The sequence below is a fragment of the Gordionus sp. m RMFG-2023 genome, chromosome 3 (assembly GCF_954871325.1).
Source record: "Gordionus sp. m RMFG-2023 chromosome 3, tfGorSpeb1-WG-v2, whole genome shotgun sequence".
In the NCBI taxonomy this organism is placed as follows: Eukaryota; Metazoa; Nematomorpha; class Gordioida; order Chordodea; family Parachordodidae; genus Gordionus; species Gordionus sp. m RMFG-2023.
In genome coordinates this window covers 29,899,991-29,972,079 of record NC_088777.1, presented here as the reverse complement: position 1 = coordinate 29,972,079, position 72,089 = coordinate 29,899,991, and the positions used below count along the sequence as shown (strand labels likewise).

The window sequence follows — 72,089 nt, the reverse complement described above, 5'->3', positions numbered from 1 at the left end:
ATACTTCAATTACCATTAAAACTTTCATATTCTGATTGTATTTTTAAATGCATTGTGACTTTTTATATATTTTATTTCAGTTCTCAACTACCAAAATTATTATGGTCTTTGGCAGGTTTAAGAAAATTTTCCCAAGTGCGTGGACCTGGCTTGGAAATTTTTTAATATTAGGCATAGGTGTAATATTTAACACAGAATATTTATATGGCCCTCAGGTAAAAGTTAATTTAAATATTATTTTTATTCAAAAAATAGTATTCACTCTTAGTCTACCTTGGTCTGAAGTAGGGGTGAGCTGGGTTAAGATAGAATAAAAAATTGATATGGTTTTTAGAGATTTACCTATCTCCAGGTTTGGGAAAAAATTTTGAAAATTACTATGGGTTGGACAGGCTTGAGAAAATTTTTTATAAAATTATTATGAGTTGGACTGGGCTTGGAAAATATTTTTTATAAATTATATTGGGCTGGGCATAGGGAAAATTATGAGCTTGGATTAACTATGGGTCAGACATTGGCCTAAAACAAATAATTTTGCAGGCCTGGGCTCAGCCTGATCAAAAAACCAAGGCCCATGAAAATCTGATTTTTATTGTATTTTTAAATTCATTATGATTATTTAAATGTTTTATTTCAGTTCTCAACTACCAAAATTATTATGATCTTTCATTCAGCTTAGATGAATTTTTCAAAATTATTATGACTTTGTACTTTACCTGGGAATTTTTTTAATATTAAATATTATGTATAAATGATCAGTAAATTTAACATATTGGTATTATCAAGTAAAAGCTTTAAATTTATTCTTACTCAAACCATAGTATTTAGCAGAGTTGTTAAAAGATACTTTTTAAATGGATCTAGATACAGATACATAGTCTCAAAAGTTATCTAGATACAGATACAGCGTCTAAAAAGTTATCAAGATACAGATACAATTTTTAAATGTATCTGTATAGAGATACATTTTTTTATGCTCTTATAGGTTTGCATAAACCTAAATTAATATTATATTGTGAAAATTCATGAAATGAGCTAAAAATTTATTGACGCGATATAACATTTATCAGAATATAACCAAAATTATAATTTTAATATAATATATGAAAATATATGATTAAATAATTATTAGATTTCAGTAATAAAATATTTTCAAAATTTTGATCATTTAGGCATCCTCGTTTATCTGTGAAGACATTTTTAGCAACACTAAATAGTCTTTCCACAGGGGCGCTTGAAGGAATTGTAGTGTTATATTTAATAAATAACAATTTTATATCAGTTCTTTAAAAATGCTAAAATCTCTAAATTTATTTTTGAAAAAGTTATTTAAAATTTGTTGATTATCAAAATTTAAATCATTATTAGAAATTATATCTGCTGTAGGCTACTGAAAAAAATCTGAAATTAAATTATTTGTTTTTTTTGGCAGGTTATTTGCTTGCAGTCAGTTGATGACTTTGATAATTCACCAGCTAATCTTTGTATCAATTGTTTTCTTTTATAATGGCTGCATGCCATCTATAATAAAAGCAATAATTAAATCATCTAAAGTGCCTTGAGTAAAAGTCAAAGGTCTTTTAGCAAAAATATTATTGGAGGATGAGCCTTGCCAATATTTTCTTTAGTATTTTATTTTCCTTCCCCTTTTTTATTTTTGTTAACAAGGTTGGATATTTTCTCTTAAAATTTTAATTAGAATTTTAAATATATAATATATATACCCTTATGTGCTTCATGATATTGCACGTTGAAGTCATACTGACGGATATTTTTGTATTTTTAGGTAGACACGGCAAACCTTTTACCATCAGAGAATTAATTGTTTTCTTTGTTTTGAGATATTATTTTAAAATATGCTCAATTTGGCCATGGTAAAGCAATAGAACTTGTTGCTTCCTCTTCTTCATCGATATAGATCTAAATAAATATATAAACTTAAAAATTTAGTAATAAAATAAAATTTACCATTTCCATATTGTAATATTAAAATTTGTATAGTTTATTGATAAACTCGGACATAATATTTAAATTAATGAATATTTATATATAAGTTTTAATATTTTATGTATATATAATTCTTTATTATAGTATTAATAAATATTAATATATAATATATAATATATATATTTATTTATTTCATAAGCTCATATGAAATAAAATAAATTTTATAGTCAAATATTTTTATTTACAATAAAAAAAGGGGTATATAAAATGTATCTTAAAAAGTATCTAAAAACAGATACAGATACCTCTAAAAAAATATCTATATACAGATACAGATACCTTTCTAAAAAATCTATCTTGATACAATACAGATACTACATTTTTAAATCTAGATACAGTATCTAGATACTTGTATCTAGATACTTTAACAACTCTGGTATTTAGTAGTGTTGTTAATCGACTGAGTCGAGTCGACTTAGTCGAAAACTGAGTCTAAGTTTTGGGTCGAAAAAATCAACCCAAACTGACTTGAGTTATGAACTCAAGTCGTGAACTCAAGTCGACTCAAGTCGTAAACTCAAGTCGTGAACTCAAGTCTATATGCTTGAGTCGACTAGAGGACGAATATTTTTATAAACTTGAGTCGTCGACGACGAATATTTCAAATTAATTATTAATAATTAAGATTTGTTCTGTTTTTTACATTTTTTTATTTTAGACTTCCAACTTGAGATTTAAATAGGAATAATATACTTTAGTCAACTAGAGGACGAATAGTTCTATGAACTTGATTCGACTAGAGGACGAATATTTCAAATTAGTTATTATTAATTAAGATATTTGTTGTTTATTACTTTTTTTATTTTAGACTTCCAACTTTAGTTGCAAATAGGAATTATATACTTGAGTCGACTAGAGGACGATAAGTTATACTTATATGAACGTGAGTCGACTAGAGGACGAATATTTCAAATTTTATTAATTAAGATATTTGTGATCTATTTTTTACATTTATTTACTGTAGACTTTCAACTTGACACCATGAATACGAAATATATAATTGAGTCGACTAGAGGACGAATATTTCATATTAGTTATTATTAATTAATTTATTTGCTCTGATTTTACACAGGATAATTATAATGACCAATATTGTTTGTTAGCTGTTTTAATTTTCCACCTAAATAAGCTTAAAATTTTAATGTAATGTGCAGATACACATGGTATGTGTACCTGGACCACCTGCTAAAACACAGTTTTTACTTCGTAAGAAAGCAAATCTACTCAGACCTAACTGTATATCGTTATGAGTCTCTCTAAAGTGAATGAAAAGGTCTTTAATATTACATAAAATTAGCCTTTTCTGTACTTGATATTTTCCTATTTACATAAAAAATTATTTTTGCCTGCATAAGTAGTGTTGTTAATTGGTTGGTTGTGTAGAGCCCAGACCCGGGGTTTGGGTATAAAATATCGACAAAACCAGCTCTGAGCACGAACCCCGAGCACAGACCCGGCGTTCAGACCCAAGGTCCAGATCCGGATAGATGGCACAAAGGTTTAGACATTATCGAAAACTCGATGCTTAGACAATTGTTTTCTGGTTAAAAAATTGATTTAGCCGTTTTTAAAAATCGACTCAAAGCCGTTTAACAACACTAATGGAAATCCTGATCACATTATTTAATAAATATATATTTTATTATATCATTGAAAACAAACTCCCTTTTTTGCTTAAAAATACAGGTAAAGCATTATAGGTAAACCGAATGTTAAAGACTCAATTTGGCGCCAATTTTTATTATTTTTTGATAGCCCTTTAGAGAATATTTTTACTTACAATATGATATATAATTAGTTTTGGAGATATAAGCCATCCTATTTCGCTTCTTTGTCTAAAAGTCTACTGCCTTGCTAAAGACTCTCTCACTTGGAACGCTTGTCGTTTGTTGCGCCAGGAAATCTTTAGCTATCAACGACAAGGTTGGGTAATAATCACTGTTCTTCACACCAAATTTAAAATCTTTGTGCTCAAGGGTTAAAAAGTTATTCGCGTTAACATTTTTACCCCGTCAATCGCTTTACCCCGGTCTCCCCTACATAGAGAAAATTTTTTAAGAGATATATAATATCTCATGCTCATGATATTTAATTAAATTAAGAATAAAATATAATAAAAAAATATATATAATATTAAAAGTATGTATTATAATTTTGTTCTTAAAAATACCCCTCCCCCTCCTTCCTTGATTTAATATTTTTTTAAAAAAATTTTTTTTCTCTATCAATGAAAAAAATAACAATTCTATTCCCCTCCCTTTTTTTTCCCCCCAAAAATTAATTCCATAATAAAAATATTTATTTTTTGTTTAAATAATTTCATTCCCAAGTCAAAATTAAATATAAACCCTCTCCCTCCCTCTTTTCTTTTCTTTACTTTATTATTTATCAGAGACCTGCAGAGGTACCATTTGCACGGCCCGGTCCGGTTTTAAATTTTTTAAGCCCGGCCCGGATATTTTTTAAAAAAATTTTTTACGGCCCGGCCCGGATTTAAAAATTTAAGGCCCGGCCCGGCCCGGATATTTTTTAAAAAATTTTTTTACGGCCCGGCCCAGATTTAAAAATTTCAGGCTCGGAATTTTTTAAAATTATATTCGACCTGGTATATACAAAAATTCACCTATGAGGTATTTTACCATATTTTTCAGCGAGTATAATCGCTTATTATTTAAAAAATGCATGTAAAAAGCTAATATTTTGAGAATATTATATTGAATTTATAAAAATTATAAAACTGTTATTTATAAAAATGGATATTTTGAGCATATACTATATTTTATATTGCATTTATAAAAATAAAACTAATATTCATAAAAATGGTAATAATATTTGTCATATACTATATTTTATATTACATTTAAAAAAAATAAAACTAATATTTAATTTATAAAAATGGAAAATATTTTGAGAATATAATATATTGTATTTAATTTACTATTTAATTTATAAAATAAAAATAAATCGCTATTTAAAAAAATGCATGTATAATAAATAGTATTTTGAAAATATAATCTAATTGCACAATATTAATATAATTTATTTTATAATATAAATTTTTAACAAAAGAAGATAATTGTATTATATAATACTGTAAAAAAAAATAATGAAAAATGTTGGATTAAAAACTTTCATGACTCAAGGTAAATATAATAAATGCAATAAATATTTGACAGTTTGCAAAGTAAAAAACCAGCATGATTGACGAAACCCTATACTCAAGAATGATATTAAAAATTCACAAATTATCATGAAGAAAGAGAAGCATATCTACCTTTTCAGGTTGAAGATTACTTCTTCTTTCTTCAAGAATTCTCCCAGTAGTGGAAAAATTCCGCTCACAGCTTGCACTTAAAGCAGGAATTGCCAATTTTGCTAAAATTGGAAATTCGCTTTGATGAGCCGCCCACCACTCTAACAAATTATCCACCTTAAATGTTTTATCTATTATTTATGTAATTATAATATTCATCATCGGGTATTGACATATTTCCAGAATTACCATCGCCCCATTTATCATAAAACGATTCAGTTTGTTTAACAACAGTCGTAATTTGACTGGTCGATGGTATTTCATTTACTTCCTGAGCCTCTTGTAATTTAATATAATCTTTTATATAGTTTTCCGTCATTTTGCGATCTGTCCCTGACTACATACGTAATTGCTTGAATTTGGGACAGAGAAAAAGAGAAATAAAATGATACTTGTGTAAAACAAATTTTTCAATTAAAAAATGCTTTATATTAAGTAAAATCAATTACAAACTTTAAGAAGTGATAATCCTTTATTTGATTGTTTTGGTAAAATATATTCTAAAAATTTAGATAAATATATTAATAATACTTGAATATTGGGGCTTATTTAAGATATTCCTTTATTTGATTGTTTTGGTAAAATATGTTGTAAAAATTTAGATATGAATTATAAAAAAATATATTAATACTTTGAATAAATTTGCAGGAAATTAATAATTAGATCGATCTGTGGGTTGTTAGGTAGTGTTAACCATCACCCAATATTATATTAATCATAACTATAATATAATATAATCTTATAACCATTAACTCATAATGTAAAAATTTTTATAAAAAATATTAAGGCCCGGCCCGGGTTTAACAATCTTAAGCCCGGCCCGGATATATCTAAAAAAAAATTTTTTAGGCCCGGCCCGGATATGTTTAAAAAAATTTTTTGGCCGGGTTTAGGGCCGGGCCTGCAGGTCTCTGTTATTTATATTGTTTATAAAAAAAATATAAGAAATTTAAATTTTCATTTGATAAATTTTTTGGAGAATTTTCTTATAAATAAACCAGAGTTTTATAAAAATCTTCAAATAAAATTTTGAAGATTTTTTTCGCCCAAAATTTTGAGGAAAAAATCTTTGAAAAGATCAATTTTTTGCGAAGATTTTTTCGCTAAAAAAAATTAAAAAATATTTTTTGTAAAAAAATCTTCTATAATTTTGAGAAAATATTTTGAGAATTTTATAATAAAATAAAATCTTTTGTAAGGAAATCTTTATTAAAACATTTTTGAAATTTTGATCTTAAAATTTTTTGGTAAATTCTTTAAAAATAAAATTTTTGATATATATATTTTTTTTTATTTTATGTTAATGAAAATATTTTTTTTGAATAGGTTGTAAATGTGAGAATTGGAAATAATACCGACTGCATTTTTTTAATATTTGGAATATAATAATGATTATTTTAAAAATGTTATGTCATAATTTTAATGTTTTATATTTAATGTAAACTATAAAAGTGACAATTGTCATAATACTCATCTCAGAACCTTTAAAAATAATTATAATTAAAAAAGGCTAGTTGAGCATTTTTTGAGATGGTTTCAGTGATTGTAAAGCATATAAAGGTGACAATTGTCATAATACTTATTTCACATATGTTTTAATTGAAAATAGAGAAAAATGATTAATTCAAACATGAATTAATATTTAATGTGTAAACTATAAAAGTGACAATTGTCATAATATTCATATCAGAACCTATAAAAATAATTTTAGGTTATAGGCAAGAAAAAATTTTTTGAGCATGTTTCGAGATGGTTTTAATGATTGTAAAAATTGTCACAATCGTTATTTTTGAACTTTTTTAAAGCAAGTAGATAAAAATTTATTAAATATAAAATTAAATGTGGATGTACCATAGAAAAGTGACAATTGTCATAATCGTTAATTTTTAATTTTTTTTGAAGCAAAATGGTAAAATTATATATTGTAAACATGTTAAATTAAAATTTCAGTGAAGATGTACCATAGAAATGTGACAATTATCATAATTGTTATCTGAACTTTTTTGAATTTTTTTAAAGCAAATAGGTAAAAATATATATTGTAAACCTGTTAAATTAAAATTTCAGTGAATATGTACCATAGAAAAGTGACAATTGTCTTAATCGTTATTTTTAATCTTTTTTGATTTTTTTTGAAGAAATTATATATTGTAAACTTATTAAATTAAAATTTCATTGAAGATCTACCATAGAAAAGTGAAAATTGTCTTAATCGTCATTTTTAATCCCTTTTAAATTTTTTTGAACTTACAGGGTAAAATAATAAATTGTAAACTTGTTGAATTTAAATGTGGATGTACCATAGATAAGTGACAATTGTCATAATGGCCATTTTTAATCTTTTTTGAATTTTTTTGAAGCAAAAGGGTAAAATAATAAATTATAAACATGTTAAATTAAAATTTAAATGAGGATGTACTATAGAAATGTGACAATTGTCATAAACGTTTATTTTAATCTTTTTTGAATTTTTTTTAAGCAAAAGGGTAAAATTATATATTGTAAACATGTTAAATTAAAATTTCAGTGGAGATCTACCATAGAAAAGTGACAATTGTCATAATCGTTATTTTTAATCTTTTTTGAATTATTTTGAAGCAAAAATATAAAATTATATATTGTAAACATGTTAAATTAAAATTTAAATGAGGATGTACCATAGAAAAATGACAATTGTCATAATCGTTATGATCATTTTAGAATTTATTTGCTGAAACGAGCAGGTTTTTAGTTGAAGCCCGTCCATGGGCGGCCTAGCTAATAATTTTAAAAAGTGCGAGCGAATCGGTTACAAAATTTTAACAATTAGAGGGCTAAAAAATTTTAACTTTAGTTTATTATTTAAAATCTATTAGGTAAACATTAAAAAGAATCTGTGAATATAATTCCCAGGAAATAAAATTCCCATTTTTTAAGATATTAAAAATTAGTAAAATAGTCACTATCTCCGGTCTCTTAGATCTTTCTACATCTACATGTTGGTACCAATTAACATAATATTGTTTATTATTTATAATCTTTTAGATTTTTCCTCACAGGAAGAACCATCTTATTCTCAAAATATTTCAAATTCAGTTTTATTTGGTATAACAAATAATTCTTTACCCAATCAAATAAATTCTTCTACAATAAACTCTGATACCTATCATTAACCACAAAAGAAATATAGCAATTGGAGTCAGGAAAAAATTGCAATAGCCATAAACAGAATTGAAATCTAAAATTATACAGCTAATAGAACGTAATAATGGATTTACGATAAAAAATATAGTGGAAAATTTACTACCTCATCTCATAATGAGTGATACGGGAATATCTATATAGATTCATTAAATCAATAGGATGGAGCTGAAAAAGGGTTGGAAAATAACTCGAGAGACGGAATTCCCCAGATGTTATCAATATTTGTAAAGAATATTGACTAAAAATGTGAACATGTCATTTCAATATATATTCTATTTAGAATTCTCACGTCATTTCTTACTATGGATGAAACTCCCTCCTTCAAGGGGGAAAACGTATCGGTTTTGGATACCATTACAGCAATAAAATTTAAAGCTTACCTGGATGAATTATCATCTATTTTGCCGTTGAATTCACTAATAATTAAGATAATGCGCCCATATATAATAACACAAATTTTTTAAAATATAGTATATCTTGCACCTTATTAAAGAGAATAAAGTCATGAAATTATCAAATTTAAAATAAATATTGTTACGCATTGTTATCGTATCGGAGGGCAAAATTACTAAAAAATAATCAGGGAGACCTTTGAATGAACCAATTAAGAAAAAAGTTCTATAATCTGCTATCAGATATGACAACATTACTTTTTTTCAATCAGGTGCCGCCTCGCTGGCACCAGCAAATTTCATTTTTTTGAGATATTTTATTTTCTTTAATTCATAAGGCAAAACATTAAATAAAAATAAATAAAGGAGGGAGAGAGAGAGACAATGGGAAAAACGAAAAGAAAATGCATTTTTTATATCTTCATTTAACATTTGATTTTTTAAATATAAATAAAAAAAACATTAAATAAATGTATCCCACCCAAATTTATAAATGGGGGTTTTATTATAAAACAATTATTTTATTCATTTTTTTTATTTTATATAACATTGTTAATTCCTGATTAATAAACAAGTGAAAAAAAAAATAAAAGGAAAAAACAAGAAAGTTAAACTTAAAATTACAAAATTTTTTTTTTATATATAATGCAAAATAAAAAAAATAAGATGCAGAATTATTTAAATTATCTCAAATAATTCTTGCTGCTCCTTGCACCCAGGTCTCAGTTGAGAGAGCATTTAGTGCATTAGCACTAACTGTAACCTCTCTAAGGACAAGATTAGACAAAGATATACTTGATGATATTTTAATTATAAAGCTTAATCGTACATTGTTAAATAATGTGATATTTTAAATCATTACTTATATAACCTATTTCATTATAAAGTTATTGTTTACATTGAAATTTTAATAAATAAAAATTCATATATATGACTGATTTAGATGATAACAATATAAATAGATTTTTTGTATGAATAGTATAATCAGAGGGGGGCGTATTTTACTAGATATATCCAAATAGTAGTTTCTAAGATCTAAAATTGATTTAAAAGATTAAAGAAAAAATATTTTTAAATTTGTTCCCAAAAATATCATGTTTATATTGATGCATCTTTCTACTTCAACTCCATTCCGGTTGGCTCAAAAAATTTAACATATATGATATTATTATCATCTGCCCAGAGGTTTAAGTGTTTCCCAACAAAATCATATTAACCTAATTTAAAAATAATGGATATGAGTAATGTGATAATTTCAAAATATATATATTAAAATAATTTCAAAAGGGAGTTGAGAATTAGATAAAAAATTAAAAATGATAATTGTCACTTATCTATGGTAGATCTCCATTGAAATTTTAGTTTAACATGTTTACAATATATATTTTACCCATTTGCTTTAAAAAATTTTACAAAATTTTAAAAATAACGATTATGACAATTGTCACATATCTATGGTACATCTTCACTGAATTTTAAATTAAACGTATTTACAGCCTATATTTATACTTATTTGCGTCAAAAAATTTCAAAAAACTTTAAAAATAACGATTATGACAATTGTCACTTATCTAGGGGAAATCTTCGCTGAAATTTTAATTTAACATATTAACAATCTATATTTTTACCTATTTGCGTCAAAAAACTTTAGAAATAACGATTATGACAATTGTCTCTTTTCTATGGTATATCTTCACTGAAATTTTAATTTAACATGTTTACAATATATATTTTACCCATTTGCTTTAAAAAATTTCACAAAATTTTAAAAATAACGATTTTGACAATTGTCACATATCTATGGTACATCTTCACTGAATTTTAAATTAAACGTATTATTTACAGCCTATATTTTTACTTATTTGCGTCAAAAAATTTCAAAAAACTTTAAAAATAACGAATATGACAATTGTCACTTATTTAGGGGAAATTTTCGCTGAAATTTTAATTTAACATATTTACAATCTATATTTTTACCTATTTGCGTCAAAAAAATTCAAAAAACTTTAGAAATAACGATTATGACAATTGTCTCTTTTCTATGGTATATCTTCACTGAAATTTTAATTTAACATGTTTACAATATATATTTTACCCATTTGCTTTAAAAAATTTCACAAAATTTTAAAAATAACGATTTTGACAATTGTCACATATCTATGGTACATATTCACTGAATTTTAAATTAAACGTATTATTTACAGCCTATATTTTTACTTATTTGCGTCAAAAAATTTCAAAAAACTTTAAAAATAACGAATATGACAATTGTCACTTATTTAGGGGAAATTTTCGCTGAAATTTTAATTTAACATATTTACAATCTATATTTTTACCTATTTGCGTCAAAAAAATTCAAAAAACTTTAGAAATAACGATTATGACAATTGTCTCTTTTCTATGGTATATCTTCACTGAAATTTTAATTTAACATGTTTACAATATATATTTTACCCATTTGCTTTAAAAAATTTCACAAAATTTTAAAAATAACGATTTGACAATTGTCACATATCTATGGTACATATTCACTGAATTTTAAATTAAACGTATTATTTACAGCTTATATTTTTACTTATTTGCGTCAAAAAATTTCAAAAAACTTTAAAAATAACGATTATGACAATTGTCACTTATCTAGGGGAAATATTAACTAAAATATTAATTTAACATATTTACAATCTATATTTTAACCCATTATAGCGTCAAAAATAAATTAATATGTTTTAAAATACAGATTATGAAATTTGTCATTTTTACAAAGGAACATCATCATTGAATTTATAGTTTAACATATTTATAATATAAATTATATTTTTACCCTTAGTACCAAAAATTTCAAAAATGTTAAAAAATAACATGAAAATTGTCACATTAAAATATTATAAATAACATAAAAATTTAATACAAATATTTATAAATTATTTAAACTAGTTCTTTTAATATACTAAAAAAATAGATAATTTTACAAAAATGATAAAAATAAACCTAAAAAAGATTTCAACTAAAAGATTTATAATTCACAAAAATATTAATTAAAAAAGAAGATTTTAAATTCTTATCAATTCAAATTTTGCTTAAAATTTTGCATGAAAACCACAAATTAATTGTAACAAAAATAATATTATACACCTATTCGAAATATTCGTCCTCTAGTCGACTTAAGTTCTCGACTCAAATGGAAAACTCATGTTCTCGACTCAAATCGACTTGAGTGCATGACTGGAGTTCACGACTTGAGTCGGCTTGAGTTCACGACCTGAGTCGACTTGAGTTCACGACTTGAGTCGACTTGAGTTCACGACTCGAGTTCACGACTAATTACTTCAGACTCTGAGTCGGAGTCGGGTGAACTCGACTTTTTAACAACACTAGTATTTAGTCTTAGTTTTAATAGATTGGACCTGGCCTGAAGAGGGGAGGGGGTAAAAAGAATTAAATTGGATATAATTTTCAAATAACAGGTAACATCTAGCATAAATATAAGAAGAAAATTCTCATTTCCCGTCATTTTTGACAGGCTATCTACTAGTTATATATAATAGAGGATTATAAACTATATGTATACTTACTTTTTATAAATAAATCTCTTATACTTATTTAGATTTTGATCTTGAAAATAATTTTAGAAAGAGACCAATGACATATGTCATTGAAAGAGACATGATAATTAAATTTAAAAATCAATAATATAGTTGATTAGTGATGTTAAACTCTTAATTACAATTAGATTTGTTAATTTTCAATTAATAAATGGGTATATTTATTTAATTAGGGTTATATAATAATTTAAATAATAAAAGTCAATTATGATTCAACTGCTAATGCTAAATTAATATTTAGTGAGTGATATTGATATATTTTTAACACAGAATTTGATCGCAAGCTGACATAGAGAAAATATAAATTATATATATTAATCTAATCTAATAATTAAAATAGTATTCATTTAATAAAAATTTAGATAGTCTTATTAATTTTTAAATAATAAAATTAAATCTATATATTACTCAATAGAATTATAAAAGAAATTTTTCAGGGAGCAATTTAAAATTTATTTTTAGGTAAGGTAAGGTGTCAATAAAAAAAAAATTCAAAAGGCTATTCAAATTTTTCAGGGGGTTCGAGCCCCTGCGCCCCCCCCCCCCCCATAGCGACGCCACTAAATATACATAATTAAAGGAATATTCACTTTCAAATGAAATTTTAAAAAGAAAAAAATAAGATAGGGAAAGGAATATTGTTACATAATGGTAAGAAGAAAATAGTGTAAAATCAATTGATGTCTTATCATTACAAACACATCAAACTAAAATATAAGACTTCTTAAAAATCAGATATTTAACATCTTATCATTAGCACTAATTATAATGATAAGATTTATTTAAATTTAAATGCATCACCTTTAGCATTTGCAATAAATAATCAAATCATATATTTCAACAATGATAACATTTTTTTAAAAAAATTCAAATTTATCACATATATTTATCAATTAAAATTAAATACTTTAAAAGTTTAATTCAAATTGGACCAATATTAACACACATTCAAAATATGCCACATTAAATCAAATTGTAGAGTTAATTCAAAATGAAATAACATTAACACATCATTCGCGATAGATCACCTTAATAATATTTAAATACTAATTAAAAATGAATTACATTCATAATAAATCACATTAATAATATAAAAACACTAATTAAAAATGGATTATATTCATAATTTTCTATACTAATAAAAATGGATTATATTCACCATAAATCAATATTAATAAAATGGACTAAAAATGAACAAACACTCATGTCCATCCTTTTATAGGCTCCAAATGTATATATATAAAATAATAATTTCAGAATAAAAATCTAATTTTTTTTATATCACCCAATCACTAATCTTAAAAAATTTTCCACTTTTATCACATTAAAGACAAAAATCTAATTTTTATTTTTATAAATCACCTATTATACAAATTTATATCTTTACCATAATTATAATCATTAAACTTTTATTTTGTATATATTCTTAACAAATACTTGACAGATATGACCGTTATTTGATAGATGAGAGGTGTCGTATTATATTATGTTGATTTAGTAATCACGCCGTTTAATCAAAAACAAAATGCCTACCGAATATGATTATGATTATTATGAAAACGGTGACCATAATAGTAGATTAGAAAAAAGTATACCTATACGAATTAGATTATATCTAAAAAATCTATAGGTAAAAAGAAAAGACGTTCAAGAAGTAAAGATCGAAGAAGAGATCGATCAAGATCAAATCGTCATAAAAGGTAATTTTTTTTTAAACATAAATTTAGCATATATTCAATATTTTAAGTCCCAAGAAAGAAAAAATAAAAAAACCTTATAAATATTGGGATGTTCCACCTCAAGGTTTTGAAAACATATCTCCTCTACAGTACAAAAATATGCAATGTAAATAATTTGCCTTAATTTTATATTATTTCTTTAAAATAGTGGCAGGTCAAATACCTTTAAATATAATTCCAACAGCCCATCTTGCAGCAATTGTACCCTCAAGTATTTCACCGGCACCTATTCCATCAACATTGTTTCCAGCTCCACCAACATCAAATACAGCTGCCACTGCCAATTCATTAATTACTCGACAATCAAGACGCTTATATATTGGAGGTATTCCATTTGGGGCCACAGAAGTAGCATTTATTTTGAATTTGGTTATTATTTTTATTGTAGGATTCTATGGTAGAATTTTTCAATGAACAAATGGATATATCAGGTTTAAATCAAGGAGGTGGAAAATCAGTGTTGGCTTGTCAAATTAATCTTGATAAAAATTTTGCATTTTTAGAGGTAATTATTTACTTTTTAAAGAATTTAATTTAAAAACAATAGTTTCGTTCTTCTGAGGAAACTACATTAGCTATGGCTTTTGATGGAATTACATTTATGGGGCAAACTTTAAAAATTAGAAGACCAAGAGATTATCAACCCATGCCTGGTGATTTAAATTTATCACCTACTACCATGCCTCGTAAGAAATTGAAATAAGAATTTTGTAAACATTAAAGAAATATATTTTATAGATATAATTCATGATGATAATAAATTATTTGTTGGTGGCTTACCAAATTACTTGAATGATGAACAAGTACATTTAAATCTTAATATGATAAATTTTTTCTGACACATTCAATATATTTGATCAGTATTATTAAGTTATAAAGTTAAATATTATAAATTCATTTAAAAATAATTAATGTTTAATTTAGTCATGTCATATTTATTATTAGATTTTAAATCTAATAAGCTAAATGTTACTAAAAATTACTAAGCTTGAATATAATTCATAATAAATTAGTGAGTCAAAAGTCTTTATGTAATTGCTAAGTTTCTATTTATATAATTTTATTACATACTTTTAACTAAATTATATTATATTTTTTTTTTCATTCCCCAATAGCATAGGGGAATATGGGAAAATGTTGCTTTTCTTTGGAAAGAAAGATATAGTGGCTCTCAAACATATCTATTTTATTTTTTAGGTGTCATCAAAAAAATTAATTCATTTTTTTCCTTTAGGTTCTACTTTAGGTATTAATTTTAAAACTATATAGAGCTCTAAAAAACTAAAAGACAAGGTTAATCCTTAATTTTATATGATTGATTCTATTATAAAAAAAATATAAATTTTCTTATAATATTTTTTAGATCACAGAAATGTGGTGGTATCTTTTTAATATTAATTCCTCCTAAATCTAAATGGATATTATCAATGTATGAATAGCCCACATTTAAAAAATAAATTTCCAATAATTTAAATTTTTATAAAATAAATTAAAATTTTTATTTTTATCAATTTTTATAGGTTAGAGATTTGCTTACAGCTTTTGGTCCACTAAAAGCATTTAATTTAGTAAAAGATGCTACATCTGGTTTGTCCAAAGGTTATGCATTTTGTGAATATGGAGACAGTACTTCTTCTGAACAAGTAATTTTATCTAAAATCTATAATATTTTGTTTGGAAATTAAAATTTATATTATTTTTTGCCTAAACTATTTTATATTTCTGGGCCATTCCATGTCAAATCGATCAAAAATGACACATTTTTGGCTGACCACTTTTAAAATTGTTAAAAAAAATTGGAATTATTTAGATAAGTAAAAATATGAGAAAGCCTATTTTAGCTAGCTAGCACACCTAGTTTCTGATATATAAAAGCTCATAGGTGCAAAAAAGAGCTACGTTGGAATCAAAATTTTTAAAATGCTTATATCTCAAAAACTATAGTAAAAAATATATAATATATCATATTGTAGGTAAAAAGATCTCAGGGCTATCAAAAATACAATAAAAATTGGCGCCAATTTGAGCCTTAGGTCGTATTCAAAGTGAGATCTGATCCGACACGATTTAACAGTTGATCGGTTTATGAGAATCAATTTTTCTTTATTAAAACCAATATTCCTTAGGTTATTATCATAATAGAATTAAAGATAAAATTAATATTATTTTAAAAAAATTGACCTTATAAACAGATATTAAAAATCAATCAGCTGTTAAATCATGTCGGATCGGATCCCACATTGAATGTGGCCTTAAACTTGCAGTTTACATATATTGCTTTACCTGTGTTTTTAAGCAAAAAAGTGAGTTGGTTTTGAATTTTTTTTAGCCTTTTATTTAGTCACCTTTTTATAAATATACATATATATGATGTCAAAACCTTGGCAACACTATCAACTTTTCCGAAATATACATTTTTACCAAAAATTGGAAAAAAATAGATGGCGTTAATGGTTGAAAAATATTATTATTATGGAAAATGAAAATATTAATGTTTTTATAAGAAATGTGATAAAATTTCCCAGTTCTGCACCCACCCCCCACCATCCTTAAAAAGTTTTACATTTTTTAGATCTCTACTTTGCTACTATAGTGAATGACTTATTAGCTCGATAATATATAACTGCAGCATTAAAAAAGAATATTTTATTAGGCATGTTATCGATTATATTTTACAAGCATATTATTTTATAAAATAAGCTATTTAAAACGATCTCTCTTTTTTTATAATATTTTTAACTTGTCCATTCAGATTAATCTTAAATAATTAAACCCTTCTGCAGCTTATTTTATTGTCTATCTACCAATAACATTTGGGATTTGGAGAGTGCAAAAACATTCTTGTTGCAGATCAATTAAAATTTTATTCTATATCACAGATGGATTTGCCAAATGTTAAAATATTAAAAGGTTCCAACCCATTTATAAAGACATGTTATCGCAATAATATAAGAAAGATTCTACCCTGGATAACCCAAAAAATTTACCAATCAATTTAAATATGCTAATATGCTCTTCATGCTGACAAAAATTAATACTTCAAATGACAATGTAGATATTGTTTTATAATTAATCAAGAGGCTATTGATAACATTAATATTTCCCTACAATCAATCGGGGAATCTCCTATTAAAAGAAAACGCCTATATGAAAAGAAATATCCAAAGAAAAACATATCAAGTGTTTTAACGACTAAGATTATAATATTATCTTCATCAAATGTTGAAAAATTTGATGAAATTCTATATCCTTATCATCAATTTCCTTAAGCTGTCGATTATAAATAAATTTAGATTATTAACATTATTACCATATTGAATAAGAAAAATTGTAAAGAAATTTAATATTTTGTATCATATGCCATTAAAATCAGAAGGTTTAAAAACAGAAATGGTTTTTTTTTCATGAATATAGTAGATTGATGCATGGGAAGAGGGATTTTGTTTCTATATAAAATTGAAGCAAAATTCAAACTCAACAGAATTGCAAATATTAAATATAACATTTCACTCAATTATTTTTGCAAATTTACTATATGAAAAAATAAATTGATATATAACATGTATCTATGACAATCAATGGTGGATGGCCTATGTTTTAGAAAAAAAGTGAAAAAGATGTGTTAGTTTTTTGCATCCTCAAAGACCCTCAAATTCTTATACATATCTCTCCTTAATTGACAAATTATGGATACATAAGTCAAAAATTTTAGATGTTGTAGCCCTTCATAGCAGACAAACATACTTTGCATAAGTATTGGACAATTAAAACTATATGTTTATCTATCTATTTCTATATTATTAATGAAGATGAAAAATAAAAAAATTATACAAAAGATATTTATTATTGGAATTTTTTTACATTATTAGTCTAATGGGCATTTGCCCACACAGCCCCTCTAATTAGCATATTTAATAGAAATTCGATATTTTTTAGTACAAAATGTGAAAATATACTGTCTGTAATTTTATAAAGCGTCATCAATTTTTTTCCAATTTTTGGTAAAAATATATATTTTAGAAGATTCAATAGCGTTGCCAAGGTTTTGACATCCTATTATTCTTCCCCGTTTTGTGGCGATTTCCAGGTTTACCCAGATAGGCCAGTTTTCCCTCTGATTTTTCTTTTCTATTTTTGACGGTCCTGAGCATCAATATTTGTATTTATGCTTCTCATATCCGCCCATATCACATTTGTCCTTATCATCTTGACCCTTCCTCTAGGTCTTGATCCTCCTACTTCCATCAAGGTGCATCTCTTTACTCAGTCATCTTTTATCATACGTTCCACATACCCAAACCATCTTAGTCTATTTCATTGCATTACCACTCCAATTTACCTAATCTTGCTTCAATTCCTTACTAGTTTATCTCTCTCTTTCAGAGATGCCCCACACATACATCTAATCATCCTCATCTCTGTTCTTTCTAATTTGGCTTTGTGAGTCGCTTTCATTGCCCATGTTTCGGCGCCATAAACTAAAAAACTCCTCACAGCTTACGTAAACTTTTCCCTTTAACTTCAGGGAGACTTTTTTATTGCAACAACGGCAGAATCTACACCAACATCTATGTTTAACATATCACCAAATAACAAAACTTATCCACTTTTTCTAGGGTTAACTCATTGCCAATATCCAAACCACCATTTTTCTTATCCCTTTCATGCACGTTCTACAAATAAAGGTCATCCTTGCTAACATCAAACCCTTTTTCCCGCTACATCTATTATATACCCATTTCTGGCATCTGGGCATTGAATTGAATTTCTAGCAACTCCTTTCCCACGTACATTACAAGACCACTTACCGGATACCTCTATCTTTAGATTTTCTCCACTAATCATCACCTTTGTCTTTGCTACATTCAATTTCAGGCCCATTGCTTCCATAGCCATCTTCCATTTTTATCCCTTAATTTTTCTTTACTGTTTGCCATTAATACAAAGTCATCTGCATATAATAGCTCCCAGGGAAGTCCTTCACTCATTTCTCTAGACCACATCCTACTAAGATAAATAATAATGGACTCAGCACTTATCCTTGATGAAGTCCTACATTCACTTCAAAGCTTTCACTATCTCCATCATCTATCCGTACTGCTGTTTGTGCTCCCACATACATTGCCATCACTGCCATAACCAACCATTCCTCCACACTTGATTTTCTAATTGCCCATCTAGTAACCTCGTGTGGCACCCTGTCAAATGCTTTCTCCAAATCAACAAACACATTATACAGTTTCTTTTCCTTCACGAGATACTTCTCCTGTATTTGTCTCACCACAAAAATTGCTTATGTCATGCCTTTCCCAATGTAAAACCAAACTGCATTTCATTAATTTTAGTTTCTTCCCTTACCGTACCCTCTCAAATACCTTCATTGCATGTTCCAAGAGATAGCTCTATAAGATCCGCAATCTAAAGGATCACCTTTCCCCTTGTATACTAGGATAATTATACTTCTTCGCCAATTCTCTCGAATATTCCTTCTATGACAATTTGATTGGCTAAATTCATTAATCATTCAATCCCTAAGTCATCAGAACCTTTAAAGATTTCTGATACCATCCTCGTTAAACCCAATGCCTTCCCTTTTTTCATCTTCTTCACTGATCTCTTTATTTCTCCTTGCCAAATTTGCACCCTGGACCTTCTACCTTTGCCCAACTAACATTATCCCATTAATTTTCTATGTTCAAAAGTCTTTCCATGTAGATCTTCCAGATGTTCTATACAACTACTATCAATCAACATTTTTCCTTCCATATTTTTTAAACATTTAACACCTACCACATCCTGCCTCTTTTTGTCATCTGCTTTGCCATTCGGACCACATTTCCCATTTCCTCAGCGCATTCCATTTCTTTAGCAAACTCCTGCCTTTTTATTCTTGTGTCTTCACTATTAATTTCTTAGCATTTTATTTCGCCATCTTGTAAATATCTTTATCACTATTTTCTTTACTATTATACTATTCTTTGAAGCACCTCCCTTTCCCACTGACACCTTTCGCTACCTCCGGGTTCCACCACCAAGTCTCCTTATGTCTAGGCGGCCTTTTATCCATCCACATCCTCAGTTGTCATCACCCAGGCTTTCTTCATGGCTTCCCACTTGTCATTTACCCCAGATGCTTGTGCCACCTCCGCCTCCCTTATCGCCAATGTCATATTGAATTGACGTCTAGCACTCTCCTTCTTCAATTTCCAAACCTTCAGCCTTGGCACAAACTTTCTTTTAGTGATTCTGGCGTCTTTAAAAGTGAGATCTCCTATAACTAGTCGATGCTGATAAATACATTCCTCTCCCGGTTTACTTTCACATTTTTTACTATACATCTATCACATCTCCTTAACAAATAATCCACTGCACTTTTGGTACTACCCGATTTATAAGTCATCAGCTTCTCTGATTCTTTCTAAAACATTGTATGTATCACAGACAATCATATCCATAGCATCACTAAAATCTAAAATCATCTACCCTTCCAGATTTCTCATGCGGTAACGGAATCCTCCATGTACTTCTTCATAACCCTCTATACTCGCTCCCACATGTCAATTTAGATCACCAGCCAGGATAATCCCCTCTTCATTTGCTAGTCTCGATATCGCCCCCAATAGACTGTCCCAAAATGTATCTTTCTCTTCTTCACTTCTTCCAACCTGAGGAACATGAGATAATATTATATAGTTTTCTACCAAAAATCATCTTGATAACCATTATCTGTTTATCTAGCCTTCTCACTTTGACTACTTTGTCCACCAATTTCTTTGCAACCAATACCCCAACTCCAGCCTTACCATTATTACTTCCTTGCCAAAAGAATTACTTTTCACTAGTCTTGCCAATCATTCTTGCGCCATTTCCTTTCCATTTGGTCTCCTGTATGCAGCACACATCTATATGCCTTCTATGCAATACATCGACCACTTCTCCCACTCTTCCCGTTATACTCCCAACATTCCATGTTGCAACCCTTACTCGATCCCCCGTAAACTGGTTTCTCCACTTATTATCAGGTCTTTTATGACCATCACAAGTTTCGTTTTCATGAATCGTGGTTCCACCTGGTTTCCCATCCTTCTTTTTGTCTATGGTGGATGAGGAGGCCCACAGGGTACTTTGGGCTGTACCCTGACCATGCTTTGTTGTAACCGGGAAATTTTTGTAGCAAGGTTTTTACAATTGGATGCCCTACCTGACATCAATCCCTTTAAGTGGTTTTCACACCCCGTCGAGTTGACGGTGATCCTATTCTAAACCCAGATCACAGGGTACCTTTTGATCTCCATTAGCCGCCAAAAGACGTCGCCACCCCCCTCCCCCCACGATGAGGCTGAAGATAGGATTTTAAAGGAAATGTTACTCATTAGTTAGAAAATAAATTTATCACTAAAATAATATATATCCTAAGTTAGGATAAAAAGATCTATGTGATTTCTTAATAGTCATGTGGTAAATGGGGTTGAGTGTAGCCTAAAAAGAAAATAAATATCTTATTTAGTAAAACTCATATATTTTCATAACTTATACACATTTGTTTTACTTTAGGCAATTGCTGGTTTGAATGCAATGCAATTGGGTGAGAAAAAATTGATAGTACAAAAGGCTAGCATAGGAGCCAAGCCTCACAATACTGCTACATTTCCTGTATTTAATACTTTTAATTAGCCATTTTTCTTTAATAATTCTATAACTCAGTAGTTTTTAATTAAACATAATTTTTTTATGCATCCAATATCATTATCACAATAATTTAGATATTAAAAAAATAGTAGATATCTTAGAATATATTTTTTTTAAATAAGTTTGTCAGTGGATATAACTAATATTTCATATAAAATGGACTTTGAATTCAATTTATTACAAAATTATTTAAGATTATTTGTATTTATAGATAAATTACCAAAACCCAATTCAAATCCCTGGGCTTAGCAGTTTAGTGGATAACATAGGGTTACCAACTGAAGTCCTTTGTCTAATGAACATGGTTGAGATAGAAGAATTAAGGGACGAGGAAGAATATGAAGGTTTTTTTGTTATATGATTAATATTACTGTTAGAATTGGAATGAGCTTTATCTCAGTTCATTAGTATAATATTTGCATATGAAGAGTTGAAATGAAAATTGCTAGGTAAAATCATTTAACAAAGATAAAAGGAAATTGTTCATCGTGAGGGGAAAGGATCGAAGGGTTGTGTGAAAATAATTTTAATAGGAGCATTTGTTTTTTGGGAATTTACAATCAAAATTGTGAGTAAAGATAAGACAAATCATCTCAAGATAAAGTTTTGTAAGTTGAAAAGTCAGAATCCGACATAACACACTACAATTTTTTATAAGCTTTACATAAGTGTTGTTAAATGTCTCGATTTTTAAAAATGGTTAAGGCAATATTTTAGCTAAAAAGTTTTAAGTCCACAGATTTTGCTTATAGATGACAGAATGGTATGCTTAACAAAATCTTAAGGCTTGTATAAGATGTGAAACCACATCTTAGGTATAATTGAGTTAAATTGACATTATATGTGGGCCATTCCATGTTAAATCGATTAAAAAGGGCTATTTTATTTGGGAAAGCTGATAAAAATAAAGATTTCTCAAAGGTTTTTTCATTTTCTCAAATGGTAAAGGTTGATTTTTTAATATGTACTTGAGCATAGATTTTTTTAAAAATTGTTATAGATGTTTATTAATTAAATTAATATAAATTTATATTGAAAAATTATATTTATAAACATTGTTTTTTTGGTTATTTAATTTTTTCTAATTATTTATCTATAAAAAAGTCATTATAGAGATGTTCTGAAAAAATCGAAATTACTATTTAAAAATATATAATTAAATGTTTTTTTAATGAATTTTTAATGAATTATAAAATGTCATTATATAGGCATTGATTTCCATTTTGTTGTGGTTAATAGGTCTGTAGATGTAAGTATGTAAGTAAGCCCTGTTGCTTTTATGGGATTTAAAATTCCTATAATATTATTGATAGGGCCGATATTTAACGTTTTCCAGAAATAGGATCGGGCCGATACCTTTACAAACCGAAGATCCGATCTTTTTACTTTACTTTTTTTTGTTATTTTATGTTATGTATATTTATTTTACATTATTATAATTTTTTTCTATATAATTTTTTTTTTAAACAATGCAAATGCACAACACTGCCTAAATTATATTAATTTTTTAAAATAGATTTATAGTATTTTAAAAGTTTTTTTATAAAAATAGAAAGGAACACTTGAAGTTTTATTTATTTTAAATCTTTTTAAACAACGCCAATTTTATTATTTATACTTTAAATAATAGAATTTTTTTAATGAAATCTATGGTATCTGAATTATTTTACAGATAATTTTGCAAAATGCGTTATCTACGGAATTCTAATTTCACGGAGAGGAATAATGAGAAATGAATTTAATACTACCAATATCCGTAAACATTTAAAACGATTCCATCAAACGGCATTCTAAGAGCTAATACAAAAAGAACGAGAAATATTAGAAAAAACAAATTAAATTTTAAAAAAGTTAGCCAACAATATCAGCCATTCTTAATTAAACTAATATTTGGAAAAATTCTGATCCTAAATAATATATATATTTTTTAATTATAGTCTAAATTATAGAAATAAAAATATAAAATAAATGCATAATATGATTTTTTGCATAAAAAATATTGATTTCTTAATTACATTTGGTTCATAGGGGCGTGGTAAAAAATCAGTATAAATATCGGATTGGGTCCGACCGGTGAAAAATATGTGGATTGGCACAGCCCTAATTATTGATAATTATATAATTTATCTCCATTAAGGATAAAAATGAAGGATGGAAAAGGACCCATATGAGTGAATTATCTTGCACATCTTTGGTCATTTCATTTTTATCTACAACCACCACTCACCAAAAGTTATTGTACAAATAAATTATATAGCTATTAATCATTCTAAATCTTGTATCTTGATAAGTAATATTTCCACTTTACCTTCATGAGCATTTGAATAAATTTTTATATCAATATCTCTGACCTAGACTAAATCTTTTACACAATTTAATTTCAACATAAATTTATTCAAATACTCACAAAGGTAAAGTTGAAAATATCACATATCAAGATACGAAATTTAGTATGAATGATAGTAATAGCTGTATAATTTGTTTCTACGATAACTTTTAATGAGGGCAGTTGTTGTAATACAATCAATAGCTGAAAAGTGCAAGTTAGTTTTCTGTATCCATATGAATCCTCTCCGTCCTTCATTTTTCTACCTAATGAAGATAAATTATATATCCCTGTTAGGCATTATAGGAATTGTAAATCCCCTAACAGGGCAGGGCATACTTGCATGCTTACATCCACAGAAGTTTACAATACCACAACAAAATGAAAATCAATGACTAAATAATATTTAATTTCAAAATTAAGTAAATGTTGATTTTTAATTATATTTAAAAAAATATTAGAACGTCGCCATCTATAATGACATTTTTTACCGATAGTAAATTAGCAAAAACAACAATGCTTATCTCTACTTAATTTTTCCAATATAAATTTATATTGATTTAATAAAAAATACATCAATTTTTAGGAAATTTTAAGTTCAGGTACATATTTAAAAATCAATCTTTACCTTTCCCAAAAATAAAAAAATTATCTGAAATTTTTAAATTTTTTTTATTATTGTTAAGAAAAGAATTAAAGAGCTATCTAATGATATCAAATATAGGTCTATAATTTTTATTACTTCTTCAAAATTAGGAATAACGTCTTTTTTTAATTTTGACCCGTCATCTCTGGTATCTAATGATATCAAATATAAGTCTATAATTTTTATTACTTCTTCCAAATTAGGAATAACGTCTTTTTTTAGTTTTGACCCATCATCTCTGGTACTACTGAGTTGGAACTTAAAAAATTAAAGCATAGGTCCTCACAACATATAATAATCATCATGCAAAGTTTCATTCAACAAAAGAGATCCCCAACTTGATCGATTTCACTAAATAATTTACAAACTTCTAATTTTCTTATTTTATTTATGATAGATATATTGGAAGATATAAAGGAAGAATGCGGTAAATATGGACAGGTTAGGAGTATAGAAATACCCAGGCCTATAATTGGGGTGGATGTTCCTGGTGTTGGAAAGGTTTATAATTAAAGATTAACTTGAGTTATTAATTTTGCCAAGATGAAAGTAATGAAAATAAAAACTATTATAGATTAGAATTAAAAAAAATTTCTATATCAAGATGTTGTAATTTTATTGTTTACAAAATTTTTGAAAATTGCAGATGAGTAAAAAACAATTTAAAATTTTGGAATGTGATTAAATTTTTTTTATTAATGTGTATCTCAAGGTTTTTGTCGAATTCAGTGCTCCAACAGAGTGCCTAAAGGCTCAACAAGCTTTGGCTGGAAGAAAATTTGCGAATAGAGTTGTAGTTACTTCTTATTATGACCCTGACAAATATCATAGAAGAGATTTTTGAAACATTCATATTTTGATAATTTTTACTATAACATCCTTTGAATATTCTATCCATATTTTTTATGTTAAAAATAATCTATGTTTAAAAAAAAATACTTTATTGGGAAAGATTAAAAATTAAAATATATTTTTTCTAAAATTTATATTTTTAAAATGATATAAGAAATTACTTTGAATCAAAAAATTTAATATTAAATGAGATGTAAAATTTCATTATCGCACAACTTTTTCCAGGAAAGTTGTTACCTCAAGTAATACCTTTTTTTTCATAGTGGCCTTACAATTAATAAATAGTCTTTTTTTTAAAAAAGCGTCATTTTGCAATATCATAGTGTTTTTACAACTATAATAAATATGAAAAAATTAGAAATGAGTGTATTATTTAATATTTTAAAATCTTTAACGAGTACTCCCTACTGAAAAACTTATCTTTCAATCTTATATCAAAATGCCAGTGATTCTTTTGTGTATAGTACTAAAAATACATATTTAGAAAATATTTGCTACTACTGGATGAGTATTTCTTTTGAAAAATTGACACAATAGTTTTAAGTGTTGTTAATAGGCTAAGGCAAGTCGGCTCGAAAAGAGCTAACTCAAATTTTAGATCATTTTTTTCGAACCGAGTTGAAGCCAAAAATATGACCTCGACCCAAATTCCCGGTCTTTTTTTCGACTCAAATGCAAAGTTCGGTCGTTTTTGCTACCCGCCTCAAAAAATTTGTCGTTTTTTAAAAACGGATCCTTTTTTTCACCAATTCAATATTTAGATCATTTTTTCTATCAAAAGCCGACTAGGGTCAACCATAATAAATAAGATTTAGATATTTGGTGGGAAAGTTAATTAAAGCTTCATTTAATTCTTAGGCTGACTCCGATTTAATCTTATTAATAGAGTGACAATTGTCATAATCGTTATTTTTTGGCGTAAATGGGTAAAGAAAATTGTAAACATGTTAAATTATGATTTCAGTTAAGATGAATCATAGAAAAGTGACTATTTTATAATAGTTATTTTAAACTTTTTTAAAGCAAAAGGGTGAAAATATAAAATATGTTTGTAATATTGTAACAAAATCGATCAAAAAAGGCACTTTTTTGGTCAACCCCTTTTAAAATTGTTAAAAATTTCTGGAATTATTTAGATAGGTAAAAGAATGAGAAAGCCGTTTATTTTAGCTCGCTAGCACACCTGGTTCTCGAGATATAGGGGCTCAAAGGTACAAAAAAAGCCACTTTGGAATCTGTAAAATTTTTTTAAAATGCTTATATCTCAAAAACTATTTATAGTAAAAAAATTATAATATATCATTTTGTAGGTAAAGAAATGGGCTAACAAAGAATAATAAATATTGGCGCCATTATAGGCTTTTAACATCGGGTTTACCTAAATTGCTTTTCCTGTATTTTTAAGCAAAATAGTAAGTTTGTTTACGAATTTTTTTTTGCTTTTTATTTAGACACTTTTTATAAATATATATACGATGTCAAAACCTTGGCGACGCTATCGACTTTTCCGAAATAAATACATTTTTACCAAAAATTGAAGAAAAAAGTAGATGGCGCTAATGGTTGAAAAATATTATTCTTAAGGAAAATGAAAATATTGATACGAGAATTGTGATAAAAATTTTCAGTTCTGCCCCCCCCCCAACAGGGTTACCAGGTCAAAATTTTCAAATTGCGGGAGAAATATGAAAATTGCGGTAGAAATATAAAAATTGCTAAAACAAATTTTTTTGCATATTTAAATACAAAGTTGGTAACTATTTTTCAAAATAAAATACGTCTTGATTTATTAGAATATATTAATTTATAAAAAAAACCAACGATCTTTATTAAATATAAAAGAATGTAAACAAGATAAAATTTTATTAAAAAAACGATTTTACAATTAAAATATATTTTATATGAATGTACCGCAAAATGATCGCAATTGGAAATCTACCGTGTATATAACATAATAGGGATAGGCGCTTAATTATCACGTTTAAATACATAATAAGGTACTCCAAAATAAGAAATGATACAGATGTAACTACAGTTGCGATAAGTTTAAATAATCTTGTAGTGCAACATTCACAGAGATACTTATCATCACAATGTTGGTAGAATCTTTTTCCCATAATATTTAACGACTCTAATATAAATGAAAACTATACTTGTAGAACAAAAATGAGCAAGGCTATCATCAATGTTTTAAGACCTAAATCCAGGAGGTCTGGGCATACATATGCAATTCTAACTGATGCATCTAATAAGGGAAATATTTCCCTTGATCCTCTGCTATTTTAACAAAATTAAGGTCGTTTCAATAAAACTATTAATTTTTTTCCCCTCAAATAGTGAAAAATCCAAAGACATAGCTAACCATATAATGGTAAATATAGCAGATTCGAGATTATCAATAAATTGCATGGCAGCTTTCTGATCTGATAATGCCTCAGTGAATTTGTAAAAACAGTGTATTTACAGAATTGAGTCAGCACAATGTTGGTTGCGATATGTTCCTAATACTCGCCATTGATAGAATTTTAAAATTTTATAAACCTTTTAAAAAATATTTCTTAAATAAAGATTATAAAAGCTGTCCTAACATTTTAAAAAATTTTTTCAATAATGAATGGCTTAGGTATATTTAGGAATGATTTTACATGTAGGAAATCTACTACATGCTGTTAATGTAATGTGTAGTTGCAATCAGAAGAATCTTAACAAAGATTCACAAAATTATGCTACAGATGTGTTCATCTTTACAGTTAAAAATTGACAATAAATTTTATGGCGCCATTGCTAAAACTTAATTATATTTTATTTGAGATTTAAATAATAGAACTAAATGTTTACCGTCGTTATTGAGATATTTATAAAATTCCTGGCATGACATATTATATATTTGTTTAACCATTAGCTCGGCCTCTAATGTTGTTAAAAGCAATCCGATTTCTCTCATTTTTCCAGGCAGTCCTCATCAGCCTAAAAATGCGCTAGGATGAGGCATTAGAATGAGGTAAAAAGAAGACATACTAACATATTTTTTCCAAGCATGGTGATTTATCGTTATTACGAAAAAATTCTACCCATTTCACCTCTGCTTTTAGACCATCTAACTAAGTATTTTGGCGAATCATAAAAAATAGAGAGAATTACAATTTCCTCAAACAAGACATCAGTCTTTCGGTATTTTTAATATATTTATTAAATTATAAAAACCATCAATTGATGGTTTCTGTTCCAAGGTCATAATATTTATACATTTGTAAATAGAATTATTAAAATCAAATTTTGATTGTAAATATTATAAAATTGTCTTAATAAAAATTGCTTCATTTAAAAATGTATTAATTAGAGTGTTATTTGAACATTTTAAAATAATATTTTTAGCAATAGCGCCATAAAATTTATTATCAATTTTTAACAATAGAGATGAACAGAGCTGTAGCAATTGCGGGAGTCTCCCGCTGATAGGGGGGCACATGGCAACCCCCCCCCCCACTATCCTTAAAATGTTTTACATTTTTTAGATCTCTACTTTGCTACTATAGCGAGCGATTGACTTATTAGCTCGATAATATATAGTAGCTGAAATATTTTATTAGGCATATATTCGATTACATTTTACAAAATAAATTGTTTAAAACGATCTCTCTTTCTGCGAAATAATTTTAACCCCTCCGTTCAGATTAATTTTATCGTCTGTCTACCAATAACAATCTGGATTTGGAGAGTGCAAAAACATGTATTCTAGGTGTAGATCAATTAAAATTTTGTTCTATATCACAGATGGACGTACTAAATATTAAAATGTTGCAACCCATTTAATCTACTAAGAAAGATTCTACCCTGGATGACCCAAAAAAATTTACCATTCAATTTAGATATGTTAATATGCTCTTCATGGAAACAAAAATTAGCAAACATTCCTTATACTTCAAATGCCAATGTAGATATTGATTCTCTCCTTCATATAATTAATCAAGAGGCTATTGATAACACTAATATATCCCTACAATCAAATAGGGAATCTCTCATTAAAAGAAAACGCTTATGTGAAAAGAAATATTCGAAGAAAAAAATATCTAGATTAAAAAAAATTTTAACGACTAAAATTATACCATTGTTTTCATCAAATGATGAAAAATTCGATGAAATTGTAGATACCTAGACCTGTGCGCCGACGAAATATCGGCGGCCGGCGCAATTTTTAAAAAATCTAATAGACGGTCGGCGGCGCGCCGATTTTCAGCTGGCGTCAATAAAATCGGCGTAAATCGGCGCATTTATAAATTTTTTTAATTGCTTATTAATTTTAAAAAAATAAAAATAAATATACACTATTCTACAGATATCTCGGCATATTTTTTAATATTCATTTAATAGAAAACTTATTATATCCAAAATCGATTTCGTAATTTAATTATCATGTATAAAAATTATTTTATTAAATTTTTGGGACATAATGATGATCTCCTTGAATTTAACGTCAATCCAGCGATGAAAACTCTTTCACTAGGTGTGCTAGTCGCTGGAATGCAAAGAATTTTTTTGGCGAGCCTAGAATGATTTTTCTCTCCAAAAATTTAGAACGTCCATATCTCGTGAATGTCGTTTTCTAAGAAAACTGTGGCATTCTTGTTTTAAGTCACCTAACTTGGAATCATAATTTATGTTTGTTGAATGTTTATTTGCCAATTTTGTCAAATAACTTGAATTTAATAATTCATCTTCATCCTCATTAGCTATATTTACTACATGATTATCATCATTCTCTATAAGTTTAAGATGTTTTATTATAAATTCTGAAGCTGAGCAATTTTGCCTATTAAATACTTTGAGTCAATTTTTAAAATCTTGGATCTAAAAGAGAAGCCAATATCTAGATAATTTTAAATAAATAATAAAAGAATATACTTATATAATATTACTTGCAGATTACAAATCGGAAATCGTAACGGAAGTTTTTTAGCATATTTTCCTTAAGTGAAATAATTTCAGAACTATCACTATCATTTACTATTAAATGTGTTTCAATTTCACTTCTAAAAAGTAACGCCAAGTTTAAAGTAGGCCCTTTTAGTACTGAAAGAAATTCGACAGTTTCTTTAAATTTTGAAAGAAATGCTAATAGTTCTTCTACCAGATCAAATTCATAATTTGATAATTTGAGAAAGTGCTTCCCAATTCTTTTCAAAACATTATTAATTAAATTCTTATTTAATCCAGATATGCTTTCTAGCATAATTAATATACTATGCCAACGTGTTGGGATATTTAATTTTAAGGTTTTCATATGCGTGGAATTATTGTTATTATTATCATTGGAATTGCCAATTTGAAACCGGGTATCCGGTTATGGATCAATGCTGTCAAGATCTAACATGTCTGATGTTAAATTTATTGTACTTAGGCATTTTCTTTGATATCCCTCGAAATCAAATTCAACCTCTACAGTTTTATATCTCAGAGCAGTAATAATTTCTCTAATTCTTTTGCAAATAATTCTATGGATTTTTTATTATCCAGAGTTAGGATTCTAAAATTATTTAAATTATTAAAGTAGATGCATCCATTTTAAAAATATGTAAAATTATCGTAACTTTTGGAATTTTAGATTTTTGATTGATTGAATTCTATAATGACGTCAATATAATTAAGATTTTAAAATAGTAGAAAATAAAAATTCATCAAAATCCTGATTGACATTAAAAAATTACAAGAGTGATGTTGACCAATTATTAGAATAAAAAGGTAGAAAGTAAGGCGTAATTTTTTTAACGGCGGCGTTATCGGCGTAACCAAAAAAGGTCGGCGGCCGGCCGGTCTATAGATACCTTAAAAATTAAACAAAATTATATGAAATATATTTATTATTGGAAATTTATTACATTATTAAGTGTCTAATGGGCATATGCCCCCTCTGCTCCTCAGTTAATTAGTATATTAAATAGAAAATCTAAACTTTTTAGTATAAAAAGTGAAAATATCTGGTTATTGATAAGTTAGCACCAAAATTTTAACCATAATCAGTAATTTCATAAAGTGCCATCTATTTTTTTTTATCAATTTTTGGAGTCGATAACGTCGCCAAGGTTATATTGTATATATATTTAGCAAAGGTGTCTAAATAAAAAGCAATAAAAAAAAATCGAAAACAAACTCACTATTTTGCTTAAAAATACAGGTAAAGCAATTTAGGTAAACCGGATGTTAAAAGCCTATAATGGCGCCAATATTTATTATTCTTTGTTAGCCCATTAGAGAATTTCTTTACCTACAAAATGATACTATAATTTTTTTTACTATAAATACATTTTGAGATATAAGCATTTTAAAAATTGTACAGATTCCAAAGTGGCTCTTTTTTGTACCTTTGAGCCCTTATATCTCTAGAACCAGGTGTGCTAGCGAGCTAAAATAAACGGCTTTCTCACTCTTTTACCTATCTAAATAATTCCAGAAATTTTTAACAATTTTAAAAGGGTCGGCCAAATCGTGATCGATTTGACGTGGAATGGGCCCATATAGATTGACATATTTTGAAGCGTTCTCTTTCATACGCATTATCTTTATTTTTATTATAAAGGCAATTAAATTTATATTTAAATCTATTTTATATGGCAAAGTACAAAACCTACGAACAATAGATTGAAATCGAATTATATATTGAAAATTTTGATTTCTTCTGCAACATTTAAAAATTAAGTCTAATAAGAAGACAGCATTATTATATTACATGGGTATAGGGAAATTTAGGTAAAATTAAAAATTATCTTTCCAAACAAATAGAAAAATTTGTTTACGAACTGTTCATGAACGAAGTTTGTTTTTTTGAAAAAAATTATGAACGACGTCTTTTATTTATGACGAACTTAGAACGTTAACGAGGTTTTTTTACTTTCGTTCAATTTTAGAAAATTATACACTTGAAAATAAAAAAATATTATAATTTTTTTTAAAAAAAACTTATTTTTGTCTTTAAAGCCCTTAATAAACTAAATAAAAATTTAAACCATAAAAAAAATTTCAGTGTATGGTATTTAAATATCCAATGCGTGTAAAAAGTATTATATTTTTTCAATTTCAAACTAATTTTTTAAATTATTTTTTTTTAATTCCCCTTCTTTTAATTATATATTTTTATATTGATTATAGATAGACCTGTGCACCACGTTTTAGAAAATCACGCTGGCGGGCCGGCGCAGAAATTTCTTTCATATTTCATATCTTTTTATTCTAATAATTGGTAAACATCACTGTTGTAATTTTTTTAATGCCAATCAGGATTTTGATGAATTTTTATTTTCTACTATTTTAAAATCATAATTATATTGACGTCATTATAGAATTCAATCAATCAAAAATCTAAAATTCCAAAAGTTAGCATAATTTTACATATTTTTAAAATGGATGTATCTACATTTAATAATTCTATAAATAATTTTAGTATCCTAACTCTGGATAACAGTGGCGTAGACAAGGGGGGGGTTTGGGGTCGAACCCCCCCCCCCCCCCCCCCCCCATGAAATTTATAAAATAAAAAATTATTATTTTTTTATTGCGAATAATTATATTTAAAAAACGGTTTCAATTTAGAGAAATAAGATAATATATTATATATAATACAATATGAATATGAATATCACAATGAAATATATTTATAAAAAAAGGAGTTTTAATTTTAAATGATCACATCGTTTAAAAATATATATAAATTATATGAACTAAAATATTAAATAACAATAAAAGAATAAAGATATATTGTATGTAAATAATTTCTGGCATAGTTAAATTTATTAAATAACAATAAAGATATTTTGTAAATATTTTCTGGCTTGGCATAGTTAAATTAGATATTTATAAATTTAATTATTAAATATATATTTTTAAACTATATAGATAGTTTGTAAATTTTAATTTTTTATAATTTTTAAATATGGATATCTGTAAGTTTTTTCGTCAACAACAAAAAGAAAAAGGTATATAAAAATTTAAGTTGTGTAATTTGAATTAGAAATATATATAGATATAGATGTTGCTCTTGCTAGTAAAAATCAGCCATCAGTTGAGTTGGTTTTCGTTGTATCCTCAGATGACGAAGGTAATTGTATTATTTATAATATCTTTTATTTAAATCTTGCAATTAGAAAGACCAGACATACCATTACCACTCCATGGGAAAACCAATGATGAGTTAGCTACAAAATCATCTGGAAAATCATCAAATGATGGTATAGTATTTATTTTAATTCCATTTTTTTTATTTGTAAATTATACTATTTTCATTTTGAGTTATTAAAATTTTGCAATGCACGATATTTAGTTATAATTTTAAAGTTAGTCATTTTTTTGTGTTATTTTGCAAAAGGTAGTACATTATAAGTCAAACAGAGTTAAGCAGTATTGAAAACTTGTATCTACAATACAAACAGAGTTGGGCAGGCCCTCCAGAAAAATAATCTAGATACAGATTTGTTATGAAAAAATGAATCTTAGATACAGATGATTTATCATTACCAATTAAACTAGAATAGTTTATAAAATACAGTTTTTATTATTTATTTGTGAAGAACATAATTATTTTCTTAAAATCTTTTGTATATACAATCTTGGGCAGCTTATAATATTTAGGAACTTATTTTCATAATTTAAATATTACTACCTTCTTCACTTCCATGAGTGTAAATCATCCTACAAATATAAAAATATTAATTAAAACTGGTAATGATATTCTATAGTAATTTCCTTCTTCTTGTATCTGTCTTTAAATTTTTATTAAGAAACTTTGATATCTATCTGAGATACATTTTTTATAATCCAGATTTTTTTCTTGTGCTGCTCAGCTCTTAACATTGAAATTCATATTGAAATATATCATTTAAAATCTAAAAAAAAATATAGAAACACCACACCGTTCTCAAAAAGATGTTTCACTTTACTTAAATTTTCATTTTAAAAATGATAATGAAAAATTGTTAGCTGTTGAAAATATTTGGATACCTGACAAATGTTATAAATTTCCATTGCCCTTGGGCAAAAGAAATTTAACCTTTCAAGCATCCTGGCTTAACAAATATAAGTGGCTTGCTTACTCAGCCGATGAAAAGGGCGCATTTTGTAAAGTTTGCGTCATATTTTCCCCAAGATATGCTGGAAATGGGTTACAAAAACTCAAAACATTGGTAAGTCAAGTGTACACAAGATGGAAAGATGCGCACGAAAATTTTAATTATCATCAAAAAAATAAATATCATCTTAATTCCTGTGAGATAATGGATTCTTTAAAAGAAATCTCAATGAATCAAAAGATATCAATATCCAATGTATTGAATAAAAAAATTTTTGATATTGTTACAAAAAATCGATCAAGAATAATTATAATTATTGATACTATCATTTGGTTAGGGAGGCAGGGCTTGGCGTTAAGAGCTCATAGGATATCTCCTGACCCCCTAACACTTACATCCCCTTCTCACAATGAAGGAAATTTCAAGGAATTATTGAAATTTTTATGTAATAATAATGACAACTACCTAAAGCTTTTTGAAAGCTCCTCTAAAAATGCTACTTACCTAAGTCCCACTATTCAAAATGAAATAATATCAATATGCAATCAGTTTATATTAAAGGAAGTTTCTTCAAAAGTCAAAGCATCACCATTTTTTAGTGTTTTGGCGGATGAAACTTCCGATATTGGTAATATTGAACAACTATCCATAGCAATAAGGTTTATTGATATGGAATCAGGTAATTATAAAATGAAGGAACTATTTGTTCAATTTATTGAATTACCTGACACTAAGTCAGAAACGATTGCTAATCAAATTATTAAATCACTTCAAAACCTGGATTTAAATTTAAATCTACTGAGAGGCCAAGGGTACGATGGAGCTCCCTCGATGAGTGGCCATGTTAAAGGGGTCCAGTCAAGAATTAGAGAGCTTTATAGCACAGCTCTTTATGTTCACTGCAGTTCACATTGCCTGAATTTGATGATAACTGAGGCATGTGAAATTAGAGACATCCGGAACAGTTTACGTAAAAAGATTTTGATTTAATTGAAATTTATTAGATTTTATTATGTATTATAGATATCTTTATATAATTTTTATATATTTTTCAAAATTTAGAAACAATATCGTCGGTTTGTGACTTCTTTACCCCACCCAAGAAGAGGGAGATTTTTACCCAAACGTTCGATGAAATTGATTCAAAAAATTCAAAAAAAAAATTCAAAAGATTTTGTCCCACAAGATTCATTGAAAGACAACAATCGGTGAAGGTTTTCATCGAGTTATATGAGGTTATTTTTGCGGCACTGGAATCATACATATTACGCAAAGAAAAAGATTCCGCAGATGCGGAAAATCTTTTACAGGCTATTACGAAGCCTCAATTTTTAATTTCAATTCAATGTGTTTATTTTTTATTTAATTATACATATGATTTTAGCAAAATGTTACAAAAAATTGATTTGGATTTAAGGGAGGTTATGAATAGGGCAAAGGATATTGTTGAAATATTAACAAATATCAGAGATAATGTGGATGAAAAATTTCACGAAATATATGAGAAAGTAAAGGAGATCGCTAATATGTTTGGGATTGAAATTTTTAAACCTAGAGTAGTTTCTAGACAATCCAATCGCTCAAATATTGATGCATCTACGATTGAGGATTTTTATAAAATTAACATTTTTATTCCACTTATTGATACATTTTTATTTCAATTAAAGGAAAGATTTATAAGTCACAATTTTATTTTAAAAAGCTTTTATTTTCTTTTGCCGGTTGAGTCTGAATTGTTGATTACACTTGAAACGCGAGAGGATATTAAGAACATCTCAGAGTTTTATTCTGATGATTTATTAGGGTCGTATGATAAGTTACTTTGTGATGTCGAATTTTGGTATAAAAATCTTGGCAGAATAGAGTACTCTTTGAGACCAAAAAATGCTTTGCAGGCCCTTTCCATGTGTAATTGCACTTTAGATTCCCTGCCCAATATCAAAACATTGTTTTTTATTTTAGCTACTTTACCGATTAGTACCTGCACTAATGAAAGGTCTTTTTCAACTTTGAAAAGGTTAAAAACCTATTTAAGAAATAGCACCGGTGAAAACCGTTTAAATGGATTAGCCCTATTAAATATTTATAAGGAGATTATTCTAGATAAAAATTTGATTCTAGATGAATTAGCCAAATCTCAGAGAAAAGTAGACCTCTCTTTATAAATTCAAATCATATAATTGTAATATTTTCTTAGTCATAAAATTTTTATATGTAAAACTTAATTATAATGAATTTTTAGTCATGATATTTTTATACTATATTTATTAATAGTATTGCACCTACAATAAGAATTATTTATATAATATACTCATTTGTATTAAATATAACTGTTAAATTATATTTTTTTAAATTGCATACAAGAATTACTTATATATTATTGTAATTTTATTTTTTTAAAATATAGATATTTACAATCAATTTTTAAAATAGTAATCTGTATAAAATTTCTAATTTTGAAATTTATTTTTTCTATATAAAATAAACACATAGTTAAATAAAGGGTTTATACTAAATAAAATTGTTAAATTGTATTTTTTTAGCAAGAATTACATATTTTATTGCAATTTTATTTTTTTAAAATATAGTTATTTACATTCAATTTTTAATATAATAATCTGTATAAAATTTATATATTTTGAAATTTATTTTTTTATATATTATTAAAATAAATACATAGTTAAATAAATAAAGTTAATAATAAATAAAATCTCTGCAAAATATTGTTATATGCAAAAATTTAATTAAAATAATTATTTTTAACATAGAATAAGATATATTGAGTTGATCATAAAATTGGAAGGTTTGGGGGGAGGCAAATTTTTTTTACATCGAATAGATTGAATTAATATACAATTTACTAAACATTGATAACATTTTCAAAATAATGCTTTCAGTCGCTTATTAATTATAAATTTGGCAAAAATTTTAATTCTAATATTTTTTAATATTTATGCTGGCCTGGGTATAATACACAAACCCCCCCCCCCCCCCATGGATCAATCCTGGCTACGCCACTGCTGGATAATAAAAAATCCATAGTCTATAAATTTTTTTACAAAAGAATTAGAGAAATTATTACTGATCTAAGATATAAAACTGCAGAGGTTGAATTTGAATTCGAGGAAGATCAAAAAAAATGTCTAAGTACAATAGATTTAACGTCAGACATGTTAGATCTTGACAGCATTGATCCATACCCGGATACCCGTTTTCAAATTGGCAATTCCAATGATAATAATAACAATAATTTTACGCATATGAAAACCTTAAAATTAAATATCCCAACACGTTGGCATAGTATATTAATTATGCTAGAAAGCAAATCTGGATTAAATAAAAATTTAATTAATAATGTTTTGAAAAGAATTGGGAAGCACTTTCTCAAATTATCAAATTATGAATCTGAGCTGGTAGAAGAACGATTAGATTTCTTTCAAAATTTAAAGAAACTGTCGAATTTCTTTCAGTACAAAAGGGCCTATTTTAAACTTGGCGTTACTTTTTAGAAGTGAAATTGAAACAAATTTAATAGTAAATGGTAGTGATAGTTCTGAAATCATTTCACTGAAGAAAAATATGCTAAAAAACTTGCGTTACGATTTTCGGTGTGAACAAGTAATAATATATAAGTATATTCTTTTATTTTATATTTAAAATATATAGGTATTGGTTTCTCTTTTAGATCCAAGATTTCAAAAATTGACAATTGTGTAAAAGTATTTAATAGAGCAAAATTGTTCAGCTTCAGAATTTATAATAAAACATCTTAAACTTATAGAGAATGATGATAATCAGGTATTAAATATAGCTAATGAGAAGATGAATTATTAAATTTAAGTTATTTGACAAAATTGGCAAATAAACATTCAACAAATATAAATTATGATTCCAAGTTAGGTGACTTAGAACAAGAACGCCACAGTTTTCTTGGAAAACGATAGGACCTAGTTAAAGAGTTTTCTCTACCGCTGGATTGACGTTAAATTCTAGGGGATCATTATTATCCCAAAAATTGAAATAAAATAATTTTTGTATATGATAATTATAAAATTATGAAATCTATTTTTGGTTTATGAGTTTTCTATTAAATAAATATTAAAAAATATGCCGAGATATCTGTAGAGTAGTGTATATTCGTTTTTTAAAAAATAATAAGCAATTAAAAAAATTTATGTTTTAAAAATTTATAACTGCGTCGATTTACGCTGATTTTGTTGACGACGGCTAAAAATCGGCACGCCGCCGGTTGTCGATAGGATTTTTGAAAATTGCGCCGGCCGCCGATAGTTTCGTCGGCCACAGGTCTAATTATAGATATAGTATGTTAATTTTAAATTATTTTTTTTTTTATAAAATTAATACATTTTAGTAAATAAAGATGTTATTTGTTTTTATATAAAAAAACTTTTATTAATTTTCATGAAATAGTTTTTTGAAGTAAAACATAATGATACACCATATTTGGTACAAATCTCTTTCGTAACCAATTTTTCAGGGTTTTGGCATCACGCCTTTTTACTATATTTTGGTAAATGTGCTAAGATTTGTCGGCCCCTTGCAAGATTTTTCTTTATATTTAATGTCAATTGATATTCGTTTTTTTTACGCTAGCGTTCATATTTTTGCTACATTTACAGAGTATCTCTATTGAAATTTTAATGTTAATAATGGCATCTGTTCTTTTACCGGTAACTTTAATGCTACAAAATCTCGTCTATAACCAAGAATTTATGAACATCATATCAAGTATATGGAATACTATGCGATGATACCATTTACGTGATCTTATGTGAATTCGATATAAAGAAATCAATGAATTCATTAAATCTACACCTCCCATATTTTTATTGTAAACTTATATAGCTGCTGGACACGTAATTTTAATTTTCCGTACCACCTTTATCAAACCGTTCACAATCTTTAACAGGGTACTACCTATATATGTACTTATCAACACCTGCTGATCAAGAATTTCCTCATCTGATGAACCACTAAGGTTAAAATAAGAACCATCTTCTGGAATACGGTACATTTTGATTATAGATAGCAATTAAAGAACATTTAATAATAAATATAATTAAAAAAAGCCCAAATTCATATTGAATTTGTGCGCATTATGCATTTGGGTACACGTACCTTAAAACTTAAATATTAGACACTATTAATGAGGTCCATGAAGTTGCAGAACGACTTGAGGTGAAGTTGACAAAAGTTATGCCATTATTAGAGTCTTAATTGAACTTCTATCCAGACATCAGCAGAATGAACCATTCGTGAGTTATTAGCATAATAAGGAAAGTTTTATAAAACAGTGATTTTTCGTATCTTTGCAAAAGAGGTATAGTTGGAAATAATCGCTTAAATAACTAGCATAATAACTCATTTTAATCCTATATTTTGGTATTTTAAATCCCTCGGTGGTCCCGATTAAAAAATATTTTTAACCCTAAGCTGGGTTGCTTGCAGAGCTTTAATACTAACTCTAGAAAATGCCATTGCATTTTGCTGTTTATATAAATAACATTATTCACCCGAACCCCGCGTCTAAACTTCGGTTCTGAAATTCTAGTTTGAACCTCAGTTGCTCCGGGTTCGTGCTGAGAGCAGGCGCACCAAATTGGTCATAAATTTGAGGACAAAGAAAATTAACAAACTACCTTTTTAAATTTGCAAAGGAATTCCGCTACCGAAATTTGATTTACTATATTCTAGATTTTTGGCCTTTCTATATATTAAAGTGCTGTAAACGTTACTACAAAAAAGAAACGCTTTACCGTTACTCGTTACCTTTTCAAAAAAGAAACGCGCGTTACCGACTTTTTAAAAAAGTAACGGGCTACTCGTTACTTAAAAAAATTAAATTTATGAAAAAATAATATTTATTTTTTTCCGACAATACATAATAAAATAAAACTATACAAAAAGAATATATAATATCGTTTTATAAAAAAAATATTCATATATTTAATATAATATAAATAAAATTATACAAAAATAATATATTATAAGATAACATCTTTATGTAACAATTTATTTTTAGAAACAATTGATTTCAAAATTTTGATCAGACAAACAAGAGGGCTTAGTGTCAATACAGCTGGTTAAATATTGGGATGTTATATATAGTATTTTAATAATAAATAAAATCTATAATATTGGATAAATCCTGGTTACGCCACTATTTCATATATAAATATTATTTAAACAAAGTTAATAAAATCACTATTTTTTATTCTTTAAATTTATTAACAATTATAGTCAAACTAATAGCAATACTAAAACAAGAAATAGAAGATATAAAAAACTCAATATAATACTTCGAACCAAAACCAATATTTTGATAATCTTGGGTTTTTAATGTTGGTTCCCAACACAATACTGTAGTACAAATTAATTACTTATATTTAGGGCTGTGCCTATCCACATATTTTTTACCGATCCGATCCGATATTGCTTCAAAACCGATCCGATACTGATACCGATCTGATATTTATATTGATTTTTCACCATCCCCCTTTGAACCAAATGTAATTAAGAAATCAATATATTTATTATACAAAATATCAAATTATGCATTTAATTTAATTTTTTTTTATTTCTACAATTAAGACTAATTTAAAAAACTTATATTTGATAATACATCCATTTTATGTTGGTATGAATTATAAAATTGTATTTAATATATAAAATTATAATATATTCGATTTTTTTTAATAAATACGAGAGCCTTTAGATTTTTTGGCAATAAGCTTCTATGATATGGAGTATCTATATCCCCTGCCGTACTGAAGGTAAACTCAGATGATTCCGCAGATAACGCATTTTGCAAAATTATCTTTGTCTTTTGTAAAATATTTCCATAATTTGGATACCATATTTAAAAATATTCTTTTATTTAAAGTATAATTAATAAAATAGGCGTTATTATTTAAAAAGATTTAAAATAATTAAAATTTTGGGTTTTCCTTTCTATTTTAATAAAAATAACTTAAGAATAAAATTTAGAGGGTGTTGTGCATTTGCATTGTTTAAAAAAAATTATTTATAAAATATTATAATAATGTAAAATAAATATACATAAAATAAAATAATAAAAAAAAGATCGGATCGGTTTATTACAGGTATCTGCCAGAACCGATATTTTTAGAAAACGCTAAATATCGGTGCCGATTCGATATTTAATATCGACACAGCCCTACTTATATTTTAATACCATGATTAAGCTTTTCAAAATATTATGAAAGAAGTAATATTTAAAATAATGATATATTAATTTATCTTTTTACCTTCAAATGCATTTTTAAGTTTGAACTTATAATGTTTATACCAAGCAGAAACCTGCAGGCCAGGCACTAAGCCCAATATACCCGGGCCGGGCCTGAAAATTATTTTTTTTACAAAACCCGTGCCGGGCCGTATTTTTTTAAAAAATTTATACAACATGAATTATTATATTCGTCAATTAGATATGGTTATAATGATTATATAGTTACGATTAATATAATGTTTGGTGAAAGTTAACACTAGCTAATACTCATAGTATCTATTACATAATAAAATTATAGTTTTCCTGCTATGGAATAAATACTCAAAGGATTAAATACATTATTATATAATATATAATATATGTTATATTTTTTATTAATTAAAATATCGTTTTTATTTTTTTTTCTAAAATTTACACAAATTTTTTATAGTATCAATTTGTAAGATAATATCTGTTTAGAATAAAAAAAATAAAATTAGTGTTATTAAACGGCTCGTTTTGAGCCGATTTTTAAAAACGGCTAACTCAATTTTTTACCCAGAAAAATATTATGCAAGCCTGAAAATTTTGCTCATAGAAGGAGCAAAGGTATAGACATATAGTATCGAAATTTCGAGGCTTAGTCAATATTTTTCTGGCGAAAATATTGAGTTAGCCGTTTTTAATAATCGGCTCAAATCGATCCGTTTAACAACATTAGCGAATATACTTGCTTATTAAATGATAATACTTGCCGAAAAATTTGATAAAATACCAAATAATAAATTTTTTGTATATACCAGGTCGAATATAAATTTAAAAAATTTCGAGCCGGGCCTAAAAAATTTTTTTTTTAAAATTCAGGCCGGGCCGGGCCGGGCCGGGCCCCAAGAATTTTTTTTTTAGATATCCGAGCCGGACCGGGCCTAAAATTTTTAAACCCGGGCCGGGCCGTAAAAAAATTTTGAAAAAAGAATCCGGGCGCCGAATTTTTTAATCTGGGCCGGGCCGTAACAAATGGTACCTCTGCAGGTCTCTGATCGGTAGTGAGAAAAATGGAAATCGGTGGCTCCCTTTTATTTTGGGATACTTTATTTTTTAACGAAATAATTTTTTTTTCTTCATTTCTTTTGAACAAAAAAATATTTTTTTCCTCTTTTTAACGCAACCAAAATAAATTTCTAAAAAAATGGAAGACAACAATAAACAAATGATAAAGAAATTCTGGAAAAATGACAACTGTCTTTTATTTAGTTTTTTTTATCTATATATGCATATCTATATCTACTGCAATATAAATATAAATTGATTAATAATATAATTAATCTAAAAATAGCAATTTTTATATAAATCCTTTTTAATAATATATTAAAAGAATGACTGCGCAAAAAATCAAAAAAATATTTTTCACAAACAAAAAATGACTTTGCAATTTATCATAAAAATGACTACACTATACATAAAAAACGATCACTAATTGAAAACCTAAATTCACACTTCACCTCGCGCCCGGCATAATTCTCGTCCCTTTATGGTATTTTGACGAATTTAAACGGTGGTTAGCTCATCGAGTCTCCTCCCTTTGTGTGCCGCTATTGTCGATTCCTTGTAGAAATTACGTCTTAATCATTTGCACCTTCCATTAACCATTTTGTCCCCTTAACCACTATATGTCTTATTGTTATCAATCAGCCCGGTAATGAGTTAGCATACCTATGGTTTAACTACCCCCTTTAAATTTCCTCGGATATTTTGAGCACAGTACTAAGATGAATATTTTTCCACCATGAATTTTCGATCAAGTATATCCTCCTATTTATACTCCCGATCGTAACCTCCCAGGTTCCAATCCTCTTATTCATACTCCCGATCGTAACCTCTCAGTTTCCAATCCTCCTATTCATACTCCCGATAACCTCTCAGGTTCCACGCCCCTTTTCAATTGATCTCGATGCCGTACTCCCTCTCTTCCGTCGATGAATTTCACTCGATTTAATTTGTGTCCCATGTTTTCCATGATCACCCCAGATTCCCACCTTCTTGTACCTCCATATATTCTTGCCCACACGATTTGTCCTACTACAAACTCAGGTTTCTCCGCTATCTCTCTCTCCATCTTTTGATGTGGGTTCGGCTTTAATAAATCCAATAACATCCTGGTTCGCCGCCCTAAAAACTTCTCCGCTGGAGACTGTTCTTCTCCCTTTCGACTATTGTTGTAATATGCCACCGCTATCCAAATTTCCACACCTCTATACTTTGATTTTCTTAACCAGTTCTTGACAATCGACACCATCTTCTCCGCCTGACCATTTGAACTGGGATGATATGGCGGCGCTAAAATATGCTTTACCCCGGTTTCTATGCAAAACATCTTAAACTGTTCACTGATGAAAGCTGGACCTCTGTCAGATACTATCGTTCGAGCTACTCCAAACCTGGTCCATAGATTTTTCAACATTTTTACTACCACTTGCGTCGTTAGCCCCTTACTTCCTCGTACTCCACCCACTTTGAGTAAGCATCTACCACGAGTATATAAATCTTATTTTCAAAGTCAAAGAAGTCAACGTTTATCCTCTCCCACGACTGAGTCACTTTTGGCCAAACACTCTTCCTGTCCTTATGGGGCATTTTGGCCCACGTATTGCATATCAAACAACTCCTACTGATTTTTTCTATATCTCTATTCATTCCCGGCCACCATACATATTCTCTGCCCATTGTTTCATCTTCTCCACTCCTTGATGCTCCGCATGGATCATTGTCAACACAGCATCCCTTAATTTGAGTGGCACTATATCTCTATTCCCTCGTACCACACATTCATCTACTATGGCCAAATCTTTTTCTATATATTTATAATCTTCATCTCGCCATGTCATCCGCCCCTTTATGCATGCTTTGATATGTGTTAATTCGCGATTTTTTGTAGCCTTTTTGAGTTGTTCTCACGTTACCGGTCCTCCTTCAGATATTCCTGCCATAGTCCTAATCAATTCATTCTCATCCTCTTCCTTCATACCTTTCGACCCACTATCTTTGACATTCTCTCCCGCTCCACATCTAGAAAGAATATTCGGTAAATAATTCTCTCTTCCCCGCCTTTTTAATTGAACGTCAAAACTACCTATTAGCAATAACCATCTTTGTACCGGGGTGATAGCATTAATTCCTTATTATCCTTCTTGAAAAGATGTACAAGCGGCTTATGGTCCGTGTAAATAACAAATTTGCATACAATTAAATATTCACGACACTTAGTTAGTCCGAAAATAACGGCCAATGCTTCTTGCTCAATCACTGAATACATGGTCTCTGCTGCCCTAAATATTATTGAGAAAAATAACACAGGCCTTTATGCAACAACGCTTCTTCTACCCCTTTGTTAGAGGCATCCACCGCTAATATGACCTCCAATTCATTATTAAAACAGACCAACTGTTCTTTTCCTATTCTACATTTCAATTCTTTGAAGGACTCCTCCTTCTCATCTGTCTAATCAAATTTTCCCCCTTTCTTTAACAATTGATATAAGGGCGCTGCTATTTGCGCAAAGCCTTCCACGAACCCAGTGGCGTAGGGGGGGGGTTTCGGGTTTGGACCCCCCCCCCAGAGCAATTAATTTTTTTATTTAAAATATTCGTTTAAAAGACTCAAAAGTGACTTTATATCAAATAAATACCATGAATATTTATATTTTTCTGGTTTTGATGTATGTGGAAGGATATTATTACTTTTAATTTAAATATATGTATATAAATTATTCTGTATATTATTTTAAAGTATTGATAATAATCTATTAATTTTAATAATATATTATTGATGCATTTTTAAAAAAATATTTATTATAAATTATCCAAGATATGGTTCGAAAATAATAATATGAAATAAAAAAGTGCATAATCTACCCCCCCCCCCCCTCAGAGCAATTTTTTTTAGATTATTCGTTCAAAAGATTCAAAAGTGACTTTATATCAAATAAATACCATGAATATTTATATTTTTCTGGTTTTGATGTTTGTGGAAGGATATTATTACTTTTATATATATAAAAATTATTCTGTATATTATTTTAAAGTCATTGATAATAATCTAATAAATTATAATAATATATTATTTATGCATATTTAAAAAAATATTTATTATAAATTATCCAAGATATGGTTCGAAAATAATAATATGAAATAAAAAAGTGCATAATCTACCCCCCCCCCCCCCCCCCCTCAGAGCAATTTTTTTAGATTATTCGTTCAAAAGACTCAAAAGTGACTTTATATCAAATAAATACCATGAATATTTATATTTTTCTGGTTTTGATGTTTGTGGAAGGATATTATTACTTTTATATATATAAAAATTATTCTGTATATTATTTTAAAGTCATTGATAATAATCTAATAAATTATAATAATATATTATATTTATGCATATTTAAAAAAATATTTATTATAATTTATCGAAGATATGGTTCGAAAATAATAATATGAAATAAAATAGTGCATAATCTACTTTCTCATGCTTTTGAGGTTAAAAAATATTTAATCCAGTGTACTAATTAATATCTTATGCATTATAGGCTCTATTGAAAATAATAAGGATGATGTAAATACACCAGGTCAAAATAACATTTAATATAAAAAATATTTAAAATTAATAGCTAACTATTTTTATTTTAGAATTTAAAATTAAACACCTAGTCATAGTTTTAACTAAATTAAAATTGCCAGTACAAACCACTTTGGGTAATTTATTATTTTAAATAATTTTGGCTAACCAAAATATTTTGACATTTATAAGATATACCCAAACGTAGGAGGGAAGAAAATGATCTTGATACACTCATTTATATACCCAAAGACCATATAAAATCACTACCTAGTACAAGTAATATAATCTATTAAGATTTAAATATTTTTTATTATAGATTTAGATATATCAAGTATTACATTTAATAAAAATGATAATAGTCAACAAAATGAACACACCAAATCACTAATTAATATAGAAAATCAAAATTTTAATGATGAACTTGATACCATAAGCAACAATTTACCACCCACATCAGGTATTTTATAATGACCTTATTTAAATGAATCACTAATTAATATAGAAAATCAAAATTTTAATGATGAACTTGATACCATAAGCAACAATTTACCACCCACCTCAGGTATTTTATGAACTTATATTACCTTATTTAAATGTATTCATTTAAATTTTAGAAATACCTAGATACTCTATAAAAAATTATGATAAAAATAAGCTAAATACACTTGATCACTTCAAATCTCTACCTAGTAAAAGTAATGTTAACTATTACCTTTAAATATTTATATCATAATTTTAGGTATATCAAGTATCACATTGAAGAAGAATGATAGTAGTCAACAAAATATTATAGGCTGTATCAATTTAGAATTTAAAGGTTATCTAATATGTTGTTTTATTTTAATTTATTTTTATAGGAATATCTCAATTAATATTCACACCAAGGGGTAAAAAAAATAGTGATAACAAACAAAAAAATACACTAAGTCACAACAAATCACTATCTAATAAATGTAATGTAATCAATTACTTATTAATATTTACATTAAAATTTTAGATATATCTAAAAAATCTAGGGAGAATTTAAATGGAAATGAAGTTCCACTCATGTCAGGTATTAGTCATATTTAAATTATATTTATTTAAAATCTTAGCAATTCCCACATATTCCAGAAAACTAAAGGATAATAGACAACCAATTATACTAGATCATTTAGAACCACCACCTACTACAAGTGATATAGTCTATTACTTTATACTTATAATAATCAAAATTTGGTTCCAAAGCTAACATGTCATCTATGATTATTAGCCTAGGTTTCTCAATATTAATTTTAAACATCTATCATATATTGGTAAAAAAATATTGCCAACACAATTTTGATTTTTTCACTTTGAAGGATATCGACTTAAATTTACAGTTTAAAAAAAACATTTCTTTTTTAATCTATATTTTTAATGTGTTTACTAATTATAAAATATATCATTTATAATTAAGGCAATATAATATTTATAATTAAAGCAATTTATATGTGTAATACTAATATTTATAATTAAGGCAATATAATATTTATAATTGAAGCAATATAATATTTATAATTAAAGCAATATAATATTTATAATTAAAGCAATATAATATTTATAATTAAGGCAATATAATATTTATAATTGAAGCAATATAATATTTATAATTAAAGCAATATAATATTTATAATTAAAGCAATATAATATTTATAATTAAATCAATATAATATTTATATTTTAAATAATCGCTTTTTATTTGTAAATAACTTCTAAAAGTATAATAAAATGAAACGTATATCAATAAAATTGTGTCAATGTGTTATTTTAATTAAAATTATGTCAATGTGTTATTTTAATTAAAATTAGTGGTTAATGGCTCAATTTTAGCCGATATGGCTAACTCAATATATTAGCCAGAAAATTTTGCTCATGGAGATACAAGTTTTATATTATTCGAGAAATCTCTAGGCTTGAACAATATTTTTTGGCTAAAATATTGAGTTAGCTGTTTATAAAAATCAGCTCAAGTCGAGCCGTTTAACAACACTAATTAAAATAATTAATAATTCTAGGACTTTTATATTATAAGAAAAACCGATATGATTTTTAAGATAAACCCGGCCGAAGGCCGGGCAACAAGGCCGAAGACCCTTTAAAGGGGGGTCTGGGGGGCGAAGCCCCCCAGGCTTTTATATGTGGACCCCCTCTAAGGAAAATTCCTAGCTACGCCACTGCACGAACCGATGATAATAATTTACCATCTCAAGAAATGCCTGTACCTCTGCTTTATTATTAGGTCTTACCATATTATTAATTCCCGTTATATTTCTGTTCCAAAGGCCGCATCTCCTTTCCTGTAATCTTATACCCCAAATATGTCACTTCAGTAACCCCCAACTCCGCGCTGGCTCTCAACCCTTTCTCCTTGATTCTTCGAAACACTTCTTCTAATCTCCGTTCATGTTGTTCGGGAGTTCTTCCCGTCACCAATACATCATCCATATAGTATAAAACTCCCTCAATTCCCTGGAAAACAGCAGCCATTGTACGCTGAAAAATAGGAGCTGAGACACTAAGTCCGAATGGTAATCTAAAAAATCCGAACAATCCCTTAGGCGTAGTAATAGTTAATAATTTCTTTACATCTGGTATTACACGTAATTGCAGATATGAATTAGAGAAATCTACTTTTGAAAAATAAACGCTTCCCTTTAAATTGGCTAGTATTTCTTCAATTCTTGGCAACGGATATTTGACCTCCACAACCCATGGATTCAACGTGACTCGAAAATCTGCGCATAAACGAAGTCTCCCACTGGCTCTCTTCACGGGCACAAGTGGAGTTGCCCACTCACTGTATTCCATAGGACAAACAATCCCTCTTTGTACCCATTGATCTAATTCCAGTTCCACTTCCTTTCTCCATTCAAACGGTATCCGTCGTAACGCACAGAACTTTGGGACACAATCATCTTTTAACTTAATGTCTACTTCATAGTCTCTGAGGCATCCTAAGTCTTCATTGAAAATTTCCTGATAACTTTGTACCAATCTCCGAACTCCTTCTTGCACTTGGGTCCTAGCTAATTTTCTTCACTCCTCCTCATTAGTTATCAATTCTTCTTCACTGGGCAGTGTCCTGTCCTTCATTACTTTCAAATATTCTGACGTCTTCGCGTTCATCACTTTTTGTTTTTGTTGCCGTCTTACCTCCCTTTTCCCACCTCACCTCCTCTTCCCTCTTCATATCACGCTTAACAGGTCCAACGTGCCCCGGGTAATTTTTGTCTATTTTCTCTTTAACTTTATTCTCCTTTATTCCTCTCCTAGAATTCCTTTCCCCTACTTCATTCCTATAATAACTTCTTCCAGTTTGATTTCTCGAATTATCTCCCCTGGTTACACTCCTCGAATTATCTTCCCTTGTTTCCCTCCTTAAATATCGCTCCTTGCATTATCGCCCCTTGTTTCGCTCCTAGAATTGTTTTTCTTTATTTCGCTCCTTAAATTATCGCTCCTTGTTTCGCTCCTAGAATTATTTCTCCTTATTTCGCCCCTTAAATTATTTCTCATTATTTCGCTCCTTAAATTATTTCTCCTTATTTCGCTCCTTAAATTATCGCTCCTTGAATTATCGTTTCTTGTTACGCTCCTAGAATTATTTTAAACATGATCTCAATTCCCGGCAACACATTCTCTCTCAATGTCATAACAGCATATTCCTCATTCGTTATTGGTACGAATATACCCCACCATGAAAATACTCCCAAAAACTATACCATGGACCAATCCTAGTTATCCAATCCCATCTCAACACCGCTTCTATATTCCGATTGATAACCCATAAATCTAATATTTCAATTCTTTCCTCTAATGTTTCTACAATCTCCACCCTACCCATCGCAGCCAACAGGGTCCCATCGAATTGTTTTATTCTTAACCCTTCATTCTCTATCATTTCACCGGGCCAAATACTTTGATATTCATTATATCCAATTACTGAAATGGCTGCTCCCCTATCAAACAACATGGGAACCATTCTCCCACCTAAATTTATCATCACTCTCGGACAAGGATCATGTACTAGACCCTCTTGTAGCATATTTACACATCCCTCTATTTGTTTTTCTCCGATTACACTCCTCCTTTGTCCCTTTCAACCACCGCGCCCCGACCTGTCTTGCCGATTTTTCGCCATCATATAGTCACAAATTTTAACATTCCATCGCCACCTGTTCCTCCTTTCGGCACCGAAAATATTCCATATTTTTCTCCTCCCTTTTTTTGATATTTAGTATTTACTGCCCGAACTCCTTCCACTTTCTCCAGCTCAATCGTCCTCACATTCGAAGTACTGAGAGCCATCTCTCTCTGGGGAAAACCGCTTTTATTGTTGAAACTGCTCGCATTGCATTCCTATTTATTGTGCCCAAATCGACCACAACCCGCACATCTTAATCTCTCTTGTTTACCTGGGCAATACGGAGCTATATGTCCCAACTTCCCACAACCAAAACATTTTGCCTCGCGACAATCCCTGATATGACCTGGTTTACCACAATTATAACAACTCATTACTCCTCTCCCTCGAGGCTCAAACTTTGTCTTATCTCCAATCTCCTTCCCCTAGAATTTTCCCTTAGCTTTCTATACGGTCACAAAACTTGACTATTATCGAAATTTTGTTTATCAGAACCATATACATTTTGGCATATATCACTATCTGTCCACCCTTTGATTAACTCCTAAACCGGTAACCAGGTTACTTTACTCATCATATCCTCCTCCCCATTATGTCCCTCAATCGTCAACGTTTGTACCTTTATCCTTACGCTGCAACTTCTCTTCATTCTCCTGCCCCAAACTAGACTACATACCCATATTTTAAACTTTTCATTCCGGCGTTATAAAAAATTTATGATTAATTTCAAAATAAAAATTTTGGTTATTTGTAGTGTCAACAAGTAAGATATTATAAGTAACGTAAATAAACCAATGATGCACATATACATGCACACTTACTAGGTTAATATTTGACAAAATCCGTGGTTTATAATCGTAAAAATTTGGGCAGCACTTCCGTGTAACTGGCTTATTTAGTAAAAATTTGAGCGAGTTTCTATCAGGTTTATATTCGTAAAAATTTGAGCAGCACTTCCGTGTAACTGGCTTATTTAGTAAAACTTTAAGCGAATTTCTATCAGGTTTATATTCGCAAAAATTGAGCAGCACTTCCGTGTAACTGGCTTATTTATTAAAACTTTAAGTGAATTTCTATCAAGTTTATATTCGTAAAAATTTGGGCAGCACTTCCGTGTAACTGATATTTTAGTTAAAACTTCCGATTACCAGGTAAGCCAACGCCTCAACTTAACAAATATATCACAGTAAACATCCGCCCCACAGGTAATTAATTATTCCAATTAAACTTCTGCCACACGGGTATAACCTAACTAATTTTGTAAAATACACGTCCGCCCATAGGTCAGGTAATTATTTATTCTAATTAAACTTCTGCCCCTCGGGTATAACTTAACTAAATTCTTCAAAATAAACTTCCGCCCACAGGTAATTAATTATTCCAATTAAACTTCTGCCCCACGCGTATAACCTAACTAATTTTTCAAAATAAACTTCCGCCCACAGGTAATTAAGCAAATGCTTCAGTAAATTTGAGTGGGGGTACTTTTTAAAAAATTTTTTTTTAAAACTTTTTTTTAAAAATTTAATACTTTTACTGTTTTGTTACATCCATCATGATCAAGTTATTTCTGGTTTATAAATGTAATAATAAGATACCCCCCCTCCTAACTTAATATTTAATTTAATATATATTGACGGAAATTTTTCTAATTTTTTTTTAAGCATAATATGAATAGATAGTAGTATTCACATTTTAATTTAAATATCTTATCTTCCCTCCCTCTCTTTTCTTAGGAATCAAATGATCCCATCAATATTGTTGGAAAAAGAATTGACAAATTTATAATTGATAAATATCTAGAATTAGGAGCTCTTCAACCTACACATTATTTATTCCCCAAAGATAATAATAATAGAAACAGATCCTTTAATGAAAGCTTATGAAAAAACTAATATTAACAATAGCAAAATTGCTAGAAATTGGATTACTTATAGTATTAAAATGAATAAAGTTTTTTGCTTAACATGTCTCTTATTTGGAGGTCCACACACAAATTCAAAATGGACATGTGAAGGTCTAGATAAATGGCAGATCGTGATATTATTCTGCATGAATCTTCACAGGCACATATGATGGCCGATTATGGAAGGCTTTCTCACAATAAAAATTCGATATTAAAATTTATAACAGGCCAGAAAGAATGTGTAGATAATAACCGTTCTATCATAAGAATTATAATAAGATGTTTAGATTATTTAATATCTTGTAACCAAGCCTTCTGGGGGAACAGGCAACAAGAAGACAATATGATGGCCCTTATTAAGCTTATTGCAGATTCTGACCTGTACTAAAAATGTATATGTTAGCGGTATTGTGAAATATTCGGCAATGTGAGGTAGTGGTAGGCAATAAATTTATTATTTATTTGAGATTAATTTATAATTATTTAATATTAATTTATTTAATATTTTTTTAATATATATTTTTTTAAAATATATATTTTGATCGCTATTTTATTTTTTGTGTTATATGTTTTTTTAATAAATTTTTTTAAATATATTTTATTGATTGATATTTTTTTTTATATTTTATATTTTTTGTGTTTATACGATTTTTTTTAATAAATTTTTTTAAATATATTTTTTTGATTGTTATTTTTTTGATTGATATTTTTTTTAATTTATATTTGATATAGCTTTTGATCGCTAATTTTTTTAACTTTTGTGTTATAGGATTTTTTTAATAAATTTTTTGATTGATATTTTTTAATATATTTTTTTAATAAAATTATTTAAATATATTTTTTTGATTGATATTTTTTAATATATATTTTTAACATGATTAATATATATTTATATTTTACGTAATTTAATCTATTATATATCTTTTGATAGATAATTTTTACTTTTGTGTTATAAGATTTTTTTAATAAATTTTCTTGATTGATATTTTTTAATATAAATAAATTTATTTAAATATATTTTTTAATATATTTTTAATAAATTTATTTAAATATATTTTTTTGATTGATATTTTTTAATATATATTTTTAAAATGATTAATATATATTTATATTTTACGTAATTTAATCTATTATATATCTTTTGATCGCTAATTTTTTTAACTTTTGTGTTATAGGATTTTTTTAATAAATTTTTTTGATTGATATTTTTTAATATATATTCAAAATGATTAATATATATTTATATTTTACGTAATTTAATCTATTATATATCTTTTGATAGATAATTTTTTAGGTAATAGTGACAAATGTCATAATCGTTATTTTTGAACTTTTTTGGGTTTTTTAAAGCAAATAGATAAAAATATGTTTTGTAAATATGTTAAATTAATATTTCAGTGAAAGTGTACTATAAAAAGTGACAATTGTCATAATTGTTATTTTTAAACTTTTTTGAGTTTTTTTAAAGTAAATGGATAAAAATATGTTTTGTAAACATGTTAAATTAATATTTCAGTGAAAGTGTACTATAAAAAAGTTACAATTGTCATAATCGTTATTTTTGAACTTTTTTGAGTTTTTTCAAAGTAAAAAGGTAAAAATATGTTTAATAAACATGTTAAATTAATATTTCAGTGAAAGTTTCCTATAGAAAAGTGACAATTGTTATAATCGTTAGGGGGTGGAGAAGACCACCCATTTTACCAAATGTGTCTGATTTGGTAAATTTTATTTAAAATAATAAAGAATTTACCCTTATTAATGACTAAAAGTGCGTATATGATGTCACAAAAATATAAAAAAATGAATAAAAATAATGACCTTATAAAATTTGTGAGAAATATTTTAAAAAAAGATTAAACCCGAGGAAAATTTAAAACATAAATTGGCCAAAGGCCTTCAAAGAGAGAGCCTAGCATAATTCAATAAAATATATATAAAAAAATTATCCAAAGGCCTTCATTTCTCGAAAAAAACTTAGATAAACTTAAGATATTTGGTGTATAATCATAGTAATTGTTTAAAATAAATATAAATATGAAGGCTAACTTTGAAAATGCTAAAATTAATTTTGTAATTATATTCATTTTCGAAAAGCTATTTAATACTTTGATAGATTTAATTTTCAATAGTAGCTCTAACTTGTAATTTCAGACCGTTCACTAAAGTGAATAAATATTTAAAATGTATTTACTCACAGAATTGAAATAAATAAGTAAAGATATTATAGTTAATTGATATACAAATAACCGATGCAGTATTCTATATTTAAATATATTTCGTAGTTAACATTTTAGGGAAAAATATATTAATCTTACGAAATCTTAATTTAACATGTTTACAAAACATATTTTTACCTATTTACCTTAAAAAATCTTAAAAAAGTTCAAAAATAAGGATTATGACAATTGTCACTTTTCTATAATACACTTTTACTGAAATTTTAATTTAACATGTTTACAAAACATATTTTTACCTATTTACTTTAAAAAAACCCAAAAAAGTTCAAAAATAACGATTATGGCAATTGTCACTTTTCTATAGTACACTTTCACTGAAATATTAATTTAACATGTTTACAAAACATATTTTTATCCATTTACTTTTAAAAAAACACAAAAAAGTTTAAAAATATTATGACAATTGTCACTTTTCTATAGTACACTTTCACTGAAATATTAATTTAACATGTTTACAAAACATATTTTTACCTATTAACTTTAAAAAAACACAAAAAAGTTTAAAAATAACGATTATGACAATTGTCACTTTTCTATAGTACACTTTCACAATATTAATTTAAAATGTTTACAAAACATATTTTTACCCATTTACGTTAAAAAAACTCAAAAAAGTTTCAAAATAACGATTATGACAATTGTCACTTTTCTATAGTACACTTTCACTGAAATATTAATTTAACATGTTTACAAAACATATTTTTACCCATTTACGTTGAAAAAACTTAAAAAAGTTTAAAAATAAGGATTATGAAAATTGTCACTTTCTATTGTACACTTTCACTGAAATATTAATTTAACATGTTTACAAAACATATTTTTACCTATTTACTTTAAAAAAACACAAAAAAGTTTAAAAGTAACGATTATGACAATTGTCACTTTTCTATAATACACTTTCACTGAAATATTAATTTAACATGTTTACAAAATATATTTTTACCTATTTATTTTAAAAAAACTTAAAAAGTTCAAAAATAACGATTATGACAATTGTCACTTTTCTATAATACACTTTCACTGAAATATTAATTTAACATGTTTACAAAACATATTTTTACCCATTTACGTTAAAAAAACTCAAAAAAGTTTAAAAATAACGATTATGACAATTGTCACTTTTCTATAGTACACTTTCACTGAAATATTAATTTAACCTGTTTACAAAACATATTTTTACCCATTTATTTTAAAAAAACTCAAAAAAGTTTAAAAATAACTATTATGACAATTGTCACGTTTCTATAGTACACTTTCACTGAAATATTAATTTAACATGTTTACAAAACATATTTTTACCTATTTACTTTAAAAAAACTCAAAAAAGTTCAAAAATAACGATTATGACAATTGTCACTTTTTTATAGTACACTTTCACTGAAATATTAATTTTGTTTACAAAACATATTTTTACCCATTTACGTTAAAAACTCAAAAAAGTTTAAAAATAACGATTATGACAGTTGTCACTTTTCTATAGTACACTTTCACTGAAGTATTAATTTAACATGTTTTACTTTAAAAAAACTCAAAAAAGTTCAAAAATAACGATTATGACAATTGTCACTTTTTTATAGTACACTTTCACTGAAATATTAATTTAACATGTTTACAAAACATATTTTTACCCATTTACTTTAAAAAAACTCAAAAAAGTTTAAAAATAAAGATTATGACAATTGTCACTTTTACCTAAAAAATATTCTATCAAAAGATATATAATAGATAAAATTACGTAAAATATAAATATATAAAAATCATTTTAAAATTATATATTAAAAAAAAATACCAATCAAAAAAATATATTTAAAAAAATCATATAACACAAAAAATAAAAAAAATTAGCGATCAATCGAATTCGAAGTTCTTTAATTGATTGGCATAATTGAACAATCATTAAATCAATCGATGACAATAACACCTAATAAAAGCTGCCTTTGGCGCCTCTGCTCTAAAAGGCCTGCACACCATTGATTCTTCCACTCATGTTTGAGGCGCCATCATAACTTTGCCCAATTAGTAATTCAAGGGGAAAATTCATCGAGCCGAGTTTGAATATTATATTATGCTTAATATCGAGACCTGTGGTATTTCCCGTATAATATATGTCAATCAGTCTTTCAACAGGCTTCGGAGTCTCACTATTTTTCAACATATCTTTCTATCAAAGCTATTGCTTCTGATTTCGAATCATGATTGAAAAGCACCTGTTGTAATCTCATTTTGAATTTTTTTTATAACCATATATAACCATATTTTTCATGGCTTCAATGAGAATATTTATGTTATTATATGAAAATAGATTTGAATATAATTTCGTTTTTAATCCCTTATTTTTTTTATCCCTTTTTCTTTCTTCATTTTGTTGTATATATGTTAGCGGCAATGTGAAAATTCGGCAATGTGAGGTAGTGGTAGGCAGGGTAATTTTGTTATTTCGGTAAAGTATACATTGCCGAAATAACCAGGCAATGTGTAATTTTTGTAATATTATATTATTAATAATTTTTTCGTTATTATTAATAATTTTTTAAGATTTTATATTTTAATTTGTTTTATTTTTAAATTTTATATTTTTTTTTCAATATATATTTTTGATTGATATTTTTTTTAAATATATTTGTTTTACTTGATATATCTAGGAATACTAGATGAGTTGAGGGCAGCTTTAACAAATTTAAAGGATTCTGAAGATCCTGCCACTTCCACTATGGCTAGTGCTATAGTCTTTAGAATAGAAAAATTTGATTTTATCTTATCACTTTGTGTTTTGGATAAAATATTGTTGATAACAAGTTTGGCTTGTACAAAATTGCAAACCATTTCGAAGGATATAGGGTTTGCAATAAATCAAATTCAATTGGCAAAAGATTGCCTGATTAATTTGAGAAGTATAATTTAAATTATTGTCTTAATTATTTTTTAATCTAATAGATAATAACAATGAAATTTTGGATGTTTTTTCAAAGGCACTAGATTTTATGAAGGAGAGAAATCTACCTTTTGATTTTGAAAGTTCTAGACTTCAAACATTACATTCCAAAAAGGAGAGGTATATATATATACTTTCATCATTAAATATAGAAATTTTTTTTAACTTTATGTACTGCCGAAAGAGTCATGAGTAAAATTAAATTAATTAAAACAAGACTTCGTAGTACCATGAAAGATTCATTTCTCAATAATTTAACCATATTATCAATGGAAAAAAATTTATTTAATTAAATATTGATGAAATTATAAATTCGCTTTCTCTTCCCCTAATTTATCTAAATTATTAATTTAAAAATAATATTTATAAAGTATATTTTTTTGCATATTTATATTATATATTAAAAATTGATGCAATAAAAATTATTTTTGGAATTTATGGGTGTCATAAAATAATTATCATTTTTTCGAGGGAAGGGGGTACTTTTCAGGGGGGTATTCTGCTTCATTCTCTCAGAAAGTGTAGGGGCCACTGGTGAGGTAAATGGGAATCGGTTACTCCCTTTTATTTTGGGACACTTTATTTTTTAACGAAATAAATATAATAATTTTTTCTTACTTGTAATAATTTTTTTTTCTTTTCTTTTGAACAAAGAAATATTTTTTTCCTCTTTTGAGCTCAACCAAAATAAATCTCTAAAATATGGAAGACAACAATAATCAAATGATAAAGAAACTCTGGAAAAAATGACAGCTGTCTTTTATTTAGTTTTTTTATCTACTTATACATATCTACTGCAAAATAAATATAAACTGATTAAAAATATAATTAATCTAAAAATAGCAATTTTTATATAAATCCTTATTATAATATATTAAAAGAATGACTGCGCAAAAAAAATTCAAAAAAAATATTTTTCACAAACAAAAAATGACTTTGCAATTTATTATAAAAATGACTACACATAAAAACGATATATATAACAGAACCGCTGGACTTTGAGGTTAAAATATTTGTGCTAGGATATAATTTACATTTACAAAGTGTAGACTTGGTACCATTAATTTTCTTTATTGGTTTAAAATATATTTAAAATTGTAGCTAGGGAAGAGAATCATCTGAAGATATAAGTACTATAGACATAATATTCTTAAAAAAAATTATAAGAATAATAATATCATTAACATTTACTTTGAATTTTGATTGAATATTAATTTCGACAGAAAATTTAACAACGAGAATTTAAATTAAAAATGAAAGAAGTGGTTGACATGAATTAAAACTCTGCTTAAATTAATTAAAAAATAAATAAAAGTTATTTTATAATACAATAAAATATGTTTTTCTTTTTGTTGATATTTTTTAAGAAAAAATATAAAGTAACGTTTTGGGTTACCGTTACTCAAAAAAAAGAAACACGTTACCGTTACTCGTTACCTCTAGAAGAAGGTAACGAATAGCGTTACTTTTTTGACGTTACTTCACAGCACTATATATTATATCTTAACTATGAATTTGGAGTGAATTAAATAGTAAAGCGACTGGTACAAATGTCATAAAGGCCAAAGTACCCAGCTGAATTTTATATTACCGGTATCAAAGATAAATAATAAAAGATATGTGTAGCTGACTAGATTTTCAAATTATGAAATTTAAATTAATTGGGTGGCCTAGTGGGATGTAGGCTTGGAAACAGAAGGTCCCAGGTTCGATCCTGGTTAGGAACGTAAAAATTTTCCGGTTTTTCTTCGATGATTGATGTGTAAAGACATATGGTAGGATGAATTTCGGAGCTTAGAGATAACACCCCGGTCCCCAACAGGCTTGGACAGCCGGGTGCTAAGGATACTTGTCCAATAAACAAAAATGAAGGACACAAATGAAAATATGAATATGAAAGCTAGGGCGTTCCCTCCAAGCAACGCGCAGGTTTAGACCTCCATCCTGCGAAAAGTAAAAGGTCAAAGCAAAGAAGACAGTTAGCAAGTTTGAATATTGGGACACTTAAAGGTAAGACAAGAGAATTGTCATCAATGTTGAATAAGAGATAAGTTGATATAGCGTGCATACAAGAGACGAAATGGAAAGGTTAGAAGACTTTAATGATTGGAGATGGGTGTAAATTGTACTATAATATAATTTTTAGCAATAGGAACGGTGTCGCATCATCCCAGTCAAGATCTAACCTCCTCAGTAGTAAAAGTCAACAGGATCTCCGATAGACTAATGAAGATAAAACTCTGCATTGGTCAATAAATACTACACATCCTTTCAGTATATGCTCCTCAAACGAGTTTCAAAGACGAGGAGAAGATGACTTTAGAGCTATCCTTGATAACGCTGTAGTGGAAATTCCTAAGGATGACCTAGTCATAATAGGTGGTGACTTAAATGCGCATGTGGGAAAAGCAAGAGATAGCTACAAAAGGCATAATGGTGGTTTTGGATACGGAGAAAGAAATGATGAAGGAGAGCATGTACTGAAATTTGCGCATGCCTTCGACATTGCCTTAACCAACACCTACTACAGGAAAAAAGAGTCATTTAATAACATATGAAAGTGGTACAAGGAAAATAGATTACATGCTATATCTCGCAGAAGATTAAAGATGTAATAGACTGCAAAGTCATCCCAGGAAAAGATATCGCCGTGCGACACAATCTACTAGTCATGGATTTACACATCTCAAATAAATCCACTCAAAATAAGATAAAACTTGAACCATGCATCAAATGGGGTAAATTAAAAACAATGACAGATACCTTTGCAATCAATGCAAACATTGAAACTATAGATTCCTCACAAGTCAGTAAAAAAAATGTGGACAGACCTTTCACCCAGATTAATAGACACTGCCAAATAGACACTAGGCTTGACAAGGGGAGGCAACAAATCATACAAAGAATTATGGTGGTGAAATGAAGAGGTATAAAACACTATAAAGTGGAAAAAAGCCCTATATAAAATAAGGTGCAAAAACTCAGATGACAAGACAAATTACAAAAAATCCAAAAGAATAGCTACAAAGGCGGTGGCTAGGGCCAAAGCTATGGCATACGATGACATGTATGAAGAACTACATACCAAAGAAGGGCAAAATAAAATATACAGATTAGCCAAACAGTGAGAAAAGAATTATAGGGATATAAACGGAGCTCCGATAGATGGGAAATTGATAATAAAGGAAAAAGAAATAATGAATAAATGGAAAGAATATTTTCAGGAGCTTCTCAACTTTAATCCCCACATATTACATCTAGATGAACACTCCCTATATCAAAACCTTCTACAACCAATAACAGAACAAGAAATAATCACATGCCTCGAGCATATGAAAAACAACAAAGCTAGGGGTCCAGATGATATTCCAATAGAAAGCCTTAAAGCACTAGGAGATGATGGAATACATCTCCTCACAAATCTGTACATAAAATACTGGGAAATGAAGAGATCCCTCAAAAATGGAGGCAGAACTATCTAGTTCCTATCTTCAAAAATAAAGGGGATCCACACTTGTCAAAATTACAGGGGCATAAAACTAATGTCACACTGTCTAAAACTATACGAAAAAATAATAGAAAAAGGTTAAGAGACATAATCGAAATAGGAGAGATTCAGTTTAGCTTTAAGCCTAGAAGATCAACAACTGATGCTATCCACGCAATTAGGCAAATGAGTGAAAAATACAGGGAAAAGAAAAAAAGCTATACATGGTCATTCTCGATCTAGAAAAAACCTTCAATAAAATCCCAAGAAAACTTATCTTGTGGGCGCTACGCCACAAAAAGATTTCCGAAAAATATATAAGAATAATACAGGATATGTAAATGGGCCATACAACAATGGTTCGTAGCACAACTGGTACTTCAACAGGCTTCACAATAAACGAGTTAGTTCATCAACGGTCGGCTCTCAGCCCACTTCTCTTCATAACAGTAATAGATGTATTAGCACAGTCTATACCACAAACAGTCCCGTCGAATATGATATTTGCAGATGATATTGTGATACTTGCCGAATCCAAGGATGAAATGAAAGAAAGATTAGTGAGGTGGGTAAATATCCTAGAAAAGCACGGACTAAAAGTAAATAGAGAAAAGACGGCGTATATGGTGATAGGAGGAGATGAAACAGAGAGCATTGATATAAATGAATGGCAGATATCGACAATTGAAAACTGCAAATATTTGGGCTCCACTATACAAACAAACGGCACAATAGAGAAAGAGATAAAGAGTAAAATTAATCAAGGGTGGTTAAAGTGGAGATCTTTATCTGGAGTGCTCTTTGACAAAAGAATCCCACACAAATTGAAGGGAAAAATTTACAGTTCCATAGCAACTATTCTATAAGTTCGGAAACATGGCCAACCAAAGAATCAGACGAGAGAAGTCTACAAACTATGGAGATGAAAATGCTGAGGATGATTGCTGAGGTAACAAGAAAGATTAAGGTGCGAAGTACAAAAATACTACGAAGTTTAAAGGTAGTGCCCATTAAGACTAAAAAAATGGTAAACAGACTTAGGTATGGGCATACAATGAGAAGGCCTATGAACTACATTAGAAATAAGGTTGAGAGTTTGGAAGTGATATATACGTAAAAGAGGAAGGCCAAAACTTCAATGGGGACATAAAGTTAGAGCCAATATGAAGAAGTATAAATTAGATAAACGAGATAGTATGAATAACATAAAGTGGAGGGAGATATTGAAAGAGCTTACCAGCAGAAAACGTGAAAGCTAGAGAAAAAAAAATGGCAAAAGATGTTTTTCGTTATTCTATATTTTGTTTTAGTGTGACGCTATTTTTTATATTTAGTTAATAATGTTTTAATTTTAATTTTGGCTTGATTAAAGTACTTTCACCTATTTAGGACAGATGAATGATATAAATTTTAACTCAATTTAAAATAACTAATTTTTCACTAAATAATTGACCTTGAAATATTTATTTATTAAGTGCCAACACTTTCTTAATTTGCTAATAACTCACGAGCGGTTGATTCTGCTGATATACAGTTAAAAGATTCTTGAGGTTCAATTAAAGGGCTACACATTGGCATATCTATTTGTAATTGCACTTCATTTTTACAAAAATTCCGCCACGTTTCTCAAATGGACATATATAACTTGGTTACGGTGAGTGATAAGGATATCGGGTTTTGAGAATATGCTATGGTACAAATTGAATACTAAATAATTGCCAAGTTTCAGAATATGATCCTTTTTATTTTCGATTTTGGCAAGAGCCAACACTTTCCTATTTTGCTAATAACTCACAAGCGGTTGATTCTGTTGATATACGGTTAAAAGATTCTTGAAGTTCAAATAAAGGGCTACACATTGGCATAGCTATTGGTAATTGCACCTAACTTTTACAAAGAATTACGCTTCCGCTTCTCAAATAAATAGATATAACTCTGTTACGGTGAGTGATACGGATATCGGGTTTTGAAAAATATTAAAGCACAAATTGAATACTAAATAATGGCCAAGTTTCAGAATATCATCTTTCTTATTTTCGGTTTTGGCAAAGTGTCAACACTTTCTTATTTTGCTCATAACTCACAAGCGGCTTATTCTGCTGATGTCCGGATAGAAGTGCAATTAGGTGCAATTAAGACTCTAAATAATGGCATAACTTTTGTTAATTGCACCTCAAGTCGTTCTGCTAGCTTAAAAATTTCACACTTTCCTTATTTTGCTCATAACTCACGAACGATTCATTCTGCTGATGTCCGGATAGAAGTGCAATTAAGACTCTAAATAATGGCATAACTTTTGTTAATTGCACCTCAAGTCGTTCTGCCAACTTAAAAATTTCACACTTTCCTTATTTTGCTCATAACTCACAAATGGTTCATTCTGCTGATTTCCGGATAGAAGTGCAATTAGGTGAAATTAAGACTCTAAAAAATGGCATAACTTTTGTCAATTGCACCTCAATTCGTTCTGCCAACTTCATAGACCTTTTAGAATTTTTATCTTGATAGCTGTCTTTCATTTTTGACAATATTAACTATAAAAATAAATAAAATATTCGATTTGGATCTATTTTTAAAAACGGCGAACTCAATATTTTAGCCAGAAAAATATTGCACAAGCTCGAAATGTTGCTAATATATGTCCAAACATTTGTGCCACCCATGAACCGAAATCTACAGACATAAATTTTATTTTTAAACACCTCAATCATTATAACCCTCAATTATTTAATAAAAAATCTCATTTATTTTATACATATTAATATTGCAAATACACAAAATTACTTATTATATTTTTTTATCTTTATATAATATTCTTCCCAAGAACATTAGTTTTTATAGTTCTTAATATTTTAATAAAAATCTTGTTATGCATATGTTGTTCATTTAAGGATTTTTTATTATTAAAAATTGAAATTAATTTATATATAAAAAATTTTGAATCTAGGAAAATAATTCCCCGGAAAAAATTTCCCAGGAAAATATTTCTCCCGAAAAAAAATCTCACAAAAAATAATTCCCCGAAAAATAAATCCCCTATTTTTTGATCCCTTTAAAATATTAAATTATTTTTAGAAAATTAACAAAATAGAAAAATAAATCCACAAATAAAATATGTAAAATTTTCGAGAAAATAAACAAAATTAAAAAAAATTCCCATAAAATTTTTCCAAATAAAAATTTCCCAGATAAAATTTTTAAACAAAATTATGAATAATAACTAGTGATTTATATTCAGAGTTGTTAAAGGATCGAATCAAAAGATCGCCCATCCTTGATTCGATCCTAAATTTGTTTTCTCGGATTTAAGATCCTGACCTTAAATTGTGGATCGTGATCGAGATCATTTTTTTAAATATTCTATCCCGATCCTTTTAAAAATTATTTTTTTACTTAAAAAGCAATAAATAAAATAAAAATTTTGAAAATTAAATTAATATATTATTTAAAAAAAATATCTATCTACATTATGTTTTATCAACCACCATTTCACCAGATTTTATATTTCAACAATTTCCCAAATTTTTTGTAAGAGCAAGTTATATATTTATTAATTATATTATAATATAAATTCTAGGTTTTAATAATGTCCTCCATTATAGATTTAGAAGATGATACATCTACTTCTATTGATGTGACAGCAGATATAATTGAGAATGAGAATCTTTTACCATTTTATAATTTACGTATTTACTTTTGTGAAACGGATGGAAACAATACAATGATCTATGCAAAATGCTTTTTATGCACAAACAAAATATCTTCTTCAAAGATTAGAAGTTCAAACCTAAAAAGGTATTTAGAAGTAATTAATTCTTTTAAAAATACAATTTTTATTATTTGTGAAGATCATAACAATATGCATATAATAAAAATTATAGATTTCCTTCACTATATGATGACAGTAATATATTGGCATCAATAATTTACCCAAAATTTAAGCTCAATTGGCCTTTTATTAATCTACCACAAAATTTGTTGCTAAAAGGTTAATTGCCCATTCAGAAAATATACAAGGTCAATCATATGCAGATCCTTCAAATGAATGCATGGATCGATGCCTTTTTTGGGAAAAACTCGTCACAAAGCTCTTTCAATTAATAATTTTTTTTATTCTAATGATGATTCAGTGAATATTTTTAATAATTATGTTAATTAAAAAAAACATTTATTGAATATATAACACACCTTTACCCTAAGCGCTCCTTTGGAGCTCTTGTTTAGTAAAGCTAAACATGTTCTTAATGAAAAACGTGGTTGTTTAAATGATGATAATTTAGAAAATTTTTTATTATTAGCTAATTTAATTATGAATAAATATATTCTAATTGTTATACTTATATTATATTATTCAATTACAATAAATTTATACCATATTTATTTATTTTTTATATTAGTTAATTTTGCATCGATCAGAAATTTAAATAAGAAAAGGATCGTGATCGTGATCCTTTTTTTAAAAAAAGGCCGATCCTGGATTTTGACCCTCTTTTTTTCAAAAGATCGTAATCGGGATTCGATCTTTTTAAAAGGATCGATTAACAAGCCTGTTTATATTAAACCTAACCAAATTTTAAATTATTTAACCAATATAATTAATAATGTTAAGGCCTTATTCCGAACCCATGTTTGGTGAAAATTAAACAAAACAATATTTGTAAAATAAACGAATTGGATACCTAGTTTCTGTGATATTAAGCAAAATATTATTATAAGCTAAGTAATGATAATGGCCAGTCCAGATTTTTTATTTTGGCCCGGATTTATAAATTCATACCAATTTTTGACTCGGATCTGCACTACTTTAATTAAATCAAAATGTTTTTTAAATTCAAATTCCCTGGAAGATTTGAGGTTTTAAATAATAAAACGAAAGTTAAATAAATCTAGTTCACCTATTTTCATACCAATTTTTGACTCGGATCTGCACTACTTTAATTAAATCAAAATGTTTTTTAAATTCAAATTCCCTGGAAGATTTGAGGTTTTAAATAATAAAACGAAAGTTAAATAAATCTAGTTCACCTATTTTCATCAACTTTTAGATATTATTATTTGAAAATCAAATTTTTATTTTAAAAATATATTTATTTTTACAATTAAGGTTTTAGAAATATATTAAAAATTTAAATTATAGTCTTCAAAAATAGTTGGCCACATATTCAATTTTGTTATGAAGCCTTTTGCTGATAATTTTTAGAATATAAAATATATTGTGTTCTTTGCACAAACTAGATATTTGGCATTAGTTGGCAAAAACAATAGCATGACTTTTACTAACTCTTAAATAGCGCCTTTTTTAGTTTTTAATGGGCATATTAAATGATCTAATTATATAAATTCTGTGGCGAAATAGGAAATTCGCAATTTAACCTGGTCTCTATTTGATAAAAATTATTTTACTGATTTAATGCTTACTATAAGAATTTAACTGGCTGAATATAAAATCAATAAAAAACTTGCTAAACAAAATATTTTGTTTTGCGGCGTAATTACGATTTTTTTTGGGAGTGTAAGTCCCAATACTCCATTGACCGATTTTGCCCATATCGACGGATATTCATTCTCATCTTTTGATTAGTTCCAATATCTTAGGCTTTTTGTGACCTATAATATGCTGAAATCGATAATTCCACCCTTTACATACATTATTTGTTCGATTTTCCATAGCAATTATAATTTTGAATACATTTCATGTTTCAGGTGGAAACAATGGCTTTACTTGCCTTTGCTAGTTTTTCCCATTTCTTAACTCCATTCACATAATTTTTATCAAAATATAACAATAATTCTCTGTTTTCATCCGATACGATCGTCTTTAAAAACTCCATCCCCAGCATGTACAGGAAAGAATGCTAATCCGTCGATCATTGCTGCAAATAAACAACGATGGCACTCCGATATGTTGATTCTAATCCTAATTCTTTAATCTTCCTATGGGTAGATTGAGATAGATGATAGAAACATCCTTGGATAATGATATCTCTACTTAAAAGTTGAAAAATAAATAGATTAAACTTATTGTAAAATTTTATTAAATTTTTATGTTTTTATTAGGTTTAAATAATCACAAAATTGGTCTTGACGCTCATGATTTCTATTTAACTTAAATATCTTTCAACAGTGGCTATGTATTAGAGCTCTAGGATGTTAAGACAAACCTTGGCTTTATTTTTGACTTTTATTTGTATAATTTTATATCCTACAAAATTAATTTAGGTAGCTTATATTACAAATAAAATTTATATTAAGTTTCTTAAACACAGGGGCTAACCCGGCAAAAATTGTAGCCAGGTTTGGTTTGAATGCCTGCTTAAACGTTTTTTTAATGTCATATGTCCTTTTTCAAAAACTTAGTCCCCCCCCCCTCAATCCAAATAGCTAAAAACGCTTATAATTTTTTTAAATATTTTTTAAAAAAAAGAAAAAAGCATTATTCTACCATAGCGCACTGTTAAATTTAATGTGATGTGATTCAATGCAAATTTATTCACCTGCTCTGCTGCCATTTATGATCATTTTATTAACTCCACTAAACAAAAAAGTAGGAAAATATAAAAAACAGAACAAAATACCTTATTTAATAATGACTAATTTGAAATATTTGTCCTCTAGTCTACTCAAGTATATAATTCATATTCGCTATTCAAATTGAAAGTCTAAATTATAAAATAATTTAACAAAAATCAACTTGAAATATTCGTCCTCTAGTCTACTCATGTTCATGACTTAAGTAATTTTGGGTAAATTTTTTTGACCCAAAACTTGGCTCAGTTTTTGACTAAGTCGATTAACAACACTATACTTGAAAATAATTTCTATAAACATCAGGAAAATGAAAATAAAAAATTTCAAGGTCCACCTGTCCAAAATACATTTTAAAATCAAGGTCTTTACATATCTCGACAATATATTATATTAAATCATAAAAAGAAAATTAGAGTATTTTCAACTTGCGGCCTTTACAAAATTCACATAAATTGTGGTAGGATCTATCACTATGCGTTCTTGGGCTTTTTCAAGTAAAATCTTAAAAACTACTTCATACTTATACATTTTTCTTTGTAGCAAAAAATATGCCGCTGTAACAAATAGCTTGGGTATTCTAATTACATATAGTTGTAAATAAATGAGGTGCCAATTTAAAATTCGTCTATATACCAAGATTTGATTTCGGCTAACATCTTGAGCATATAATCGGTGAATATAATTATTAGTTCGTCTGCTTCTCCGCCATTATCATGTAAAATAAATCTCTCGTTCGTGGGAGATCCCGTTTTAGCCCAATCCTCTAATATTAAAAGGTATTTTCAAAAAAATAATAAGTTATTTATGGACTAAAATATGATTTAACCTGAAATGCTTAATTCTTCCAATGTTGGCGGAATAGGAGGAAACCTTTTTATTTTGTGATTTCTAAGTGTACGCTTGATACTATCCTCATTCGGAAGTCTTTTTCTGGATTCGGGAGACAATTTAGACATTTCTTTTGCTTATATTTGGCAAGTATTTTGATTTGTTTCAGACTTTTCTATTCATGTGGGTTTATAGGATGAATATGAGGCATATTTTCAATCATTTTCATTGTAATATTTCAAAATAACTGGGCATTTTTCAGCATTATATAATTTACATTTGTATCTTTTAAAATTTATAGTAGTTTTATGATAATTGTAGGAATAACCTTCATGAAAAATTTATGCGTGCTTATTTAACGGAAGAACAAACATATAAAAATAAATTAAAATTATCAAAAATATTTAAAATGGTAAAAGTAAATGTAAATTTTATAAAAAGTATTAAAATAACAAAATGAAAATTGTTTGATTCGAAATTGCAAACAATAATCCGCCAACTGGCATATTATTATTTAATATTTTTTGGTTCCATGTCAATTCAGCGAAACTTTCATCGTGAATGTCGTTTATCGCGAATGAATTTTATAGCGAAGTCAATATCGCGAAATATAAATGCGAAGATAATACTTAGAAAACTATTTCGCGAAATATAACACGGCCTATTATTATTTTTTTATTTTTATTAAAATAATTTATATTAATGTTAATATTTTATTTATCAACAAATAAACATATTATATGATATATATTTTTTATTTATATTATTATATCATGAAATGAAGAATGGATTTCTTTTATTTGATATTTTTTTAATAAAAAAGTAGTGTTGTAAACGAACGCGTTCAAAATGAACGCGTTCGTGAACGAAGTTCGTTTTTTTGAAAAAAAGTGATGAACGGCGTTCCTTTTTTTTGACGAACTTTGAACGTGAACGCGTTCCTTTTCTTTGATGAACGCGTTCAATTTTACGTTCGTTCAATTTTAAAAACACTTTTTATTTTTATTTATTTGAAAAATTAATATTAATCCGCATTTTTTAACAAAAAAGTCTTATATTTTTATTTTTGAAAAATTAATATTTAATCCAATTTTTTAAAAAAAAAGTCTTATATTTTTTAATCAGCTGTTTTTACTTTTTCCTCTTTCATATTGCAATTAACGTACCATAACGTGCTACTGCTAGAGAAGATAAGATTAAAGTTTATTAGCATTTGCATGGATATAAATATTTCATCATCAGATTCTGAAAATCAAAATTCAATATTAGATGAATTAGAATTACCATGGCCCAAATATCAAAAATATTTCACTGTTTTAAAATCAATTCCGAGATATCCTTTTTTTTGACGAGGAAGAAGAGGGCAGATTGGAAGATGATAACATAGCTCAATTTTTTGAGACAATGGATAAAACATTAAATGTTTTTAATAAATTCCCCCTTTTAAAAGAATTGTTTATCAAGTATAACACCGCAATCCCTTCATCTGCCCCTGTTGAGCGAGTTTTTAGTATAGCTAACGCTGTAAACTGCCAAGCGTTCATACCTATCAGATGAAAATTTTGAAAAGCAATTATTATTAAAAATGAATAAGAAAAATTTTTTATAAATTTATTTTTTTATCGCTCTATTATATTGTATTTATAATTATATTATCAAAATAAAACTATTATTTTTTATCATGGCTAATATATTGTGTTGAAAAATATAAGGCATTTATTTATATTAAATTAAATTTAAAAAAAAATTTATCATAAAATTTTGACGAACGTGAACGCGTTCGATTTTTGTCAATGAACGTTGAACGCGAACGCGTTCGATTTTTTTAAAAATGTTTACAGCACTATAAAAAAGTGATATGCTACTATTGTAATGTTATTTTTGTTACAATTGTAATGTTATTTTTGTTACAATTGTAATGTTATTTTTGTTACAATTGTAATGTTATTTTTGTTACAATTGTAATGTTATTTTTGTTACAATTTATTAGTGATTTTATACGCCCAAAATTTTAAGCAAAAAATATTTTTTGAAGTTTAAAAAGATTTTTAAACATATTTTGATATAAAATTTTAAATTTTTTTTCACGAATTCTTTTGTGTATTTTATTATAAATAAACAATCTTTTAGGTGAAATCTTTTATAGTTTTTTTTATCATTTTTGTAAAATTATCTATTTTTTTTAGTATATTAAAAGCGGTGAGTTTTCTAAATAATATTTTTTAAAAATATTTTTATTTAACTTATTTATGTATATGATCTTTTTAAGGATAATAATTTAATCTGACAATTTTTATATTCGTTATTGAAGATGTTCCTTGGAAAAATGACAATTATCATAATTGGTATTTTTAAACATATTAGATTCTTTTTACGGTAAAATATCTATTTTTAACATGTTAAATTAAAATTTTAATTAAGATGCACCATATAAAAGTGACAATTATCATAATCGTTATTTTTAAGTTTTTTAAATTTTCTTGACGTAAATCGGTTAAAATAAGTATTTTTAACATGTATTAATAAAACTTCAGTTAAGATGTACCCTAGATAAGTGACAATTGTCATAATCCTTATTTTTAAAGTTTTTTAAATTTTTTTGACGTAAATCAGCTAAAATAAGTATTGTTTACATGTATTAATAAAACTTCAGGGAAGATGTACCCTAGATAAGTGGCTATTGTCATAATCCTTATTTTTAAAGTTTTTTGAATTTTTTTAGATGCAAATGGGTAAAAATATAGATTGTACACTTGTTAAATTAAAATTTCATGAAGATGTACCACAGAAAAGTGACAATTGTAATAATCTTTATTTTTAAACTTTTTTTGACGTAAATGGGCCAAAATAAGTATTGATAACATGTTTAAATAAAACTTCAGTGAAGATGTACCCAAGATAAGTGACAATTGTCATAATCATTTTTAAAGTTTTTTAAATTTTTTTTGACGCAAATGGGCAAAAAATAAATTGCTAACATGTTTAAATAAAAGTGAAAATGTACCCTAGATAAGTGACAATTGTCATAATCGTTATTTTTAAAGTTTTTTGAATTTTTTTGACGCAAATGGGCAAAAATAGAAATTGCTAACATGTTAAAATAAAATATCAATGAAGATGTACCATAGATAAGTAACAATTGCCATAATCGTTGTTTTTAAAGTTTTTTGAAATTTTTTGATACAAATGGATAAAAATATAGATTGTAAAAATGTCAAATTAAAATTTCATGAAGATGTACCATTAAAGTGACAATTGTCATAATCGTTATTTTTAAAAGTTTTAAAATTTTTTGAAGCAAATGGGCTAAAATATAAATAGCTAACTATTAAAATAAT

The 72,089-nt window shown here is 27.4% G+C and overlaps 4 protein-coding genes and 2 long non-coding RNA genes across 6 annotated transcripts in view; 5 read left to right on the top strand and 1 right to left on the bottom strand.

Annotated features, from left to right (window-relative positions):
• Positions 1-3,737, top strand: part of LOC135927386 (uncharacterized) — a 5,649-nt gene extending 1,912 nt beyond the window's left edge. Inside the window, exons 5-6 of the long non-coding RNA XR_010572069.1 lie at positions 81-215; positions 3,694-3,737. This is a non-coding gene — a long non-coding RNA (uncharacterized LOC135927386). The remainder of the gene's footprint in view (positions 1-80; positions 216-3,693) is intronic.
• A 10,222-nt stretch (positions 3,738-13,959) lies between these two features.
• Positions 13,960-25,992, top strand: LOC135927385 (splicing factor U2AF 50 kDa subunit-like). The gene is made up of 12 exons (XM_065463351.1): positions 13,960-14,086; positions 14,128-14,197; positions 14,245-14,342; positions 14,385-14,584; positions 14,625-14,741; positions 14,784-14,922; positions 14,975-15,039; positions 15,757-15,879; positions 21,791-21,889; positions 22,137-22,269; positions 25,295-25,398; positions 25,610-25,992. The coding sequence occupies exons 1-12, from the start codon at positions 14,023-14,025 to the stop codon at positions 25,739-25,741; spliced, it is 1,344 nt and encodes a 447-aa protein (XP_065319423.1). The 5' UTR covers positions 13,960-14,022; the 3' UTR covers positions 25,742-25,992.
• A 7,647-nt stretch (positions 25,993-33,639) lies between these two features.
• Positions 33,640-37,077, top strand: LOC135926872 (zinc finger MYM-type protein 1-like). The gene is made up of 5 exons (XM_065462805.1): positions 33,640-33,716; positions 33,764-33,838; positions 33,885-33,968; positions 34,639-35,775; positions 35,868-37,077. The coding sequence occupies exons 1-5, from the start codon at positions 33,674-33,676 to the stop codon at positions 36,968-36,970; spliced, it is 2,442 nt and encodes an 813-aa protein (XP_065318877.1). The 5' UTR covers positions 33,640-33,673; the 3' UTR covers positions 36,971-37,077.
• Positions 37,078-43,954: 6,877 nt separating this feature from the next.
• On the bottom strand, positions 43,955-44,428 carry LOC135926871 (uncharacterized). Its single transcript, XM_065462804.1, has one exon. The coding sequence runs from the start codon at positions 44,426-44,428 to the stop codon at positions 43,955-43,957; it is 474 nt and encodes a 157-aa protein (XP_065318876.1).
• Positions 44,429-46,658: 2,230 nt separating this feature from the next.
• LOC135927387 (uncharacterized) lies at positions 46,659-47,227 on the top strand. Its single transcript, XR_010572070.1, has 4 exons — positions 46,659-46,799; positions 46,855-46,941; positions 46,982-47,122; positions 47,168-47,227. It is a non-coding gene; the product is annotated as an uncharacterized LOC135927387 (long non-coding RNA).
• A 12,547-nt stretch (positions 47,228-59,774) lies between these two features.
• Positions 59,775-61,036, top strand: LOC135926870 (uncharacterized). The gene is made up of 3 exons (XM_065462803.1): positions 59,775-59,837; positions 60,203-60,447; positions 60,880-61,036. The coding sequence occupies exons 1-3, from the start codon at positions 59,775-59,777 to the stop codon at positions 61,034-61,036; spliced, it is 465 nt and encodes a 154-aa protein (XP_065318875.1).
• Positions 61,037-72,089: the final 11,053 nt, after the last annotated feature.

Coding starts and splice junctions, on each gene's coding strand:
- LOC135927385 (XM_065463351.1), top strand. CDS start 14,023: ATGCCTACCGAATATGATTATGATTATTATGAAAACGGTGACCATAAT. Junction 22,270..25,294: donor GGACGAGGAAGAATATGAAG/GTTTTTTTGTTA, acceptor TATTTATGATAG/ATATATTGGAAGATATAAAG. Junction 25,399..25,609: donor ATGTTCCTGGTGTTGGAAAG/GTTTATAATTAA, acceptor GTGTATCTCAAG/GTTTTTGTCGAATTCAGTGC.
- LOC135926872 (XM_065462805.1), top strand. CDS start 33,674: ATGGATATCTGTAAGTTTTTTCGTCAACAACAAAAAGAAAAAG. Junction 33,717..33,763: donor TCAACAACAAAAAGAAAAAG/GTATATAAAAAT, acceptor AAATATATATAG/ATATAGATGTTGCTCTTGCT. Junction 33,969..34,638: donor TGGAAAATCATCAAATGATG/GTATAGTATTTA, acceptor AAAAAAATATAG/AAACACCACACCGTTCTCAA.
- LOC135926871 (XM_065462804.1), bottom strand. CDS start 44,428: ATGTTTTGCATAGAAACCGGGGTAAAGCATATTTTAGCGCCGCCATAT.
- LOC135926870 (XM_065462803.1), top strand. CDS start 59,775: ATGAAGGACACAAATGAAAATATGAATATGAAAGCTAGGGCGTTCCCT. Junction 59,838..60,202: donor TCCCTCCAAGCAACGCGCAG/GTTTAGACCTCC, acceptor TCCTCAAACGAG/TTTCAAAGACGAGGAGAAGA. Junction 60,448..60,879: donor ACCTACTACAGGAAAAAAGA/GTCATTTAATAA, acceptor ATATAAAATAAG/GTGCAAAAACTCAGATGACA.